At 38.4% G+C, this 72,089-nt stretch overlaps 1 protein-coding gene, 1 long non-coding RNA gene and 2 pseudogenes across 2 annotated transcripts; 1 reads left to right on the forward strand and 3 right to left on the reverse strand.

The window, feature by feature from the left end:
* Positions 1-4,173: 4,173 nt before the first annotated feature.
* Positions 4,174-4,590, reverse strand: LOC149240160 (G-type lectin S-receptor-like serine/threonine-protein kinase SD2-2 pseudogene; annotated as a pseudogene).
* A 14,153-nt stretch (positions 4,591-18,743) lies between these two features.
* On the forward strand, positions 18,744-21,668 carry LOC149240161 (uncharacterized). The gene has a single exon (XM_089370086.1). The coding sequence runs from the start codon at positions 18,744-18,746 to the stop codon at positions 21,666-21,668; it is 2,925 nt and encodes a 974-aa protein (XP_089226212.1).
* A 10,944-nt stretch (positions 21,669-32,612) lies between these two features.
* LOC149240162 (G-type lectin S-receptor-like serine/threonine-protein kinase At2g19130) lies at positions 32,613-35,313 on the reverse strand (annotated as a pseudogene).
* A 19,704-nt stretch (positions 35,314-55,017) lies between these two features.
* On the reverse strand, positions 55,018-56,141 carry LOC149240163 (uncharacterized). Its single transcript, XR_016245502.1, has 3 exons — positions 56,078-56,141; positions 55,894-55,923; positions 55,018-55,406 (listed from the first exon to the last, which is right to left on the reverse strand). It is a non-coding gene; the product is annotated as an uncharacterized LOC149240163 (long non-coding RNA).
* Positions 56,142-72,089: the final 15,948 nt, after the last annotated feature.

Below are 72,089 nucleotides of genomic sequence, written 5' to 3' on the forward strand. Positions count from 1 at the left end.
TGGCCACCCATCGAAAGTAAGGATACATTGTTCTACAAAAAAATTCTATAGGTGCATGCACAGGAATTCCTACAAGAAGAGTCTACAGGATACACAGAGACAGTCTATAGGATAGGTAGAGAAGAGTTCAAGAGGGGATATCACGGGAATTGTCCACTGCCACCATTCTAAATAGGACACTATAAAAATCCATCCCCATTTACAAGCAAATGAACTCGAAATGCTCTAAAATCTAGTGAATTTGTCAACTGTGGGAGGTGAATTACATACACAGTAAACTCTATTTTCCTCTTGAATTTGAAATTTGTGTCAACCCTCTCATTTTCTCCTCAAGCCTCACAGGCAATATGACAGGAGGGTTTAATAGGAGAGAACCCACAAACACTGTGAGGATACAACAACACACCCAAGTGCTTGAAATCTTTACAAGATACAACTAGATGGGATTTTTCAAAAAATTCACATGGTATGATGATGAGGTGGCTCAAGAATTTTTTCATCCCCTCACTCCGCACAGCGGAAGCCATTGTTTTAGTTAGATGCCTCACTATAGATCTCACCCTAGAGCTCATCAGTAGGGTCACCACACTTCCCCTAGGAATTCCATGGAGAAAAGACGACAAAGGAGACAATCACGTGGCAAAAAGGAAATTCTTTTTAGAAGGTGAAGAACCCAGAGAGGACAAAAATGGAGTAAGGAGGGATAGTCTGCCATACCCATGGAGTGAGGTAGGCTACCAACTCATCAAATGTATCTCATGTGAGGTTAGATATAGTGTTGTTTATGGCTAACATTTTAGGATCCTTTAAGAATTAAGATTTGGGGTAGAAACACTAGTTCACCAAAGACTCAACATACCCTATTTCTTGATGCAATCACTCACAGAATCCAACAACAAAGTAAAGGAAGGGAATTACCAACAATTTTCTCACCATGGGTTGATCAGGATCCTCATTGAGAATTCCCTCCAAAACCTCAAAATCCCTATAACATGGTCAATCTTCAGAGACTTGCCAGTAGAGGATGACATCAAAACCCTCACTTAAGATGTTAGTCCCTCTGTCATTAAGGAGGAGGAAAAAAAGGAAGAAGAAGATACAGAGCTAGATAAGGATGATATGGATGAAGAAGAAACTGATACAGAGGAACATGACGAAGCAGAATAATAAGAGGGAGAAGAGAACGAGGATGATGATGGAACATAGGAGTAAACTAAGGAAGAAACTAATGGAGATGAGGAAGAACAACAAGAGGAAGAATATAAGAAAAACAGAGAGGAAGAAGGCATTGAAACAAGAAGGGAAGAAAACAAAGAGGAGTCACCTAGGGTGTCTCTAGAGGCTACTGAGAGGGAGGCAGCAACTACCCTCACTGCTCTTAGCACCCCAGCCAAGCAAAAAGAAAAAGGAAGGAGGTAATTATATGGGTCTTAATTCACCTCCTAGCTTAGTCAAACCAACTATTCTCACAACTTATTACATAATTTTGATTATATTTTGTTTATCAGATGAGTTAGAGTTGGATATTTTGCTTTGTGGTCTAATGTGCATTCAATGCAGGATTACAGGATAAAAGCAAAGAATTTTGGCAAAGACCTTGGTCAAAACTAAAATGGGACAAGGGAGAGGAATTATAGGTGGTAAATCCCCCTCATTTACTACCCCTCTATTCGAATATTCATCCATCAGCTCAGAGTGCAAACAACCAAATCATGAGGACTAGAAGGCATCCAAGCAAGTGAAAGAAAAAGCACTAGTCTATCTCGAGTTTGGGAGCCGAGCCTCCCTAATTTCAAGGAATTCGTTGGAGACTTCAAATGTATAAGTACAGAGGGCTAGGACCTCAGTAGGATTCAGATTTTTTTATTGTAAAACTCTACTCTATTTTCGAGCTGCAAGACTTGTGACAGTTTTTTATGTAATCCATTGTTTTGATAATAAGAATGAGTTTTGTTTTGAGCCAACACTAAGTTAGCTCAGAGGGATGAAGCTCTTGGGTTAGGACTGAACCCTAGCAACCAAGGCTCCTCTTTATTGTACATGTATGTTATCATAGATTCATAGTTTGATTGTTTATTTGCTTAAGTAGTTGCATTTCCATTACAACAGTGTAGATTAGATTGGTTGTATGTTAGTTTTCTTCCATTTGTGCCTTCTTTCAGTTAGCAGGTTAGCAAGGAGAAAAAGGATCACCACAAGGTTATCAGCAGGTGCCTCAGCCTCACTTCCTCCCTCTGGGACCATGACTTGAGGAAGAGACCCTTCAGCAGCCCCAAAAATACAGATTTCTAGTTCTTGCATGAGCTTTGGATTTTTTTGTCTTGATTCAACATTTGGTTAATTTCACTGTCATATTTTTCCATTAATCTATTTTTGCAATAAGATCTCACTCATGTTCTCATTTCCTTCAGCACTTTCTTCATGCATAATATGGGCAATTGATTCATGCTTTTCTAGTTTATGAAGATGTATCTTGTTGCATAGTTCTTGAAAGACACACATGTTTTAAGTACTGTAGGTACTTCAGGAAGAGTTCTAGACTTCATCACTAGCATCCATATTCCACCTCATCAACCTTAACCATCTCTTGTTCCACCATCACCCTCACTAGTTTTTTGTCCTTTTTCATTGAAATCCCCCTAGACACATTGAGTGAATCTAGCCATCTCTTCTCTTGGATATTGACTCCTGAGTGTTCCTAGACCTTCTAACACCCTATCCCACTCATCACACACCTTTTTCCAGCTTCCCAACACCTCCAACACCTCACAATTATCTCTCGGCTGTATCCTATAGGTTTCCTGTAATTCCTACAGGATCATCCTGTAGGTTTCTAGTACATCCTATAGGTTTTCCTGAAACGGCCTGTTTTGAGGCCAAATTGATGGGGAACCTCTAGGAAGTCACAAAAAGCCTCCTAGGACCCTTCCACCCCATCCAATCACTCCATAAGCCTTTTAGCCATCCTCAACCACCTTCCATCCACCTGTCACATCCACAAGAACAATTAAATTGCATGCTTCATTTTACAAAAAAAAAAGTGAAAACAGATTTAGTTTAGTTTTCTTGCTCACACATTAGTATGGTTTGATGCTCTTTACTTATGTAACTTAGATAGCATCATTAAGTTAGTGTTGATTTAGCAATTCTGCTTAGTGTAGCTGTTTAAATGGTTAATTAGGATATGGTGTGATTTAGCATTACATGTTGTTTTCCTCATTATTGCAGTAGAGTAGCTCTCTTAGAATAGATTTTCTCTTCTTCCATCAAAGAATCAAGCTTCTTCTAACTATATAGAAGTCTAGCTTGGAACCCCTGGGGTCGCTCACCGGATGAACAATGACAACAGGTAGGACCTTCACTTTTACTTGTGCATATAGCACTGTCACCTCCAAGTTTTTACGAACCCCGAGTTGATAAGTAAAGGTGGTAGCCCAGGAGTTGCAACATCCTTGCTGCAATACTAGTGCTCATCAATAGATAGACACTCAGACTCTTATCATGATATAGATACATATATAGCTTGAGTAGATCGCCTGTTTTGGATGGCTTATAACGAGGATAGGTGGCCAACAGACTTGGTTTCCCACTGGGCAAATTGAGGCCACCTATGTCACATGTGGTGTAAACTTATATTTTATAAATAGAAAAAAGAAGGTCCTGCCAAGCTTTACAAAAAAAAAAAATTATTAATGAAATACCATTCAAATCATGACAATTATATTGCTTTCTCTATGTACACATTGTCATTAAACAAACAAAGGAGAGATATCCACGGGAGGAAGCCCGAGTTTAAACCAGAATGTGACTCTAGGTCTTTCATCCATCCATTTAAGGTTTTTTTATTATCCAGGGATAATTCTATTCTACTTGAATTTCGTAAAATATTTTGATATAAATGAAAATGAAGAGAGAATACTCAGTGAGATTCTATAGAGGATTCGAGGGAGGGAGGATCATTTTTGTTATTGTGTGCACGCCTAGAAGAATATTTATCCCAGAAGAAAAGCACAAGACTGTCGGGTCTTAAGGGAGATGTTTGTGGAGAGAAGGGAGCTGGGGGCAAAGGGGGCACCTCTACAATACCTTCCAATATCTTCAGGGCTTCTTTGATGGCCTCGCATCTTTGTCATCCTGGATGCACCATCCCCCAATGATGGCATCCCTTTGGACCTACTCTGTGTCTCCATCGTTCATCAATTTCTTGTCAAGCACTTCCATGGCATTTTTGTCATTGATTTGAGTTGCAGCCCATGCTGGAAAGAACACCTGATAACTGGATTCTGAGTCCACATCCATGTTTCTTCGCGTTGCCATTATTTCGAGAAATGTCATGCTGAAGCTATAGATTTTTTCCTTTACACTATTTGGTAGGTCAAAGAGCCACTCTGGGGCCAAGTACCCTCTGGTTCCTCTAATGGTCGTTAGCACCTTACTATAATCTCTGCCTCGAAGCTTCACCAACCCCAAATCAGCCACCTTGGGGTAGAAATTGTAATCCATAAGGATGTTTTCCAGCTTAATGTCACAGTGGATGATCCAATCTATGCACTCCTCATGCAAGTAGTGAATGGCCTGGGCAACCCCCATCGTGATGTTGAAGCATGTTTTCCAGTCAAGCATCTTGTTCTGAATCTCATCATCATCACTTTGGATTTTGTGGAGTAAGGAGTTGAGGGAGCCATATTCAGAGGATTCCCCTTGATTGTTGGAGAGATGGACATTGCCTCTTTGTTGATCTGACCGTTTCTTTCTAAATTCATGTTCATAATGCCCAAATTTTTTGTAGTAATAAAATTGGACATTAGATTTGCTCCATGGTCTACTTTTTTGAGTTTGGTTTTGTGGAGGTCTCCACTGCTCTATTACATGATGATGTTATGATCTGCCTCTGCTTTGGCCTCTACCTCGCTTGTTTTTGCCTATGAATCCTCTGCCAAATGAGAGTTGTTCTTTGAAAGCTTGTTCCATGGAATCTTCTGGCAAGTTGAGTCTTGTTTCATGTGCCAGAAGTGATCCAGTCAATTGTTCTACTAAGAAAGTTGTAAAATATTTGGATTTCAGAATGGTTGTTACAATCATGTCATATTTCTTGGGCAAACTTCAAAGGACTTTTTGAACAATTTTCTGATCTGAAATGGTTTCACTGATGAGCTTGATCTGATTGACTATTCCCACGACTCTAGTCATGAACTGATCCACATTTTCTGTGTCAATCATCTTTAGGGTTTCAAACTGTGATCTCAATGTCTGTAATTTCACTATCTTCATTGTATCATTACCTTGATACGCATCTTTCAAGATTTCCCAAGCTTCATATGCTATGGATGCACCAATTATCTTATCGAAAATAAAGTCATCGATTGAGTTTTCTATCCAACATTTAGTCTGTGTTATTTCTTTCTCAGTTCAGCAGTTGCATTCCTCTGATTATTGGACATGACCGCCAATGCTTCTTGGTTCGGCTCTATATAGGCAGTCTGAAGTGTATCCCAACGCTCTTGAGCTTGCAGGAATCTCTTCATTCTCAAATACCAAGACTCGTAATCTTTGCCAAGAAGAATCGGGTTCTGTACCAAAGTGTTGGAGGAAACCATTTCTTCAAATACAAATTTGTGCGCCCTTTTGTTTTTTAATCTCCTTAAAAAAAATTCCCTCTTTTTTTTATAACCAATATCACCTTCTTAAAAAAAATCCTTTTTTTTTCCAAGATTTTTTTATTTAAAAAAATAAAAATAACAAACTCTCTTCTTCTTAATAGTCCCCTTTAATATATCTCCTTTTAAAAAAAGGAAAACATTCATGAAAATCCTTTCTCTTTTTTTCACTTCATGAATTAAAACCTTCGTGAATAAAGTCTTTTATGACTTTGTATTGTTGTGAACCTTTTTTTTGAGATTTGAAAAAAACAAATAAGTGCATTGCTTCATGATTTAAAAAAAAATTACCCTTTGACCTTTGAAACGAACTATTGGGCGGATAAGTTTGACGTTTCACACCTTAAACACATAAGTCTTTGAATTCGGTGAGAGTTGAAAACTTGAAATTTAAACTTTTGTTCTGTGCGCTGCTATGACGAGATCTGTCACGCCCCTACACTTGCAGTAGTCTTTCAACCGCTTATAGCGAGGTGCGGCACCACCGAACACTTTCTTTTCACCAATACTTATGTTCGTGGACTACGCCTTAACATTCCATACTTAGTTTTATTTTCGTTACCAAGTATTATTAATGTACCTTTATACCAATGAACACCCATACACATTCATTATCAACAACATTAAACAAGAGAAATGCACAACAGTATAAAGGGAGGGGAAACTCCCTGCAATATGAGTCTACCCGAATATCAATATATATAATTTTTCCACTTTTACAAAGTACAGGCTAAGTCCTTGGGAAACCCCAAATTTATACTTAGCCAAATTTCCAACTTCAGCAAACCCAGTTTCTCAGCTCGTCGGCACCTCCGCACGGTCGCCGCACGACTCACCAACTCTTCGTTCACCTTGTTGCACATCTTCGTTTGGTCGCAAACGCCCAAACCGTGTACACCTGCCCACACGCAGTCCCACTTGCCAACTCTTGGCAAATGCCCAAATCGTGTGAACAGCACGTAGTACTGCCTGCCCAACTCTACGACCTCTGGTTCCAACCTTCGTTCACCTTCGTGCACACTTGCATGATGGGCGAGTGCTCACTCGAGCCACCAAGACACCCACGCCAAGACTTAGCACAAACGGGCACTACACGTTCACCGTGCACGCCTCAACCGATCATATGGCACACCACCCGTGCACGCCTCAACCGTCCGTCGGGCGCTACACACCCGTGCGCGCCCTCACCCAACCGCTGGGCGCTCCTGCCCGTACCTTCACCCACAATTGCGCTTCACCGTGCATGACTGCCCAAGAATGGGCGCATCCTTAAATCTGCGCCTTTCCCTTAGACTTGCGCACTTGCAGATCTGCACCTCTCTACATGAGCGAAGATGTATGAGCGAGTTGCGATGATGTTTGAATGAGCCAACGCAACACAACATATACCAAGCATAGGTCATGGTGGTGGCTTGCCCAGCCGACCTCCCTACGCCCACGCTTCATTGCATAAGCCCCTATATCCACCAAGTCGGTCTCCATATGTTTAACCAAGGTTCCCACGCATATATATGACTCGTCCACCCAACCTTTACGCACTTGTATTACTCCACGATACTTCGCACGCCAAGGTCGAGCTCGCCTTCAAGTCGGAGCGCACGCATAAGGACTGCAGGTCCTTACATCCTCCTCCACCTGAAGTCGTTTTCGTCCTCGACAACATACCATCCTGGTAGCCATCCAACAAGATCATCAATATCCATGATGTCAACTCCTCCACATACTTCAAACATCTCTGCATCATATGTAGAACCACCGTCTCCACCATGTCTCGCCTCGGCAACCATCTATCACCAAGATCACCATACCAAGGTATACACCTCATCGGTATGTCATACATCAGAGATCATCTCAATCCATGACCATCGACCCCTCTGTCACAATCTCCACATGCTGCTCCCCATCATGGAAGGCTGGTCCCTCCATCTCAAGCTACATGCCCACTGCAACATCTCGTGTCGACCTCATCATGTGTCGTCATCATGTGAACTGCTGCCCTGATACTCCAACAAATGCTTACACATTTTTGTACACTGACGTCCCCCATGTCTGAACTAGTTGAGTAGCTAATCCAAATGTCATGCTCAAACCATGAGAATGCACATCCTCATGCCACCATCAGCCGTTTCTCAAAACATCCTGTCACACCCTCAACTCGATCAAGAATCCATCTCCATATAAGCGTAATCCATGCTCAGGTCCATGAAGTAGTCCTCATCTCATCTGCAACATGTTGTCCATGATGTTTGGTGTCGATGTGTTGCATGAAATCAGCCGCATCTATCCCAACATCATCATCCATATGTGTATCTCCTCCATATGAAGAGATCATCTCATCAATCTCCAACTCTCGGTGTGCCACATCCAGGTCCATGAGGCAACCTCCATCATATCTGCAATGTGTCATCCCTAAAGTCTACCATAGAAACAAGTATACACCTATCTCATCTATCCATGTGTTGCCCATGATCATAGATCAATCAACCCCCATGTGTCAAAAGTGGTTGAGTCTCAGCTCAACCCATGCCCAAGTGTTGCCACCAAGGCATCATCATCGTTGTAACTCCATTGCTCCAAAGTGTCCCCAAGTCCACCATATATGAAGTCCCCAAAAGTCACAACAATCTCATGTCATCATGAGCTCCATAAGTCATCCCCAACCAACATCCTAGCAAGCATACAAGTCTCGGCCCAAAGGTCTCTGCAAGATGCCTCAGCTCTCCATGTAGTAGGAATGCTCCATAGTCTGCTCACAACTCCATCCAAGTCCATGGCCTTGTTGTACATAAGTGCACAACCTCTCCATCGGCTCATAAGAAAAACATCTCCATGTCACATCAACAAATCCATCTGCACAACATCCCTACCTTGGCACTCCTCATTGGATGCCCATAAGTGACACCTCTACAAGTGCTCCTACATAATGTCCCCACATAAGACTGCCATGCTCCATGTCTCCAACCTGATGTCCATGACTAAGTTGCCCATGTAGTCCAATCAAGTAGACCCATCACAACAATCGGTCATCCTCATCCAAATCTGCAATCTTCGGTCTAGTGAACTCAGTCACCCAACCATATCAACATCATCATGAGTCCCTTCCATCATAGCTCCCCCACTAAAGGTTTCACCAAGACTATCTCTTGGTCTCGGCCATGAGAAGTCCACCCAAGCATCATCATACCTCAAGAGTGTGCCCTCCAATCTGTCCATGAGCCATGCCGGGCACTTAGCCAAAGTGGCTAAAACATGACCCACTCCTTGACAACGATCATCATGTTCCTCCCTTGTCATGGGCCTTTGCACCTTTCATCCTAAGGTCACAAACAACCCCAACAAGTCCTGCAACAATCAACAATCCTTGCTCTTCATCATCATCATGAGGTTCCTCCAAATGAGTATCCTCATTCATCCATGTCTCCAAACCGCATGATCCTGGGCCAACTTGATCAATCTCAAGTTCATCCTCCATCGTTGTCATATCTGCAACATCTTCAACTATCACTGCTTCCTCTGCCTTGATAGCACAATCTGCAACTTCACCTTGCTCCATTGTCCAACCAAGTTGAAGAAGTTCGTTTTCAACATTCTTTTCCAAGACTTCAAGTTCCTTTCGAATCTGAGGATTCTCTTCTTTCATCTGCTTCAACCTGTATAAGGTAAGCAAGAGCTTCCCTTTGCTTTCTTCCAAATCTGCCATGCCTTGTCGTTCAGCTTGGCCCAAGCACTAAGCTTCACCCCTGCTAAACCTGTTTCATTCACCAGCTTCACCAAGTTCCCTGCAATCATGAACCGGCCCTTGTTCCACTTGTATGTGAAACCAACTTCCTTCACCTGCAAGTACCTGCTTCCATTGTCACTTCGTCACGAGCAACCTTGCTCACTAGCTCCAACCGAGCTTTGATACCAACTGTCATGATAGTGCAGTGGGATCAACACTTCATTATCAACCCGGTCATCAACCTGGCTCTGATACCAAATGTCACGCCCCTACACCTGCGGTAGTCTTTCAACCGCTTATAGCGAGGTGCGGAACCACCGAACACTTTCTTTTCAGCAATACTTATGTTCGTGGACTACGCCTTAACATTCCATACTTAGTTTTATTTTCGTTACCAAGTATTATTAATGTACCTTTATACCAATGAACACCCATACACATTCATTATCAACAGCATTAAACAAGAGAAATGCACAACAATATAAAGGGAGGGGAAACTCCTTGCAATATGAGTCTGCCCGAATATCAATATATATAATTTTTCCACTTTTACAAAGTACAGGCTAAGTCCTTGGGAAACCCCAAAATTATACTTAGCCAAATTTCCAACTTCAGCAAACCTGGTTGCTTAGCTCGTCGGCACCTCCGCACGGTCGCCGCACGACTCACCAACTCTTCGTTCACCTTGTTTCACGTCTTCGCCGGTTCACTCTTCATTTGGTCGCAAATGCCCAAACCGTGTACACCTGCCCACACGCAGTCCCACTTGCCAACTCTTGGCAAATGCCCAAATCATGTGAACAGCACATAGTACTGCCTACCCAACTCTACGACCTTTGGTTCCAACCTTCATTCACCTTCGTGCACACTTGCACGATGGGCGAGCGCTCACCCGAGCCACCAAGACACCCACTCCAAGACTTAGCACAAATGGGCACTACACGTTCATCGTGCACGCCTCAACCGATCATCAGGCGCACCACCCGTGCACGCCTCAACCATCCGTCGGGCGCCACACACCTGTGCGCGCCCTCACCCAACCGCCGAGCACTCCTGCCCGCACCTTCACCCACAACCGCGCTTCACCGTGCACGACCGCCCAAGAACGGGCGCATCCTTAAATCTGCGCCTTCCCCTTAGACTTGCGCACTTGCAGATCTGCGCCTCTCTACATGAGCGAAGATGTATTGAGCGAGTTGCGATGATGTTTGAATGAGCCAACGCAACACAACTTATACCAAGCGTAGGGCATGGTGGTGGCTTGCCCAGCCGACCTCCCTATGCCCACGCTTCATCGCATAAGCCCCTATATCCACCAAGTCGGCCTCCATATGTTTAACCAAGGCTCCCACGCATATATATGACTCGTCCACCCAACCTTTACGCACTTGTATTACTCCACGATACTTCGCACGCCAAGGTCGAGCTCACCTTCAAGCCGGAGCGCACGCATAAGGACTGCAGGTCCTTACAAGATCTGCTATGTGCAGTTCTTTAAAGCACGGGGTGCGAAAATATTGAGAAATTTCTGCGCAATTTTTTATTGGCTGAGCTGCGAATACTGCGCTCTAGGCTTCATTTACAACTGCCCAATTTCTCTGAGGCTCTTTTCTCTTCGTCTTCTCACGCTTTTTCTTTTCCAGCCCAAAAGATTTGAAACGTTGCTCTCTAGAGTCTTATGTGATCTGGTGCTCTGATACCATGATAAAGAATGAGAAAAAAACGTGGAGCAGAGGTTGTTCTTCTCAATATTCAAAATAGTTAAATAGATTACATTGTAGACATCAACAATAAATGACTGAAGTAGAAGTCAACACCTATAGAGTAGAACTGAAGTAAAACTGAACTGTCTATGACACCTAGCAGACAACAAACTCAAATAAAATAACACCTAACCTATTAATATCTCAACAATGTATTGGCAGACCAACAGTCTTCTGAAGCCCTCGGTGCAAAATCCCCGCAACCTAACCAAATTCACATGCTGCATAATTCCGATAGTGCTTACCTACATGCGAAATTTCTTCTCCCCTTGGTTCACACCATCCAACTTCTAAACAATCACGACAAAATTGTCTGGTAGAGTCCCCTTACATACGGATTTGAAACCTACACCTCCAAGACGCTCATAAAAATTCTTCGTTGCAATCTGTAACCCTTTCTAAGTGAATACGATAAGTGCAGACGACGCATATTCTGTAGCAGACAAACGAGGTCGTCCACACCACCAGAGAAATAGAAGCACAATGGCCAGAATAGCACCCACCCATGCATCACGCCACCCACTACGCCAGCAAGAGTCACCTTCTTGTTTTCATTGCAGATTTTGTTGAAATAAGATTCATTTAACCGTAAAAAGAGAGATATCCCATTGGAGGTATCGTATGTATCTAGCAATTCACCAAACCACATTACACATGACTACAAAGTGTGGTTAACAATGGAGGCATATGCATTACACAAGCAATTGCTGACACGGCCCTTTCCCTCTGTATGAAACCCCTTCAGGGGGAATGTACTTACCACTGAACTCTGCAAATCCATCAGCAATGGTCTCATTTATAGCATGAATGCATCGTAACGGCATCTTCCAAACACTGTCGCTCAATCACTGTTGATAGTCCCATGCATGGCTGTGTTTAGGGACAAATCCAGTCATGCAGCTACGGGCCTGGAAATTGTCATTGTTACATGATCCATAAGTGCCACATAGGGCATACAACTTGTAATGATCCTTGGACTGTGCCCATAACATGCTCCATTTTTTATTTCCTAGTACAATATACACTCGAATTTGTCCCTCATCTTCCACGACAAAACGTGACTGATAGGACGTAAAGTGGGGTTTCACAAAATGGTGATGCCATAAATGGAACATAGTTTACTGTAGACTATGTACTTAACTATTCTATCATTGAACGGAGCCATGTATCCTCAAATTTGCAATGAAAATATGTACTTTGCACTCAATTTGGATTAAAATACGAATCACAAAAATTTATCATTTCATAAGTAAGACATACATTGTTTCTATAAATCCAATGTGGGTTTGGCAAGTTCTCTAACCTTCAAGATTTAGGAGCATAAAATGAAGGTAGTGTAAGTGGAAGGCTCTCATAGTATTCAAAATATATATGAGTCTTTACACACTAGTCTAAGTCAATCGTCCTTTTCTCTAGTCATTGCAAACGAGTTTCCTAGGAACTATTACCTACTTGCATCTACATAGTTCACCACTCCTATACTAATCTTTTGTGTTAGTAATTCATAAAACATTATGTCTATTCCATCTCTTTATTTTTACCCTAATTATAATTAATAATTGCTAATCTCAAAAGTCAAAGATGAACTATGGATTTCCTTCTTTGTATAATATCGATTAGTAACTCGTAAAACTGTATGTCTAGTCCATCTCTTTATGTTAACCCTAATTATAATTAATCATTGCTAATCTCAAAAGTTAGAGATGAACTATGGATTTCCTTATTTGCATAACATCTCTTTTGTACATACTAATTTTATGTATAATAGGATGAATTTTTAGTTGTATTTGGAATTCATTAAAAGTTTTTTATTAGGTTCATATTCATGTTTATTTTGGAATCGAAATTCTAGAATGTTAATTTTACTATCAATAATTATTAGGTGGATGGTAGAGTTTTAATTTCCACATAATATCCATAAAATAATTTTATTACTAGTCATGGATATGTTAGCTTTTGTAGCATCAGATGTGTTCTAGCCACTGTTTCTGGAAATTCCACCTAGAGATGACTGAATTAGATTTATTAGTCAATTTTTAATATTTCCTAAGTCTAAACTTAGGGAATATGATTAATTAATCATAATTAATTAAGTCATGCTGATAATGTTCTAGAAAATTACAGGGATCGATTTCTAGTTAATCCTAGCCATCAATTAAGATTTAATCTTGGTCGTTGAAGTCTCAAAGGAGGATTATAAGAAGAAGTCGTGGGGCTTGGAGAAGATACACCAACTAAGTTGAGCATTAATGGCAACAACTGTGGGTCAACGCAGATGAAGGAGGAGGAGAATGTGGCCCTCACATTGAAGGGTCCCAGTCAAGGACAAGGGGAGCAATGAAAGAAGAAGAAGGGCATGTCGAAGGTCAAGTGCTTTAGATGTGGTGAGCTTGGCCACTACATTGTCTAGTGTCCTCTTAGTCAGAAGGAAAAGGAGGAGAAGAAGGATCAGCAAGCAGCATCAACAAAGATCGATATGCTGACCTACAGGCTAGAGGAAGACTTTGCCATGTTTGTTGATATAACTGCAGGAGTCAAATGGGGTGATTTGGTTTTGTAGCCCCAAAGTGCTACAGATGGGAATGATTCTTGAGGTGGTCCACCTCCTGAGTCAATACCTTGCTACGAGGCCCACAATATTCAGTAGCAGGATGGATAAGTGGCAATAGATGTAGTTAGATGCCAGAGTGATAGATCGAGAGTCTAGTTGCAATCAGATGTTGGGTAGCGCAGTGTAGAGTGGCACAATGCAAAGTTAGAAAAACCACAGATACCTTACTGACAATGCAGATACTAGCAGCAGTCAGAGGCTTGGGTGACAAATGTATCATACTAATCACAATTGATTCATTATTTAAGATGATTTTTAGTTGTAGCAACAACAGATGAGAAGGACTTGCAGTGCAGATGCAGTGTTGGCAGTAGTTCAACAGGGTCAGAAGCAGCGCAGATGCGACACATATCAAAGTTGCGCAGTAGTTGGTGGGCAGCAACAGCCATACATCAGCGATTTGATAGGAGATGATGCAGAGGCAGAGTGTTGTTTCAGTGGGTTGCAACACTAGAACACATTCGTCGCTAAAAGAGAGTGTTAGTTTTTGTAGCATCATATGTGTTCTCGACACGAGATTTGGTGGAGAGGCTAGAATACATGTATTCTCCAATACCCATAAATCATTTCTGGAAATTCCACCTAGAGACGACTTAATTAGATTTATTAGTCAATTTTTAATATTTCTTAAGTCTAAACTTAGGAAATATGATTAATTAATCAGAATTAATTATTTCACGGCGAGAATGTTCTAGAAAAGTACATGGATCAATTTCTAGTTAATCCTAGCCATCGATTAAGATTTAATCTTGACCATTGAAGTCTCCATGGAGGATTATAAGAAGAAGTCAACGGGGCTTGTAGAAGATACACCAAATCAGTTGAGCATTCGATTTTGCTGGGAAATTGATCTCCAAAGTAGCAACATTCAGTTGGCAGAGGTGATTCAATGAGATCAAAGTAGTGAGAGAGGGGTAGAGACAATGAGGCCGGATGAATCTTTTCCAGATCCGTTGAGTACATTGCAAAGAGGCAGTGATTGCCACAGAGAGGCAACATAGAACACTCTTGGGGAGATTTTCCTTTTGCTGGGGAGAAGGAGAAATTCTGAACCAAAAGATGGGCAGAGGGTCCGGAGGCAAAGAGTATAAGTTTCCCATATAGTAGCTCATGAGACAATGAGAGGAGACATAGTTCCGAGCTTGTGAGATGCAGTAATTGGGTAGGTTGACGTAGTGACTGTGCAAAGGGAGCAAGGAGCAACTCAATTTGAGATGAGGCGATTGTTGGATCACCTATGGAGTGAGAAATTTTTCTCACTAGTTATTATTGTCAGTTATTTCTCTGTTTGGATTGCTAGTTTAAGTATACATAGATTGTACTCAGTTTTCACTACTGCATAATATAAAAAACCCCAGTTGTTGCAACAGTTTTCCCGAGTTGGGTTTTTCCAAGGACTTACTCCAAAAATAACAATGTCATATTATGTGTGTGCATTTATTTCTTCAAGTGTTTTTATTTTTTCCATGGTATTTTATTTGTGAAGGTTGCAGTGTATTTAATTTGATATTTGTGGTAGCACACAACAATTAAATTATTTAATTAAATTAACAATTAGAAGAATTAATATTTGTTGCTCAAATAAGATTGGAGGTTAGCTGAATTTTCACAGGATAAAGGATTGAGATTTATTTCAAAAGTAGTTATGCCATTTTTTACCTTTCAATTTAATTTAAAAAAATTGTCATATCCACAAATATCCATTTAATTTTTATTTATGACATTGAACTCTTATTACCTATAGTTGTTTTACTATATTTTACTGATTATATGTATTTTTTTTGTAATTTTCTATATATTCAATTTATATATTAATTATTCTTTTAATAATGATTAAATAAAATTATAATTAAAAAATTAATTAACATATAAATCGAATATAATTAAATTTTTATGGTTTTTCTTAAAATTAATAATATTAAATTTATTATAAAATAAGTGTTTTGGATACTTATTATAAATTAATGTTGGTAAAAAAAAAAAAAATTATTATAAAATAATCGTTTCTCATTATAAATTCATGTTAGTCAAAAATTTAATTTATATAACTGTATTACTAAATAGTTCTTCTTATATTATCAAATGTTTAAAGAAATAGCATTGCAAATGTGTACGGTTCTCTTTGACATAAACTATGAGAAAGGAAAGTGAAAACTTGGAGCTGGAGACAATTAAAAAACAGCCCAATACTTTTGTTAGGTGAAAACATGAGCACGATTTAAAGAGTAATTGACAATGTGAATATAATTTAAAGTTGGTTTGACATTGATTTTAGGAAAAATAAATATAAGAGTTAGAGATAAAACTATGTTTGGCACTTCAATATAATTGCACTACACTGCATGAGTAAATTGAAAATATGGATATTATTTAAATTGGCTTTTGATTTTATTGAATGTTTTCAGTGATATTAAAATTTATAAATATTGGTAAATTTTAATTTTTTATTAATATTTTGAATGAGTAGTTATTAATTAATTTTTAATGGCCAGTGATAATTATTTTAATATTTTTTTATCAAAAATAATTTAAAAAATGAAAATTAAACTAAGTCTCTAATACTATATTAAAAATCTCTAATATCATATTAAAGTTTTATGTTACAACTAAACTTATAAATATTAATAAACTTCCAAACCCTTATAAACTATAAAATTACTCTCTTATGTACAAAATAATAATTAATCTAATTAATATAACAATTACTCCAACAAATTTATTGCAATAACAATTACTTCAACAAATTTATCCCTTTTAGTTGAAAAATTATATATTATAAATGATATAAAAAGTAACGTATTTTAAATAGCATTGAATAACAATATATTAAGCGGACATCCATGATTAAGATAACTAGTTCTTGTTTTTATTGTTTCCTATATTTACGTTGCTACATACGTTTGGAATTTTTTCGGGATTTTATTTTTTAATATTTTTTAATGAGTTGTTAATTTTTTTAAAAATAAATAAAGATTATATGATATAAAAAAATGTTTGAAAAGAAGGAGAGAAACGCGCGCGCTCTGATACGAGACCAAGCTAGGTCTGCGAAAGACTGCCACCGCCATGGCTGCTCCAGGGGGTGCGGAGCCCTCTCCCACCCCTCCGCTAACACCTGCAGAAGCCTTCCGAAGTATTCTAACGCAGAGGGGAAAAAAACGATCTCACCCTGAAGTCCCGAAGTTTATCAAAAAGCTGGACGAAATTCCAGAAATCGCTTTACCAGAAGACCAAACGATCAAAATCGCCCTTGCCTTGGCTGACAGAGGCTTAGTGGGGCAATTTATGGGTCGGTGGCCAACCACAAAGTCGACTGATGAATGGGTTCAACGAAACTGGAGACCCCTGCTGCCCAACAATGTGATCAGTTACGCGGTTGGAAGGGGATTTTTCATATTCGAATTCACTACCAAGGAAGACCGAGATCTGGTGTTCAGAAATGGCCCATATTTCATGGGAAATCAAGGTCTCTTTCTGAACAAATGGACACCCGATTTTGACCCCTCAGTCGATGTTCCAAAGGAGGTCCCTGTTTGGGTTCGGTTGCCCAATCTGCCAATACACTGCTGGAGCTATCAATCTCTGCAAAAGATAGGAAACGGACTGGGTAGATTCATCGACAAAGCTGATAACAAGGGCCAATACACCTGCGCCAGAATCTGCGTGGAAGTTGACCTCGAAGCTGGACTACCGGAAGCCATCAAGCTTACAGTGGGAGATTGGCACCACTTCCAGAAGCTGGATTACGAGCAATTGCCCTTTAAATGCAGAATCTGTCATGAGCACGGCCATTTTCAAAGAAACTGCCCCAAAGCACCATCAGGGGACAAAGAGGAAGAAGAAGGTTGGAAGGAAATAAAAAAGGGAAAGGTAGTCTCAAAGCCAAACGAGAAGAAGCAGACAGGACCAAAGGGGAATCATCAGCCCAATGACAAGTCCAAACCAGTCTCAAACGAAGGCACATCCTCAGGTGAAAAGGTGGAGGCCTTAGAGAACCAAGAAGAACCTCAAGACCAGCCGAAGATAAGGAAAGATACCGAAGAAGAATCAAATGCCCACCCAGCCAAAGCAGATCAAGGAGAAAAAGCAGGCAACGACGAGCACATTAGTCTTGCATCTGACTCAGGGGAAGAAACAGAAGAAAGAGAATCCGAGTCAGACAGCTCACAAATATCTCCTATCAAATCGACAAGGGGCCGGAAATCCAAGAAGAAACAGAGAGAGGAGAAAACCTACATGGATGTTCTCCAAGGCTCCCAGAAAACTCTAAAGGGAATGATGAACACCAGATCCGGGCGCAAGAATAACAAGGCTCCAAAAGGAGCCACTCCTCCCCAATCCAATAAATAATGAAATACGTCTCCTGGAATTGCAGAGGATTAGGTAGCAGGCTGAAAGAAGAGGCCCTGAAAGACATTGTGAGGTTGCATGTGCCTGAAATCCTTCTCATCCAGGAGACAAAGCTGGAGGACACTCTTCTCCTCCACTCCAGCAAAACATTCTGGCGCAAAGGCCCTGGTAGAGCAGTCAGTGCTAGAGGTGCCTCTGGTGGGATTGCCTCCTTCTGGGACAGCTCCAAATACGACTTGATTCAAGAAGAAAGTTGCCAGCACTGGATATTCACTCAGCTTCTACACAAAGACTCTGGTCAACAAGTAAGTATGTTTAATCTTTATGCTCCGGTCTCCCCATCAGAGAAAAAATTTTGTTGGGACTCGCTGCAGTCCTTTCTTTTACTGCAAAATCCAGAAAACATCATTATTGCAGGGGATCTGAACGTTACTCTAGGCGCTGAAGAGAAAAAAGGTGGTTCCCCTGTAAGGGATCCAGCTAGAGAATGGGTAGAAGATATAATGATTGGCTGGGATCTGGAGGACATCAAACCTTCAGCTGGGAAATACACCTGGTCTAATAAAAGATTAGGCCCCAGCCATATAGCTGCTCGTTTGGACAGATTCCTAATCCAAGCCTCCTTCCTTACTAGCGGTCTAATGGCCTCATCCAAAATTCTGCCCAACTGCACCTCCGATCATAAACCCATAAGTCTCGAGCTCTCCATGGATGGGTTTCTCGGCCCCATTCCTTTTAGATTTAGCCCGTTGTGGATTCAGCAAGAGGATTTCAATGAAGTGGTTTCTGAAGTCTGGAACCGGAAAATACAGGGATCCCCTTTCTTCGTGTGGGAAGAAAAGTTGCGGGCTCTTAAGAGAAGACTCAAGGAGTGGGCTAAAGCTTTGAAAACTCCTGCTGCCAAGAGAAAAGAGTCTGAAGAAAATCTTGCTGTCCTCCAAACATCAATGGAGAATTCAATTATTACCCAAAGTCTGCTCCAAAAAGAAATTGAGTTGCAAAAAGCCCTTCATAAAGCCAGTAGAGACGAAGAGGAGTATTGGAGACAAAAATCCAGAAACTTATGGTTGCAAGCCGGCGACAAAAATACTAGTTTCTTCCACAAGCATGCCGAAGCCCGAAAGCAATTCAAAAATGTTTCTGAAATTCGCTCCCATGATGAAGTGGTTAAAGACTTTGAAGGCATCAAAAGAGCAGCCTTCTCTTACTTCAAAGATCTCTATTCAGCGCCGGATGACCAGCCTATAAATCCTCAAGCCTATCCGTATAATCTAATTCCCCTCTGTGTGCAAGACCCTGTCAATAATATGCTGACTGCTCCGATCAGCATGGATGAGCTCAAGAAAGCCTTGGATTGCATGGAACCGGATAAGGCGCCAGGGCCTGATGGGTTCACTGCTAGGTTCCTTCAGGCTTGCTGGTCAACTATCAATAAAGACCTTCTGAGAATGGTCAGGAAGTCCCAATACTGCGCAAATATAGGAGGCAGTACCAATTCAGCCTTCCTGGCACTAATACCGAAAGAAAAAGGAGCTTCAGATTTCAGTAGATTTCGACCCATTTCACTGTGTAATACTAGTTATAAACTGATTACCAAAATAATATCCATTCGCCTCAAGAATATTCTGCCGGACATCATCCCGGAGAACCAAGGAGGCTTCATTAAAGGGAGAAAGATACTCGATAATATTGTGCTGGTACAAGAGGCAGTTCACTCAAGTGGCCAGAGGAAAGAGAGAGGAATGGTAATAAAACTCGATTTGGCTAATGCCTTTGACAGGGTGAGGCATGACTTTCTGTTTGCTGTCATGATGAAAATGGGCTTCTCAATAAAATTCATAAATTGGGTGAAAGCCTGCATCGCCTCTCCTTGGATTGCACCGTTGGTAAATGGCCGTTCGACTGAATTTTTTAAAGCTTCCAGGGGATTAAGACAAGGCTGTCCGCTGTCACCGCTTCTCTATGCTATTCAAGCCTCAGTGCTTAGTTTCCAGCTCGACTTCTGTCAGCAAGTCCAAATTCTGCCAGGACTCAGAATGGTGCATAAAGTCAAAGACATAAACCATGCCCAATTTGCCGACGATACGCTGCTTCTAGGTGGAGCGAGCATTAACTCGGCCAGATCTTTTAAAAAGGAACTGGACATTTATAAGGAAGCCTCCGGCAGCAAGATAAACTACTCAAAAAGCACAATCTATGGCTGGAACTGCTCAGCCAAAAATCTGGCTGATATAGCTAGGCTTCTTGAGATGAAAATATGTCAGGACTGGGAATCATTCAAATACCTTGGGATCCCAATTTTCAGATCCATTCCTAAAGTCACCCATTGGATGCCCCTATTGGATAAGCTTAAACTCAAAATTCAAGCCTGGGGAGCCTCCTGGCTGAACACTGCTGGGAAAATAATTCTTATAAAATCTGTCCTAACAAGCATGCCTCTCTTTCAGCATTCCATTCTCCTTGCCCCCAAAACCTTTCTCAGTAAAATGGATGGTATGCTGAGGAGATTCCTGTGGGAAGGGGGGAAAAACAATGAAAGAAGACTTCATCTTGTAAATTGGGATACCATTAAGAGACCATTCATGGAAGGAGGTCTGCAAATGAGAGAGTTGGCTGCTCAAAATCTCGCTCTAGGCTCAAAAATTCTGTGGAATATTGTGGCTGGGAAAACAAGCTGGAGCAAGAAAGTACTGTGGAAGAAATACTTTCAAGGTCAACGATTGAGATGTTTGGACCTTCCACCAAAAACCGCCAAAGGTTCCCCAATATCCAAGCTCTGTATCGCGGCTCTGGAGAATTTCAGCTCCAAGCTGTACTGGATTCCAGGTAATGGGAAAAAAATCAGAATTTGGGAAGATCAGATTCTTGGAGACCAGCCGCTACACCATATAGAAGGCCTGGCAAATATTAAATCATGGCTGCAATCCAACAACAAAGAAACCCTCTGGGACATATCCAACTGGACGGAGGATGATGGTAGAAGATGGGAGAGCTGGAATCTAGGAGAGGTGCCTCACCGGTTGAAATCTGAAGCTTCATTACTCTTAGACAAACTCCAAGGAAAATCCCCCTTGTCAGCAACAGCCAAGGACAAAAGAGGATGGGGCTCCCATACTGGCTCCTTCTCGGTTGCTGAAGGATACAAAAGTTTGATAGCTGTTCCGAATGTTCCTCCAGACCCAACGCAATGGAAATTCATATGGAACTTCCCTTCTCTCCCTAAAATAGATTTCTTCTGTTGGACGCTTGCTCATAACAGTATTCTCACTGGAGATAATCTGAGAAAACGTGGAATGGAAGGGCCTTCCAGATGCCCATTATGTATTTCAGAGGAAGAAACAGCTGATCACCTGTTGTTGTTGTGCCCCTTTGCCAAGGTTGTTTGGAACGGGGTTCTGAGCTCAAGGGCGGACAAGATTGAGATGCCAAGAAATGTGCCAAATCTGCTTCACGAGTGGGCCAAGCTAGCTCCGTTCTCTTTCAATAAAAAAAAAAAACCTGCTAAAAACTGCATGGATGTGGATCCCGAAATTCATCTGCTGGAAGTTATGGCTGGAAAGGAATAGCAGAATATTCAGAGGAGAAATCTGCACATCTAACAAGGTTATATCCAAAATTAAAGCTATGCTGGGAGAGACACTGGAAGCTAAGACGGCTTTAAGGAACGAAGTGAGCCTGGACAGCGAGGAGGAGCTTTGGCTGAAAGATATTGTTCCAAATAATCAAATCATCCCTGTTTCGCCAGCCTCTTGCCATGCTATGTGGGAAATACGACTGGAAGAACAAGAATTTCTAAAGTGGAGATCGGCCCTAGATGACCACTGTCTATTTTTCGACGGGGCCTCTAAAGGCAATCCTGGAGCTGCGGGAGGAGGTGGAATACTGCTGAATCCAGATGGCACTACAGTTCTCAGGTATCATTGGGGTCTGGGAATCGAATCAAACAATAGAGCTGAGGCTCTAGCTTTGTGGCAGGGGCTGAAACTGGCTCTCAAACGGAACATCCAATCCCTGACGGTCTTTGGAGACTCTCGCCTCATCATTCAAGCAATGAACTCTTTCTCGAACCCGATGCAGATCCACTTAGGCCGCATTCTCAAGAAAGTTAGATCCATGCTGGTCAAATTTCAAAAAATTTCCTTCTACCACATATTGAGGCAGTTGAATCAACAAGCTGATTTGGAAGCCAATCTTGGCTCAGCCAGTAGCCATCGAACCCTTACAGTCAACTCTGAAGATTCTCAATGCATCATACCTTAATTGCCTTCCAAGAAAACTGTTCTATCGGATGAATGGGGGTTCAGCTTCTGAACCAGTAACTCTGGATATGCTTCAGGCTATGCTTAGCTAGTTACCAAATCACCGGTTCCTGAGTCAAATCTTCAAGCTCCAAAGGAGGGCATTCAAAACTTTGATGCTCAGATTCTCTGTCCCTGGCAGACTCTTTAATACTCAGCAGAAACAGGAACCTGAGGATGAATAACTGATTTTAAGTAAACAAAGGCAGAGGCGATCTTATAACAGGAAGGGTACTGCATGGGAAAAGCAAGGAATCATTGGGCAGCATCTGAATCGTTTCCATTCGTGAATCCCCAAACTGAAAGACGGAATCCCCTGTGTCGGCTTGGATAATGTGAGATCGCGTGGAGACTTGTACCAGCGAGTTACAGGTGTGCAGCTTCCCGGAACTGAGGTCGAGTGGCTATAATCAGATCTGGGGCGCATTTTCAATCATTAATGTTGATGGAGGTAAAGTTTAGAATCACTTCCGCAGCTGAAAACATCGCTTTGGTTTGAATGCCAAGGATCCGTTGTTGCAGTTGCCAGGAGGGTAAAAGCAAGAAGCGGAGCAGCATTGACTAAGATCGCCCTTCTTCATTCCATCCAGAAAGCGGAGGGATCCTCAATAGTTCGTGCATCCAGGGAAAGAGGAGGAAAAGGCATTGTTCCTTATTGCGAGACAGAGAACCAAATCAGACAGCATAAACTTTTAAATGGCCGATCAACCAGAACCTAACTGGCAAACTGGAATAGTCTGGCATATCTCAGAACCAATAAGGCAAGGATTCGGTGAACATCTCCCCAAAGGGCGACATTTTGTAACAAGAAAGCTGAGAAATATGAATTTTGAGAAATCTCTTCCAGATGTAAAAAGTATGCGGCAGCTGTTTTGCCGCCAATCAAAAATTAACCGTTACAGTCAAAAAAAAATAAAATGTTTGAAAATATAACAAGCAGGTGTTTTTTTTGAAATTTTAGTTTATTCATATATTAAAAAAATATTGTTATTTTTTAAAAATTGGATTATATTAATTTATTTATAAATAATTAATTTAGATTGTAATATGTAATATGAAAGTGTATATAAATCATAATTAATTAATGTAATTATATAAATTAAATAATTAGTAAAAATGAAAGGCATCAAAAACACATAAATTATAATATATTTCACATTTATAAAAGTTAAAAAAACATTATAAAAATAAAATGAATTATAATTTTATTTTAAATTATTATTAATTATAAAAATAATTAATATATAAATTAAACATCTATACATTAATCAAAAAATCATGTAACTATATTCTTAACTATAAAAACTCATCTTTACTTATTGAATTTTCATAATTTAATTAATAGTTATGTTTTTTTCTTCTAATTTTATATATAAACATTTTAATGTTCATATATTTATCAATTATTTAATTTATATAAATATATTAACTAAATTAAAAGTCTGAAAATTAAACACTTTTATTAATATATTAAATATTACAATAAAAATTAAAAAATTAAAATTTAATAATAACAGAATAAAAAAAACTAATACCAGAGAAGGAGTGAATTTGAAGAAATGATTGCTTAACACACGTGCATATATATATATATATATATATATATATATATATATATATATATAATTAATTAATTAATTTTGAAATATATACACCATTATCATACAACCCCCAACTTTGCAAGAAGTTGACAGGCTAGACACCTTTCCAGTTAGTCTATGGCAAGGAGGTCGTCATGCCAATGGAATACATTGTACTTAGTTTGCAAATAATAGCGACGACAGGCATGGTAGACCGTGGGGCCTTGGAAGAGAGGATTGCGCAACTAGAAGAACTTGAGGAGGAACGGTTTCTGGCAGGATTCCATCAACAGGTACAAAAGCAGCGGGAAAAAGCTTGGCATGATCACCATATCAAGATGCGCACGTTCAAAGAAAATGATCTAGTATTACTATACGACAGCAAGTTCGAGAAATTCCCTGGAAAGCTTCGAATGCATTGGTTGGGACCCTATGTAGTCAAAGAAGTCACAAATGGAGGGGCGGTCCAACTTGCCAAACTGAATGGAGAGCCTTTCCCAAGCAGAGTAAATGGTAGTCGCCTGAAGCTCTATACGGGTGGGCTGGTGGCTTGACTAACCGACCGAAGGACAATCTCACTTCTCCAGGTAGTTGAAAGAGAGCGCAGGACGGTAAAGCAGTCTGTGAGGGAGTTGCGCGACAACAGGGGTACGCATAGAATCGGTATGTCACAAGGGTCACGGTTGTGCAGAAGGGGTTGCACTGCTGCGTGGACAAGCACAGAGGTGACCGTTGTTGTCACTGTTCATGACAAGATGTCTGAGTTATGGCAAAAAGGAGCGGGTGACGGGCAATTAAGAGACGAAGTATGAGCCAGATCCAAAACAATCTGCCGCAGGCTTAACATTACAACGCCAGAAAAGGAGGGAACAGCTGAATTTGAATTTCAAAACGCTTATAAATCACCAGAGGGCATCCACCGAACGAGCTGTGGTTTTGAGAGAAGTAAGCTATTGTGCCTTTCCACTGGTATGGAACTATTCATCATTAATGCTAAAAGAGTAAGCCCGGGGGTTGTAATATGGCCAATGAAGATGTAGGATTTTCTGGATAGTAGGGTGTTGACAGCCGTAGGCGCCGCACAGAGTTCAGCACCGACAGTATGGGATGTACCAGAAATTCTTAGACATGAAACAAAATTGGTCTGGATGCCGCTGCCTAAACCATGGGCTGGCTGGAAACCCATAAAAGATAAGGGAAAGACTAAGAATATGGAGACAAATGATGGAATTGCAGTTAATAGTTCATCTCTGATGCACCTTGAAGATTGGGATTTCGCGGACAACAACAATTTTCTTGCAAAATTGCAACACAAGCTATAGCAGACAGTGTGCATAGTCGACCAGAAAATGGAAACTTGTTGCATTGGCACGAAGAGTTCCCATATGCGACACCCCAGCTAGAGCTAAAATCATATAAGGGGGTGCTCTGTGTTAACCGAGCAGAGCATAATGAGCATCATCAATTGCATGAATTAGTAGAGGCAATGGAGCAGAAGCTTGAAGAAGAGTTGCAAGAGATAAAGAGAAAGCAGTAGAACAAAGTGTGTCACTCACAGGGAGGGTGGACCGCGAAGCCTTGGTAGTATGTATCGCCATACTGACAAGTGACTCGAGACGAGTCGCGATGATTATGTTGGGGGCTTGTTGGGCAGCAGAGGCCCCGCATAACGGTTTTGGGGCTTAAAGCCCTTAATTTAGGGTAATGGTATTGTAAAAGTTCTGCGAAGTGCGCGGAGCGTGAAATGTAATAGATCAAGTCAAAGGGTTGTCCGCCCAAAAATAATATAAAATAATAGGAAGTAAGTCGGCCTACCCATGGTTTGCAGACCATGGGAATGTATAAATAGAGCGAGGCTCTAAGGGTAGAAGTAGCTTTTTGGGAACATCTGATGTGTTATGGGTGACATGCGAAGTTGGAGGTTGAATTTGGCTGCTCTGCCTAGAGAAACCCTATACCAACTGCAAGATGGGATAATCGCTGAGTTGCATGCCAGGGAAGGTCGCGACCTCCGAATCTTAATGGAGCATAAGGAAAATCTGGAGCAGGTTAGTCTACAGCATGATGACTTGGTTGCACACAACCAAGAAGTGGAACAGGCCGTGGTGGAGGCTTGCAGCAAGGTACCAGAGTTGGCTATCCCAGTAGAACTTCCAATAATTGATAAGATTCATCACATGGTCGCAGGATTCCATACGGCCCAAGAGGAGACCGCGAAAGCTCAGTGGGAATTAAATTTACAAATTGCATACCTAAGACTGAACACGCATCCACCCACACCCCTAGAGGTTCAAGAGCAGCGCCGCGGTGTAATTCAAGTAGGATTGGAAGTAATAAAGCGTGTTGTCCAAGATTGCTTGGGATTGTTGGATCAGTCCCTCCTTATGCTCACATCCCTTCAGGAAGACCCAACACTATAACAAGTAAAGACAAAAGCGCAGGAGTTACAACAGGCTTATGACAAAATCCGGGTGACTGCGCAAATGATCACCATCACATAGCAGTTGGTTAAAATGAGGGAGGCCTAGGGTCTCAAGGCACAAGTTGACACCGCTCGGCAAAAGGAAGGAGTGCTTAAAGAATACATCCAACCTTGGCTTGATGAGGCATTCATAGTCTCCACCACCATCGAGGGAAAGTTAGCACACATGCAGACTGTCTATGAGCCGTGCCAAGCAACTGACATGGACATGGACACGGATGCATCGGTGGCCCGCGTAGAATAGGTACAACAGATGGCGAAAGATTTTGTTGCAAGTGTAAGCAAAGTGCAAAAGTTGCTAGATGACCTTCGCGCAAAGATTTCCGCACTAGACGAGTGACTCAGGACGAGTCACGATGATTGTGTTAGGGGCCTATTAGGTAGCGGAGGGCCCGCGTAACGACTTTTAGGCTCAAAGCCCACAATTTTGGGTAAAAATATGGTAAAGGCTCCGCGAAGTGCGCAGAGTGCGAATTGTAATAAGTCAAGTCAAAAGGTTGTTCGCCCGAAAATAATGTAAGAAAATAGAAAGTGAGTCGGCCTGCCCATGGTCCGCAGACCATGGAAATATATAAATAGAGCAAGGCTCTATGGTTAGAAGTTAGTTTTTTTGTTATTTGGATGTTAAGGTAATGGGTTTATGAAGGCAATATTCTCTCTGCGTCTGTAAGTCCGAGTCAAGGGTGTTGGTAGATAGATAGAGGCTCTGCAGCTGTGTGCACAAAGGCCTGGTAGAGTCCGCAGCTGTGTGCGCGGACCCCTGCAGCTAAGTGCGCAGGGTGGATCTAGTTGTATTGACGGAAGATATTAATAAAGATAAGTTGTTTCTGATATACTGCGAATCTATTGTAATCTAGTTTATGCATCTGTTATATGAATTTATATCTTTAAGAATTATGATTACACATACTGGGTTTTCTTGTTAAATGGTTGCTTAAAGTCTGTAAGAAGAAGATCATATATGTAATAACTTCATTAATAAGAATGTGTATCTACGTGGATCTACGTGAAAGCTCGATAGCAATACAAAGTGGCGTAAGGTCACAGAACGGTTCGCGACCCCTCCAGACCACATCAAGACATCCCAAGGGTGCAGAAACCTGGTTCCAGCACCCTCCCCTACTACCTCGGGTGAGACTTCAGTCTGCGCTCCGCGGGCTGTTGCCGAAAGGGCCGGTAGTGCAGGATTTGTTTGGCTAATAATTCTTCTAAACCTGGGTCAAGCTCCAACAAGCCAACAATACCTATTGCAACTGGTGTAGGGACATGTTTGTAATTTTCCATCTTGAATCTTTTCAATAAATCTTTGGCATATTTATTTTGACAAATTATTATTATTATTATTATTTTATTTTTATTTTTTTTCTTCAGATTTCTCAACTTTTATGCCAAGAAAATATTTCATGAGACTAAGATTTTTCATTTCAAATTCTTTCATCATGGCTGCTTTAAATTCATCTATCTCAAAGTCTCCTGTAAAAATCATGTCAACAATATATAAGAAAACAATCAAAATTTGTCCATGCTCATTTACCTTTGCGTACAAGGTAGGTTCAACGTTGCTTCTGCAAAATCCATTCTTGATCATGTAGCTGCCAATTATGCCATACCAAGCTCTAAGCACTTGCTTCAGTGCATAAAGTGCTTTCTTCAACCTCTAAACTTTCTCTTCATTACTCTCAACTTCATATCCTTGAAGCTCCTGCACATAAATTTCTTCTTCTAGAATTCCATTCAAGAAGGCTGATCTCACATCCATCCAATATACTTTCCACTTGTCCTGAGTTGTTATCGTGAGAACTACTCTTATAGTATCTAGTCTGGCTACCGGAGCAAACATTTCTCCAAAGTCTATTCTTGGTTGCCGCAAGAATCCTTTTGCTACAATTCTTGTTTTAAATCTGTTAATTTCACCTTTTTCATTCAACTTTTTCTTGTACACCCACTTCACACCAATGAGATTTTTATCCTTTAGTAAATCAACCAAATCCCATGTGTCATTCTTTTCAATAGCTTCAATTTCTTTATCCATGGCTTGCACCCAATTTTCATCTCTGATTGCTTCTTCAAACGAAGAAGGATGGAATGACAACAATGCAAAATTTGAACTAACATCCAAATCATCATAAATATCTTTCAAACTTCTCATATTTCTCTTACCATTGCTTGATTCATCACCTGATTGATTGCTGGGAGAATCTTGATCTGTTGATCTGCTTGAAGATCCATGCTGCTCTGAAAATATTAGAGTCCTTGTTGGTGTGTCTCTATTTGATGTATTCACTTGTGATTCTTGTTGCTCCTTTTCTGCTACATCATCTTCTTCCATTAGTGTCACTTGTGCATCAATTGTTTTGTCTACAACTCCATTCCACAACTCTTGTTCTTTGAACACACATCTTTGCTAATTATGGTCTTCTTTGTGACAGGGTTATACAATTTGTAAGCTTTTGATTGCTCACTATAACCAATAAATATTAATTTTTCACTTTTATCATCCAATTTTCCTCTTCGCTCCTTAGGCACGCGTGCATAAGCTACACATACAAATACTCTCAGATGAGATACGCTAAAGACATACTTGAACATGCTTGTTCTGGTACTCTATTCATCACACTCTTTGTAGGATATATGTTGATCACATAAATAACACATGAAACTACTTCTACCCAATACTCATTAAACAAGTTTCCGCCTTTCAATATGCTTCTTACCATGTCCATAATTGTTTTGTTCTTTCACTCTGCTACACCATTTTGCTGCAGTGTGTACCTGGTTGTAAACTCTCTTCTGATTCCATGTTGTTTGCAGTAATCATGGAATACATTTGAATCATATTCTCCACCACGATCTGACCTCAATACCTTGATCTGTCTATCACTTTGTTTCTTTGCTAATGCTTTGAATTATTTAAACCTTGCAAAAGTTTCAAACTTCTGCTTCAAGAAGTAAACCCAAGTCTTTCTACTATAATCATCAATGAAAGTAAGGAAGTAACAACTTCCACCAATCGACTATGTCCTCATAGGTCCACACAAGTCTGTATGCACTAGCTCAAGAGGTTTCTTTGCTCTATATGCAACACCCTTTGGAAAATTTTCACTGTGTTGCTTTCCCAAGAAGCAACCCTCACAAGTACTAGCAAGTTCTTTGTTGGGAGGTAATCCTCTGACTGCCTGTTTCTGCTGTAACAATCTTAAACTTGAAAAGTGCAAGTGTCCAAACCGAAAGTTCCATAACCAATAATCATTAGAACATGCAACTGTAAAAGAACTGACCTAATCATTGTAATTCATAATTAGAGGAAAGAGTTTGTTCATCGTCATATGAACCTTTGCTACAGTTGCTTTCTTGGGAGCTTGTCATATATAACACATTCTTGACCTTGAAAGATAACTCTGTATTCTTTATGTGTCAATTGACCAACACTTATCAAATTATGTTTGAGACTAGGAGCACAATATACCTCTGAGATTGTCTTCAGCTCCCCCTACTTGGTCAGAATGTTGACCACTCCTTTGCCATGTACTTCCACAGTCTTGTCAGTCCCCAAATTTACTTTTGTTTTCACAGATTAATCGAAATTTGCAACCAAATCCTTGTTGCCTATCATGTGGTTACTGCAACCACTATTTAACAACCACACACTAGCAGAAGGTTTATGCATGGTACGACAAGCTATGAACATGGAGTTAGTACTCTCTATAGTGACATTAGCTCTCTGGTTCCCTTGATCAACTATTTTCTTCCTGCAATCACAAGCATAGTGACCAACTTTATTGCAATAATAACATCTCACCTTTGATTTGTCAACTTTTTTATTATTGTTGAAGATTTTGTAGTTGCTTCCACTTTCATGTTCATGCTCTTCTTAGCCATCTCTCTAACCACCATATCTTTCGTCACGTCCTCTGCCTCTCGATCTACTTTTGCCTCGACCTCTGTCTCTTGAAATAGAAACCCGACTTTTCAAAGCGGTCTCTAAAGTGGAATCCTTATTTATGTCTATCCTTGTCTCATGCGATATAAGTAATCCCATCAACTCATCAAATGTTAATGATGCCAAATCCTTGGCTTCTTCTATGGCTGCTACCACTACATCAAATTTGGTAGACAAATATTTGAGAATCTTCTCAACCACTGTTTGATCTTTAATGTCTTCACCATAATTCTTTAACTGACTTATAACAGTTATGACCCGATTCATGAAAGAATCGATGTCCTCTATCTCCTTCATCTGCAGACTTTCAAAATCTCCCCTAGTATTTTGCAACTTAATAATATTGACTTTGGCCATACTTGTGTAGTTTGTCGCCAAAGTATCCCATGCTTCTTTTGTTGAAGACGTGATCATAATCTTTTGGAACAATGCTCGATCCACTCCTTGCTGAGTAAGCTGCAATGCTTGTGCATTTTCCTTCTTGTCTTTCTTCCATTATTCCCTCTCTGTATTATTGAGAGCTTGTTCTGTTGCTTCATCCTTAGGTTCTGAAAAGCCAAGCTGGACATAATCCCAGACATCATGTGCCTGCAATGTGGTCACCATCTTAATAGCCCACACATCATAATCTTTCCCTGTGAACAGTGGGAACTATGATTGGAAATTTGAGAAAGCCATCTTTCTCTAAAAATTTCTCCTTTAATAATTTTTTAAAAAATACTACTTTCAAAAAACTCTAAATTTTTATTTTATAAAAAATCTTTAAAAACTTAAAAAATAAAAATAAAAAATTTCCAAATCCTTTGTATAAAAAAGCCAGTTGAAAATACTCATTTCAAAACAATATTAAAACAAATTACTTATAAAAAATACCTTTTATATCATTCTATATAAAATCACTTTATGTCCTTGTTAATATACTCCATATGTCAACCTGTAACAAAGACCTTCGAATGCTATAAAAGACCTCTCCACACATAAACCAAGTGATATTTTAATGGTTCACTTTTTATGTCTTTTAACACATTAACGTTGCTCTTGTGGTGAAGGAATGCGACTAACACATTGCATGTCGGCAAACTCCAGCAGTAGTCCCGTAACGCAACGGTAATAAGGTTGAGGAAAGACGAGTCCCGTAACGCAACGGTAATAAGGTTGAGGAAAGATGGAGTGAAAAAATATTTAAGGAGGTGGAGGAATTGTTAGGACAGTGAAAAGTGGCTGGAATTTCGGAAAAAATTTCAATTTTTTTTTGTAGAAGCAGTTTTTGAATTGTGTTTTTGACGATGGAAATTGATTCAGCGCCATAACAAATGTTTAAGACACTTAAATTTTAAAGTTTAACAACTATAATTTGAATTTACAAAAATCCTTGCCAGATTTTCTCTAAATATGACCGGAATTTCCATAATTTTCTAGGGAATTCCTCCTGCTCGTTAGACTACGCCAAAAACAAAATTCACATGCAAATTTATGAGTTGCAGTTTTTCTATTGATCACACAAAACATGATAATCACAAAATTCACACACAAATCCATGAGCTGCAGTGCTTTTATTGATCACACAAAACATGATATTCACAAAATTCACACACAAATCCATGAGCTGCAGTGCTTTTATTGATCACACAAAACATGATATTCACAAAATTCACACGCGTTGTAGTTCTTTTATTGATCACACAAAACATGATATTCACAAAATTCACACACAAATCCATGAGCTGCAGCTCTTTTATTGATCACACAAAACATGATACTTACAATAAATTCGGTGAAGGGTATTTATCTTTTTCAAACCACTGACTTGCCTAAAATATCTTGACATGCAACCACATCACACAAAACATCATACTTACAATAAATCGAGTGAAGGGTACTTATCCTTTTCGAACTAGTAACTTGCCTAAAATATCTTAACATACAACCACATGCAACCACACATTAAAAATTGTTTATCACTTAACTCGAATTAATTCAACACTCAAATACTCAATCACTTACTTAAATGATTCTCTATATTTACTCAACACTCAAATACTCATTCTCTATGTTTACTCAACGCTCACATGCTCAATCACTTACTTCACTGATTCTCTATGTTTAGAAAACTCGAATAATTATCTTATCTTAGCGGTTGCGTGTTTACTTCACTGATTCTCTATGTTTAGAGAACTCGAATAATTATCTTATTTTAGCGGTTGCGTGTTTACTTCACTGATTCTCTATGTTTAGAGAACTCGAATAATTATCTTATTTTAGCGGTTGCGTGCATGGCCAGAAGCATCTTTATCCCACAAGAAAAGCACGAGACTCTCGGGTTTTAAGGCCAGAAGCATCTTTATCCCACAAAAAAAGCACGAGACTCTCGGGTTTTAAGGCAAAGGTTTGCAGAGATAGGGGAATTGGGGGGAAAGGGGGCACGTCTACAATATTTTCCAATATCTGCAACGCTTGACTCATCGATGGTCTCGCATCTTCGTCGTCCTGGATGCACCATCCCGCGACGATGGCAGCCCTTTTGACCTCCTCTGCGTCTGCATCGTTAATCAATTTCTTGTCAAGCACGTCCATGGCGTTTCCGCCGTTGATCTGAGTTGCAGCCCACGCCGGAAAGAACACCTGATCGCTCGATGCTGATTCTGAGTCCACGTCCATGTTTCTCCGCCCTGCAATTATTTCTAACAATGTCATGCCGAAGCTGTAGACGTCGGCCTTTACAGTGATTGGTAGGCCGGAGAGCCACTCTGGGGCCAAGTAGCCTCTGGTTCCTCTAACAATGTCATGCCGAAGCTGTAGACGTCGGCCTTTACAGTGATTGGTAGGCCGGAGAGCCACTCTGGGGCCAAGTAGCCTCTGGTTCCTCTAATGGTTGTCAGCACCTTACTATACTCTCTGCCCAGAAGCTTTGCCAGCCCGAAATCAGCCACCTTGGGGCAGAAATTGGAATCCAGAAGGATGTTTTCCGGCTTGATGTCGCAGTGGATAATACAGTCCCTGCACTCCTCGTGCAAGTACATGATTGCCCGGGCAGTCCCCACCGCGATGCTGAAGCGTGTTTTCCAGTCCAGCACCTTGTTTTGAATCCCATCATCATCGCTCTGGCTTTTGTGGAGTAAGCAGTTGAGAGAGCCATTTGGCATATATTCGTAAACCAACAGTCTTCTGGAACCTTCGCTGCAAAATCCTCGCAATCTAACCAAATTTACATGTTGGATAACTCCGATGGTGCTCACCTCCATGCGGAATTGCTTCTCTCCTTGGTTAACACCCTCCAGCTTCTTAACGGCCACGACTGAGCTGTCCGGTAGAGTTCCCTTGAAGACGGAACCGAAGCCTCCACCACCAAGACGCTCGGAAAATTTCTTCGTTGCAATCTGCAGCTCTCTGTAACTGAATACAGTAAGTGCAACCGGCGCATATTCTGTTGCAGACAAATCAGTGCGCCTACACCACCAGACAAATAGAAGCACAATGGCCAGAATAGCCCCAAGTCCGCCCACCACGCCACCTACTACGCCAGCCAGAGTCGCAGTTGTGTTGGCATGATAGTTTTGGGTCAAATCGGAGGCATCTAGGCGTAAAAAGAGAGATATCCCATTGGGGGTATCGTAGATATCTAGAAGTTCACCAAACCACATTACACATGTCTGCGAAGTGCCGTTAGCAAGGAAGGCATATGCAGTGCACGAACAATTGCTGAGACAGGCCGCCTGGCATTGCCGTTTCCCTTTGTATGGAACCCCTTCAGGGGGCGTAGATTTGCCACTCAACTCTACAAATCCATCGGTTGTGGCCTCATTTCTAGCGTGGAGGCATCGTAACGGCGTCTTCCGAACACAGCCGCTCGACCACTTCTGAGACTCCCATGCATGGCTGTCTTCAGGGACAAAGCCGGTCACGCAGCTGCAGGCCTGGAGATTGTCATTGTTACATGATCCATAAGCACCGCATAGGGCATACAACTTGCACTGATCCTTGGGTTGTGCCCAGATCATGCTCCATTTGTTATCTCCGAGCATAATGTACACTCGAAGTTGTCCCTCCTCTTCCACGACAAAACGTGACAGATAGGATGGAATGTGGGGTTTCACAGTAACAGTGAAATACTTGTAGGAACCATTATTGAAAAAGTTGAAAACGTAGATGTAATTCCGCGTCATCTCTGGAATTTCGCTGAAGATTTGGCCATTCAAGACACCGTTTTCCCAGTACTTGATTTGATTCTTCCACAACAAAACATATTGGTCGGATCCTTTTGGATCCATTAGAAGGGAGAAGCGCCCAGGACTCGGATCCCAAGGGCTCCTCCACGACGTCACAGCCTGGCTCATACTAAGCTTCATCCCCGGTAACCATGTATTTCCCGGATGGTCGAAGCTCTGCCAGATGATATCAGAGGTTTTCTTGGAACTCAGCACAACCCGAGTTACCAGAATCCATTATCATAGCAGAAGAAGGTTTCTTCATGTTTCCTTTAGTGGACCACAGGATGGATCCCCCATAAGACAGGAGGAGACTACCGTCCATTGTGAGATTGAAAACGCCTGAGTTGTTCTGCAGTGGCTGCTCGTTGTTGGCAACCCAAACAATTGTCTGTGGTGAGGCGGTGGCATACCAAATACCCACATACCAATTTTTAATGTTGTTGTTGTTGAGATTAAAGAATCCCAAAGTGAACTTCCCGCCCTTAGAAATGCGGGTCTCGTTGCCTGTCAAAGAGGCCCCTAGCACAATGCTGTTTGAAGCTGCGTCAGCCGCATAATTTATGTGAAGTAGCAGAACAAATAAGAGAAGAAAAGAAGACAGAACCTGTGAGACTGGGTGTTGCGCTATCATCGAAATTCTAGTAGCCATTATGAAATCAGTAAGCTGCTTTGCTGCCGCAGCATACTGTGAAACGTAACAATCCACTCGTATTGTGCATTAACATAGTCCCGACCTTCGATCTTATAATCTGTCCAGCTTGACCAAACCAATAAGGTGAATGTTGCAGGACTTACGTTATTCAATTTGAACGAGTCAATACGGTATATGAATGGCCTTCAATTGTCAAGTGGCTAATAATTAAATCCACTAATAAATTTCAATGAGTGAATACGCTCTATGGTATATGATTGGCCTTCAATTTTCAAATGGCTAATAATTAAATCCATTATAAATTTCAACGAGTCAATACGGTTTATGGTATATGAGTGGTCTTGAATTGTCAAGTGGGTAATAATTAAATCCACTAATAAATTTCAACCAGTCCATACGGTATGACTAGCATGTCATTGTCTATTGACGATTAATAAATCTAAACGAGTCAATAGGGTATATGAGTCGCCTGCAATTGTCAAGTGAAATATTTTAACGTGTCAATAATTAAATCGACTGAAATATTTTAACGTGTCAATATAGTATAGGAGTCGCGTGCAATTGTCAAAGTCACTAATAATTAAATCGACTATTGACGATAATATTTTAACGTGTCAATACAGTATAGGAGTCGCGTGCAATTGTCAAAGTCACTAATAATTAAATCGACTATTGACGATAATATTTTAACGTGTCAATACTCTATACGAGTCGCGTGCAATTGTCAAAATCACTCATAATTAAATTGACTATTGACGAGAGTAGTTTAATGAGGTTATAATTTTGTTCAATGAAATTTAGGCATAATTTTGTTAAAAAAAATTGGCTGAAAGTTTGACAATTATACCTGTTAAATTTCAGAATTTTGGTGTTTCAGAATTTTTTTTGATAGTGTTGAATCTATTTCCACAATAAAAAAGATGATTCAAACACTCCTATGTTTAGATTTTTTGAAAATAAAAATACCCAAATTCCAAAAAACAAAAAATTAAGCAAAAATGTATTCTTGGTGGACAAAGCCATCGTCCAATGACTGTTAACTATTAATAATTGCCATATTCATAGGTAGGTGAAAATTTTCATAAATACAAATATATTTTAGATAATAAAAAATTATGATTTATTAAGAAAATTCGAGGTAAAAGTTCCAAAATCATATTATATCTAAAAATACCATTTAAAAAAGTTGTGTTTAGTGCCATTTTTTGGACTTTCGGGTGCTAAAATGTGGTGGAAAATTTTGAGGTGAAATTTTGAATTGTTTTATTTAAACTGATTTTTTGATTGTATATATAGATTCAACGCCCTGAGGCACTTTAATTATGCAGGGGTTACCTATCAAACTTGTGATTTCAATAAATCCCTAGAAGATTTTAGAGAAATTAGACCGAAAAACCAACCTAAAAAAACTTCCAAAAATCGCACTAAAAACAACTCACTAAAAAACAAAAATAATTTTAAAATAAATCTCATTTCTTCTTCTTGATTAATGAGTTATTTGAGTGCCCCGGATGCGGGTGGTTGTTAGACATATAAGGCTCATGGCTTGTCCACAGGGCATGTGTCCGCCCGGACAAGCCACGTATACCAGGAGGACGCGCCTTAACAACTCCGGCATGCAGCATTTAAGGAGAACAGTTATGGTATTCTACAGAGATGTCCCTTCGACATTCACTGCTCGCCTTGAGAAACGTATCATGGCGCTTCATAGCCGGGAGTTCTCAGACATTCTCCCGTATTTCGCGTCTGCTCCTGTTCTTGTCTTGAGGAAAGTGGCGGAGGCCCATTGTCTCGGCTCTCATTCAGGCTCTGAGAGCGACTGTGTTGGTCTAGAGGCCCTCGATTTGGGCAATTGGAGAGCTTACGGGCAGTTTGGTTGCGAACCTGGGAGATTGGCGGTGCTGCAAACCTGTCATCCGCATTCTGGTTGGGGGATTGGGCGTCCAGTTCAGAGGAACAATCTGTGTGTGCATACTCGCCACCCGCTCACATTCAGTATGCAGCGTGAACGCCTCAGGGGAACAAGTCGACGTGGCAGCTACAGTGGAAGAGCCCCTTCGCCCTCTTCCTCAATTGAAGAATCCTCTGAACGCAGAAGACCGAGGGGAAGGCCCCCGGGCAGAGGAAGAATGGCGGAACCTCCAGAAAGAATGGATTGTGGGCACACTGAGCACCCAATGGTAAGATACCGCCTTCCATGCACTTTGTCCAATTCCACTTTCTTCATAACTGTTTCAGTCGAGCATTGCAGCAATCCGTGGGATGAAGAGGAAGCTCCTCATGCCAACCCTCCGCGTATTCCTGGGCTTGTTCCAACAGTGGAAATGGAATTCCCTGCCATAGATATGCTGAGGCCTGTACATGACCCTGGAGCAGGCCCGAGTGAACCTGTACAGCGCAATGCAGGTAAGGCTATACTCCAGCCTCCCGGCTGCAAGATGGAGGATGGACCGCAGACTACGGAAGAAGACTAGCATGCCCAGCTCGCGCTCCAGGTTTCACTGCACGAATTTTTCTCTATGTCAGCTCCCTTCGCGATCATATATGTGTCTGCTCCTTGTCACTATGTATCTCTGTCCATCTCTGTTATGGTGTCGGTTATCTGTTATCTCTGTCATGATGTCAATGTCCTACATGTGTCTCTGTTGTTTCAGTCTCCTACTGCTACAGTCTTTGTATCGGTTACATGAGTATCGCTCTGGTTTCCATTTTTTGTAACCCTGGAATGCTTACTCCCGAGTTTTCTGTCTGTCCCAGGACAAATTTTACAGGGCCTCGACCCTGTTGTAATACTGCTGATGTAATTTTGCTCTTGCTGTAATATAATAGTTCAGTCTAATGTAGAAAAAAAAAAAAATGAGTTATTTGAGTGGTTTCTGAGAAGAATAATCGTTAGACAGTGTTGTTGAATGAAACCTTAATACTGAGCTTATCGGCTGTATATTAAATGTTTGTGTAGAGTGCATAGGGTTTGTTGGATTTGTAACAATATTTATTAATATACGGCAAGGTGCTTAAATAATAAAATTAAAATTCAGAGAAAAAATATTTTTAATTTTATAAAAGAAATTGAATTAATGGAAAAAAAGTGATAGAGAGAAAATAAACTTAATTAAAATCAAAGGATAATTTTTTTAGCGTGATTTTTAGACTTTGAAGTGAATAATTTGAAGAAGTAATTTAGGACGAAATCTTGATTTGTGTTGTTTAAACTGGTTGTGATGATATATATTCAACACCCTCCATAACACTCAGGGCACTTCCATTATGAAAAATTTATCTCTCAAAATTGTGATTCAATAGATCTCTCAGATTCCAAACAAATTTGATAAAAAAAAACACACTTAAATACTACTCTAAAATTAAATATTAAAATAAAAAATATTTTTAATTTTTAGTTTTTAAAAAATGCTAAAAAAAAATAAAATCATATGCGATATAAAAGCAAAGATACGTGGACATCATCACTTATTTTGAAAACTTTTATGAAAATATTTATTTTTAATAATAAATATATTATTATTTAACCTAAAAACATCTTCTAATACAGTTATCATATATCTTTATTTAAAGAGTGGCATCAAATTGACTTTTTAACCGAGCTAAATCTGCACTAACTACCTAAATTAAAAACTGCAAAACTAAATTATAATCCAATTACAATTCTAAGAAATTTTATGCAAACAGTAGCCACTTGTTTTCTTGTAAATGTCGATGAAAACGGATCCAAGTGTTCTGGAAAAATAAAGAAAACACTCGAAGAGAAGCCTGTTGCGAAAAAGGGCACTCTTTCCAAGAGGTCTGTTACTACCAAGCCAGTAAATACAGTGACACCATGGCACCCCGGAAGTCGGCTCTATAGTGCTACTATCTCACTGATCATCACACCGCAGAAGTCAAAGAAGGTGTGACTATTTACAAGGCCAAGATTATTGGGATACAATGAAAAAACACTATGTAGAGCCATCTAAGAAGCGTTAACCGGCATGAACAGTTTCCAGAGAATTGTAATTTTCTTAAAAAAAAAAAAAAAAGCACCGAGCCAAGTGTTGGATCTTGAATTTGGTTGATGACTCTATCTTCAACAAAATAACTGGTGCAACAATAACAAAAGCATCTTGGAATATTTTCAAAATTACATATCAAGGTAATGATATAATTAAGGTTGTTAAATTGCATGCTTTAAAAATTCAATTTTAAATTCTAAAAATGGTCGTCACAAAGAATGTTGATCAGTTCATGAATAAATTCATTTTCAAAATTACATATCAAGGTAATGATATAATTAAGGTTGTTAAATTGCATGCCTTAAAGATTCAATTTTAAATTCTAAAAATGGTCATCACAAAGAATGTTGATCAGTTCATGACTAAATTCATGGGCATCGTCAACCAAATTAGACTTATTGGTGAAATGATTGCACATAGAAGATCGTTGAAAAATTCTTTTGAAACTTGCCGAAGAAATTCTAAATGGTTGTAATAGCAATTATGGAGTCAAAAGATCTTACAACATTGTTAGTAGATCAATTGACTCGATCACTTATGTCACATGAAACACAACTTAACCTGGAAGAAGGATCTTTGGAACAAGATTTCAAGGCACAAACCTCTTTCAGCAAAGGCATAGGAAGAGGACATAGAGGTAGAAGCAAGCAAGGAAGAAGAAGAGGTAGATCAACAAAACATCATCATGTAGTAGAAGATTCCACATCAAAACAACGAGGGTAGTAGAGACCCTCATAGACTAGACATAAAGAACCAAAAAACGGAGCAAAAAATCTAATGTCTAGTGTTATTACTACAAGAAATTTGGACACTATGAATATGAATATTTAAAGAAACAGCGAGATCAATATAGAGGCCATGCCCATATCTCCAATAATGAAGGAGAGTCATTTGAAGCCATGTTTCTTTCTTGCCATGTTTCTGAAGACAATTACAACAAGGAACTTTGGTTTCTGGATAGTGGCTGCAACAACCATATGACAAGTAAAAAAAAATTGATTTCCTACTGTTAACACTCAAGTTGTTCCCTGCTTCCAGAAGGGAATACGGCCGAGGTAACCACTAACCAGTCTTTTAGCTGCAGGTTCTAGCCTACTTGCAACCAGAGAGGGCTCTCTCTTTGTAATTTAGCTTTGTTTTGATGTATTTTAGGCTAGTTATGATGCACAGAGTTTGGTTTTAAGTTTGTTGGATGGTGATCTCAAATAAAGTTGGGATGCAAGTCCAAAACAGTTTATACCATTGGGAAATGGGGTCAATGATGATACACTGCTGAAAGTGATTTCTTTGGTAAAGGTCAATGCTACAGAGCAAGATAGTAGATCTTGGAACAATTTTGAATCTAGAAATTGGTGGGATGAAAGCCAGTGGATGAAGGGTAGTCAAGAATCCTTCATCATGCTGGCAGAGGGAAGGTGCTTGAATATTATCAAGGAGCAGTAAAGAATTCCTAAGTAGTATTCAAAATGAAAGAATTAGTGAAAACAGGAGCAACTAAGAATTCCTATTTATGACTAATTCTGAAGAAAACATAATTAATAGCAGAGATTGAACACAGAGTGTATTTAAACAAATTCTGGGCTATACTTTTTCTCTGTTACTAATATCATGAAACATATATGATATTTGCAAACATAGGAAACATAAACGCAGGTTAGAGCAACTTATTGATCCATAGAAAGACACATGAATTTTGTAGCAGGTTCCAGAACATCAAATCCACATTCAGACGGTTCAGCAACAATGAACTTCAAACAGCCTTTGTATTAGAGAGACTCAGAAATACAGCGCAGTCTAGAGAGAAAATCACAAACCCCAAATACATCTTATGGGGAGGTATTTATAAAAAAAGGAAATACAAAATATCGTGTAGATAAGTTCTCAAGCCATAATTTCCTTTACCAACTCTTCAGAAGAAGTAATTGAGAGAAATAAATGTCGCAGTAAATGTTGGTGTGCTGGCTGTCCAATTTGTCAGAGATATTTGACTTTTTGGACTGAGTGAGTCGGCTGGTAGCTACGTCTTTACTTTGTGTTCCCTGCGTTTGCTGTCTTGATGTCTTGCTGTGTTGCTGTGTTGTTGTCCTGGCCTTGTCATCAATGCTTGGTTTTTCATTAATGAGCTACAGTCACAATTTGACTTCTTCTTTTTGCTGTTTTTACTCTTTGACAGGTGGCCCGTGTATTTGAGTTTGCTGACCTGTAGCTGACCAAAAAAGGAAACAGAAACAAATTACCTCGGAAAACCTCCAGCATTCCTTGCCACCAGTGTTCTGTAGGCAAATAATGTCTTTGTATTTTTATCAGTGTTTCATCAGCTTCAGTGTATCTATAAAAGTTGGGCTAGATTTCAAAAAGATGGTTTATCTCATGTTCAATGTAGAACAAATTTTCTAACTTGTCATAAAGACTCTGTCTAGAGGGAGGCTCTGTTTCTCCTGAGGTGCTTGAGGATGTTGTAATTTGATTGGAGACATAATTATTTACCTTGTTGGCATATTGTTCATGTGTTAGCAGTCTTCCACTGCTGGTTAACAAGCTGGGTAATCCCTTGCTCTGCAATGTTGCAAACTTTAGTTTGAAGGCATTTATTTCTGCCTGCATTTCTTGGCACTTTCTTTCTAAAGTCTGTACAAAATTCCTCAGGGTCAGCACCTTTTTCACTATCAAAATGGTATCTGTCCTGTTCCTGATATCTAGAGCTGCCAGCTGCTCTTTGGTATGAGTGTTCAAAAATTGAATCATTCTATTGGCTTGCTCAGGCATATTTCCCAATGATGCTCTGGCCTTTTGAGTCTCAAATTGAGCTAAGCCTATCAATTCTATTTTCTCATTTATAGTTTGAATCGATCGCCGTTGGTAAGTGATAGATTGGCCAATTTTGGCCCACAAAATTTTCTTGATTTCAGCTAGAGTTTTATCTAGAGTAAGCTCTTTTTCTAAGGACTTTATTTTATTGTCCAAGGCCTTTATTTCCCTTGTTTTCTCAGCCACTGTCATTTTTGATTTGTCATAATTCACCTCAATCTTGGCTAATTTTTCTTTGGCTTCTTTTAATTCTGCCATTTGCAGTTCCAGAGCCTTTATTTCTTTCATCATCTCCTCCATACTCAGGCTGGCTTCTTGTTCTACTGCTGCTGTAGTTGTTGCTGTAACTATTGCTGAGGTTGAGGCTGGAGCTGAGGTACCTGTTGTTGATGTTGGATCAGTAGGAGGGACTGCTGTGGTGACTGTAGGAGGAGCAGTCCCAAGAGTTAGAGCTGGCTGAGAGGCCAACTCTCCCTGTCTTCCTTGCAGTGATGCCTCCAAGGCTTTCTCTGTTTCTATCAGACTTTCATGCATCCTCATAAGCAAACTTACTACATCCTCCTCTTCTTTTTGTTGTGCTACTTCTGTGGTTTGAGGATGTATTGTAGCTGGCAGCCTGAGTTGTTTTCTGAGGGCTGCTATGTCTTCTTCTTTCTTCTTAATTAAAGCCTGTACGCCCTTGGGATCGTTGGGATCATGTCCCAGCTCCATAATGATCTCCTCCAATGATTTGATTCTATTGTCCTTGGCTTGTGATGAAGCTTTCTCCAATTCCAATTGGGCAGAAGTGTTATGGAGCGAATTTTGCAATCTGTGGGCCAATATTGCCTTATCTGCCAAGGTGGAGTACACCATTTCTCCAGTTTGTTTGTGTAACTCAATCTGGTCCATTGGGTGGATATCTTTAGCAAGGACTTCCAGATTGGTTCTGATATAATCAGAAGTTGACTGGGGCTGCTGTACTATAGGACTGAAATGACTGAGAGTCATTTTCCCTTCTTGGATATCATAGGCTTCCATTAGCCTCTGTTGATTAGTAGGAGCCATTCTTAGTAATTGGTTATAGAGATGGAATCTTATCGGCTCATTTCTGGCCTTGATGATGGTGAATGCCTTCTTTATGTCAGAGCCTTGCTTTCTCTGTTGCTTGGTGGATGTAACCTCCACACCTTGTTGTCTCTCTTGCTCCTGCTGAAAGGAGCTAGCTGATGTTTCCATGCTTGGAGGAATCCGTTGTTCGGTTGTTTCCTCACCTCTTTGATTGCCTGTTGTCTCCTCTATAAATTCTTCCTCAGAGTAGGGGTTCAACCTTTGCCTTTTCTCTCCTTACTGTTCTGTGGAGGCTGACGTGGGTGTCTCTTCCTGCCTGTCCCTTTTCTTGGCTCTTTCCTCATTGAGAGGAGTTTGTAAGACAGGGATTTCAGGTGCTTTTGCTTGTGTTGAAGGGGCTTGCCCTTGACTTTGTTCTTTTGTTGTATCTGGCCGGTCTGCCATTGTCTCCTGCTACTCTGAATGCTGCACCTCCTTGCCTTTAGATGTCCCTGCAGGTGGAGCACTTTCTTGGGCAGGTTGTTGGGAAGTTGTGGCAGATGATGTGCCTGCTCCAAGGTGTCGAGGCAATGTGAAAAACACCTGTCCAACAGAGTCTAGGTCAAGTGTCTTTTCAAACTCTTTCATTTCTTTTTCTAATCTCTCTTCTTCAGTAAGTTCCTCAACTAGTGTGCCTTCTATCCACTCCTGTTGATTAACATATTGTTCAATTTGAGGGATACTATAGTGCACATATCCTGTAAGCTTGTGTTTGACTCTCCTAAAGCTTATGAAATGTTCAAGGTCATAAGGTGACCAAAGAAAGCTTTGTTTCAGCTTAAGTTTGTCTCTCAGAATAGTGTCAGCCTCCTTCCATGCTTCTTCCCTTTTATTAAAGATAAAAGGGCCCAATTGGTGCCTTATCTTGAGCTGTGCCTTTTTCCTGGCACCATAGAAATGAGTCAAATCTGAACTACTGAATTGCCGGTAGTATTCCAGGGCGAAGAGTCTCATAGGGACATACTTTGGCAGTTTGTAGGGAGCCAATTGACAGCCATAGATCCTGATCACTGTATGGTTTTGGTAAAAATACCAATCACCAATACTGTATTCCTTTGAGAGGTGTAAGATTTTCTGCATTTCAGCAGAGAGCCTGGCAGGAGGAGTTATTGACAATAAGCAGGTGGCTGGATATATGAAAAGGTCAATAAACTCACAATATGTATATGGGGAGCTACCAACATGATGGAATACTGAGGACCAAAATATTACAGACCTTCGCTCCCCCTTAGCATCCAATTTTTTAAGGGGAACTAGGAAACTATCAGGTTGATAGTACAGCATCAAATGGTATATATATGCAGTGTATTTGAACACTCTCTCTCTCTCTAAGTTCATGAACTGCTCATGAATTTTGTTAGCTATGAAGGTGGCATAGTCATACTTGACAGCAGGGGGCTGTCCTGGAGCAAACATAGACATCAAAGCAAAGACAGTCTCATCCACAATTTCACTTGTTATGAATCCCAGGATGTAGGAAATCATGCCTATGAGCATTTTGCCAGCCTCAGTAAACCAGGCATGGTGATAGGGAATATTGTATCTGGAGTAGCAATCTGATGGCACAAAACAGCTTGGAAATTTGGTCAACTTCTGTAGAGGAAAACTTCGAGGCTTGGTCCAGCAAATTTTTCATGGTGAGAGGGACCAAAGGCTGAGCTGGCTCGAAGTGCAGCATCTCATTTATAGACTGAGGGGTGATATAAAAGAGGACATTTCCAGAAGGGTCCATCACTGCCCTTTGAGAAGGCTCATAATTAGCACAACATTGATGAATGAGGTCAGGGAAGACATTGACTGAAGGCAGGTAGTATATAGGCATATTAGACTCCCAGATTCTAAATATGTCAGTTTTGTTCTTATGACTATTCCTTATTTCACAAAAAGCTTGCAGGTGAGGCTTTTGACCCTCCATGTCATCAATCTGGAAATCCCTATCAGCAAGAGGTAACCACTCCAACTGCTTATGAGGTGCATTCAAGGGTGCAATGTTTAGGGCCACTGGAGCCTCCATGATTCACTGTGTTTATAATTGGGTTTTGTGTCTGTGTCTCAACAGGAAACAGAGTACTGACAGTGGGCTTTTAACAGGAATTCTGCAATTTGAGTTCTGTATGAAAGTGGCCTTACTGAGTAGAACTCAAAGGGAGGACAAAATCTGCAGAGTTATTTTAATGAGGAAGCTAAAAAATAGTGGAAAAAACGCGGCTTTTGCAAGTGTTTTTGGTGGTTTTGCCGGCGGACATGAGCTCGATTTCAAGTTTTAATGGACAATTTATCAGAGGGCCATATAATTAACAAGTTTTTCCTGAAAATATGGTCAAACAGTGAGTTAGAGAGCAGAGGTTTGCAGGCAACAGTGTATTTTAGTCGAATTCAGCTCTCTCGGTGATCTTAACAGAGAAATCACGTAAAAAACAGGGTTTATGGGTGACTGACGGGTAAATACCTGTTTTCACGAGAGTTTGGTGCGAAATGCAGTTGCAGACGGAGCTGAGGAGGTCAGGTTTGCAGCATGAAGATGCCTGGGTGGCGGACTGGGACGTTGATGGCGGATTCAACGTAATTCACATGCACAATCTCCACTACCAATAAAACAGAAAATAAATGAAAACCGTGACTTTTGCGACTTTTGACAAAATTTGGGCCTTTTTGGCGCTTTTTTGGGATGACGTCATCAAGACGTAGCTTTGTCGTGTAGCATGTACGGAAGGTGACATGGCGGATGACGTGGATGGGTGACGGGGCAGACACGACGGATGAAATAGTGGTGGGGGTGCCAACGCATGCGCAGACGTGGTGGTTGACGTGCGTGGCGGGGACAGAAGGTGGTAAATGGTTTCCATCGGACCGCTTTTGGTACGGGGGTGGTTTATGTCAGAGCGGGCCCAATGCAATGGGAACGAGACACGCGTCCCGGGGTACGGCGGGAAAACCGCTTTCCATCAGGCGCTAACTCTCGTACACCGGGGCGGCTCCGATATCAACGCGGGCCGTTGGATCTACAGCGCCGGATCGGACGGTTGACGGGAGGGGTAGGTGATGGGGCTTTACGACGGGGGACCCGCGCATTATTTTAATGCTTAATAAAGTTTGGCGGGGTTATAAACTTTGGGTTAGGAGTTTTAATAACTGTGGTTATTTGATTAATCAAATATTAATCAAATTCCAATGTTTTTTGCGCGGCGACTATGGTTATTCGTTCAACCGGAGGTCAACGAATCCCAGGGTGACAAGTGGCGGGTTGTTATTGGTCCCAGGTGGACCAATGACTCCCGAGAGAAATTTTATAGCCATATTAGGCCGGGGCGGGGTATTTACAATATTTTTGGGGTTTTTTGTGTATTTTTATACATAATAGGGGAGGGGAAATATAAGGGGGATTTATATAATAAAGTTAGAATATTAATATGAATATGAGGGGAGGCGCTAGGTGCATGAAATTGAATCACCTAGGCTTTAAGGTGTTAGGAAAAATAAAACTTTACACAAGAAATGTGGCTTTTAGCTCTTAAGCAAACCTGCAATTTGACTTAAGTTTTCATGAAAATGAAGTGAAGTTAAGAGTTTGGGCAGATCCCAATCTCCTTAAGGGATGTTAGTGAATATTTGTTGTGAGGGAGGAGAGGGGAAGTTAGACATGCAACATCTGATCTGTCATCACACCTTTGCCATGGCACTTGAGATATCCATGAAGTAAATCATATTGAAAAAGATGACACTGCTGATAGACTTGTTTCTGCAACTTCAATCTACTTACCCATTCTACAATTCCTAACATTTTTTCTTCATTTTGATTGGGTGCACTTGAACTTGCAAACCCTGATTTTTCTCTTTTCTTTTGACTGCCCTCCTATCTAGATCTACCCTTATTTCCTCCAAGGGCTCAGATTAAGCAGTTGAGACCCTTTGCTTCTCTACTTAGCTAGTGATCTGCCAAGTTTGAACTATTTGGAAAGACCTTCATTCTCTATTCTACAGTAGGAAATTTATATATGGACTGGCCCAGATTAAACTGTTGGGCCATCCATCAAGTGTGTTAGGAAATAGTGTTTGCACTTTGTGAACTTGCTTTGCACAAATAAGATAGCAGTGGCATTTTGACTGGCCACTTTCATGTTCTTTCTTTGGGGTTCATTTTCTTTTTCTTTTGTCGACCAATTCATTCTTCTTGCCCTTTGATTTTTCTTTTAGGGCATACCCTCTTTACATTTTTTTTTTTGAAAATATGAAACCTTTGCAGCATGGAAAGGATGATGATATTTGGCACTTCCATAGTCAATCATGAAAAATGAAACCTATTGGTATAAGAACCTAACACCTACATTGATGCTTCTATCAAATCTGAAATTACTCTTGGTGACCATTCTCATATAAAAGTTGAAGGGAAAGGTATTGTGCATGTTCTTACTAAACAAAATCAACAAAAAAATATACACAATGTTTATTATGTTCCTCACTTGAAGCACAATCTCATTAGTGTTTTTCAATTGAATGAACACAAATATAATGTGATATTTCAAGGGAAAACGTGTTATAATTATGACAAACCTCCTAGTAGAAGACTTATAGACAAGGTATAAAAAACCAAGAATATAATATTTCCTTTCGCTCTTAGAAGTACAAATCCATCACAGTGATTTACACACAATATTTCAAAGATAGATGAGTCACATTTATGGAACTTTAGGTATGGTCATATTCCCTTCAAGAGTCTTAGTCTTCTTTAAAACATTCTATAGTCATAGGTCTTCCCGTTGTGAATGAACAAGATTGTCAATGTGGAATTTTGTATTCTTGAAAAGCATTAAAGAGACAATTTTCACACATATTTTAGTATAGAAAAAGAACCCTTAGAACTACTCCACATGCATACACAATTAATTGGTGGTAATTTTTTATTTATTTATTTATTTATTTTTATTTTATTTTTACCTTTATTGATGACTATAGCAAGAAAATATGGATTTATTTTCTTGAAAATAAGTTCAATACTTTCTCAAAGTTCAAACAATTCAAAGAAGATGAAGAAAAACAAAGTGGCGAGTTTTTGAAAGTACTTAGGTCAGATAGAGGAGAAGAATATAATTCCAATGATTTTGCAACATTTTATCGACAACAAGGCATCATCATGCAAATCACAACCAGATACACTCTACATTAGAATGGAGCAGTTGAAAGAAAAAATCAATCAATCATGAATGTGGCAAGATGCATCCTTCATGCAAAGGAATTGTCCATCGAGTATTGGGTTGAAGTTATTGCTAATGCAATATATATTCTCAATAAATTGTTGGCAATTAGTGTTAAAGATACAATACCTCAAGAGGCTTGGGATGGTAAGAATGTGAATGTCTCTCACTCTCAAATATTTTGTTGTGTAGCATTTGCATGTGTTTTGGAGAATCTATGAAATAAACTTGGCAATAGAAGTGAAAAATGCATCTTTGTAGGCTACAATGAACAATCAAAAGAATTTAGACTCTACAATCTACTCACTAAGAAATTTTTGTTAAGTAGAGATGTTAAATTCTTTGAAAACAAATATTGGTGTGAGAAAATTGATAAACCTTTAGATCAACATGTTCATTCACCAAGGCTAACAAGATTGTAGGTACAAGAAGAGCCAAAACACTCCCAAAATGGTACTTCTTCCAACAATGAATCATCATCTTCAGTAGATAATTAGAAAAGTAGAAGCATCGAGGATATATATGAGAAAGAACATCATTTTAAGTAGCAAAATATTTTTTACTTTCTTTCCTATCAACCAAACCACTTTGAAGAGGCAGTAAAATAGGAACATTGGGTTGATGCAATGAATCATGAAATCACAATAATAGAGAATAACAAAACTTGGGAACTGGTCGATCTCCTAAAAGACAAAATGGAATTGGCGTCAAGTTGGTCTACAAGACCAAATTGAATGAAAAAAAAAAATCAAGAAACATGAGGAAAGATGGTTTCCAAAGGGTTCTCTAAACAACTTGACATAGACTACAATGAAACTTTTGCTCCAGTACTAAGGTTAGATACAGTCAGAACTATTTTGGCCACTACATCTAAAAAAAAATGGAATTTTTTTCAACTGAATGTCAAATCTTCTTTTTTAAATGGCATATTGGAAGAAGAGGTTTATGTGGATCAACCACCTAGATTTTAAGTTATAGGACAAGAAATTAAATTGTATAAGTTTAAGAATTCCTTATGTGGCTTGAAACAAGCTCCCTGAGCTTGGTACAATCGAATTGACTGTTACCTCATTAATAATGGATTTTGTAGAAGCAACTATGAGCCAAACTTTTATACAAAAAAAATAATAAAGGTAAAATTCTCATTGTTTTCCATTATGTTGATGATTTTCTCTATACAGGTAATCTGAGGTTAGAAGAATTTAAAGTTGCCATGCAAATAGAATTTGACATGACTGATATTGGCCTCATGAAGTATTTCTTAAGAATTGAGATTAAGAAATCCACAACTGCTATTTTTGTCTATCAACAAAAGCATGCCATTGACATCGTGCATATGTTTAAAATGATGAACTGCAAACCAGTTGGCACTCCAATTTCTCTAGGCACCAAGCTGAGAAAACAAGATGAAGGACCATCAGGTGATTCTACTTTGTATAAAAGTCTAGTTGGTAGTGTCTTGTATCTCATTATAATTAGACTGGACATCATGTTTTTATAAGCTAGTGTTGTTTCTATATTTATGGAATCACACAAGGATTCCTACTAGAAAATTGAAAAGAGAATTTTAAGATATTTTGCAAGGACACTAAAATATGGCTTACTGTGCGCGAATTATGGAGACTTCTCGCACTCAGGCTACACAAATAATGACTATGAATATAACTTAGATGATTAGAAAAGCACATCATGATGCAATTTTCACTTAGGAGTAAGTATGATCTCATGGGCGTTGAAGAAATAACCAATTGTTTCAATATCGTCTACAAAGGTAGAGTATGTAACTGTAACTTCCGTAGCTTGTCAAGTGATATGGATGAGAAGGTTATTGAATGATATTTCACATGTTCAAAAGGAGCCAACACCTATGTTATTTGATAACAACTCTGCCATTGCCTTATTGAAAAATCATGTGTTTCATAAAAAGATCAAACATATTGACACATACTTTCACTTCATTTGGGTGCTTGTCAATAATGGAGATATATTTCTTGATTTTTGTGGATCACAAGATTATCTTGCGGACATTTTTAAAAAACCATTGGGAAAAAAATGTATTTAATTTCAGAGAGAGAACTTGGGCATTGTAAGTTCCAATAATTTTAACAGTTGAGATTAGGACGGGGTGTTGAGGTCATTAATATCCCTGTCTCGTTTCTGTCTACTAGTTGTCATTGTTAGTTCTAGTTCAATTTAGTTAGTTGAATTATAATTGAGTTCTAGTTTAGTTATTTATTATTGGATGTTCCTTTGTCTCCTATGTAATATATTTAGATTTTACTGAATATTTTGAGGAGTAGTTCACTTCACTTCTACTTTCAAGTTCATTCTTGTCTATGTTTCTACTTCTTAATCTTTATCAATTTGAATATTTTCATTTGAAGTTTTTCAAAGACATATATGAAAACAATGATATTTATTTGTTTGAATTAATCATAATGATGTAAGAGATAATTAAAAAAAGACTTTTATTGCATTTTAATTGTTCAAGGATTTTCTTGTATCTTATTAGTGTGGTTACCCCGTTCATCCAACGATATTGTAACACTATAAGTTAGCTTTTTAAACCTAATTAGTGTAGCTAAGTTGCTCCATTAATCTAGGAGAATTGTAGATTGAAATTCATTGTGTTAATTTCCTACCATATATTTCATGTATAGTTTGTGGTCATCATTTCTAAATTCATTATCACTTTCTATTCATCAATAGATTTCTAAAAATAAAGATTTAATTCAAAATTGAGTTCTAGACAAAAATATATGCCATTTATAATTTTTATTGTACTTTCCTCATTAATAGATAATAAATAACTAACATGTGACAACCCATCTACATGTTTCCACTTTTTTATGCCACATCTATAGGGAAGATACATCAACAACTTAACCTTTTTAATACCATGTATTCAACTTGAGCATGAACTATCTACAACTTTGTTTGAACTCGTGCATATCCCACATACTAGATATCTTAGGCACAAGTAAAATGCATCCAGATCCAGGAGGGTTGCTCTGTGCACTATCTTTTACCCTAGATGTCTTTGATCCTAGATATCTCATATCCTCAATTGTATCTAAATGTAGGAAATTGTAATGTGCATCATTATTTTTACTTCATATATCCCATATGCTTAGTTTTATATGGATTTAGGTGATTACTATTGTACATTTTTGTTTACCCTAGATGTCTCAGATCCTAGATATCTTGACTTCTGATTATATCTAGCTACTCTAGACTTTGGATACATCTAGATTCCACACCATGTGTCAACATTACTACCACCTTATTTCTCCCATACCAACATGCCATGTCATCTATCCATGTCAACATGGCACATCATGGGCGACGTCATCCATTGATGGCCTATGTGCCACATAGGCAGGAAACATTAGGATGCCATATTAGCACTTGCCTACATGTAGGGTTCAAAACTACTCAGACTCCATGTAACTTCCACATGGACTACTATAATAGTATCCAACATCTAGCAGTCAATTTGTTTTCAAAGGTCATACATGAATTTTCCTAGATCCCTAGAAACATCCCATTCTACCTCCAGGTTCTATTACGTCAAGTTTTATCATTCTACATTAGCACATAGGATTTCCTTAAAGATCTCTTATAATTTCTCCTGAATGCCCAGATACTTGGATATATCCTACTCTGCCATCTTTGGGTTTGGTCATGTAGAGTTATGTCTTTTGGCATCCAAAAGGCATGATTTTATTAAATATCACTTATAACTTATTCTGAATTCCTAAATACTTGTATACATCATACTGTTCTTCCTCTAATTTTTGTCACATAGAGTTATGCCCATTTAAATAGTTTGCCTTCAATATTTTCCTCATGTGACACTCCAACGAAGTATTAGATGCTTGGATTTGAGTATCCACCCAGATGAGAGATTTGGATCTCCACCCTTAGCGTCTTATTGCTAAGCTCCATTTCCCATTCATTTCACCAAATTATGTAGTAATTAATATGCTTAAAAATGCCTTATAAGCATACACGACTACATAGAATGAATCACAACATATATGCATAAGAATATATACAACGTTAAGATTAATTAGTTACAAAGAACATGCAGACATAAAATACATGTACATTGAGCATTTAAATGCAAAGTGGGAACACTTATCTCTTGAAAATTCCACCAACTAACTAAAAGCCTCTAATGTTCCTCCTAACCAAAGGAAATGTTGTTCATTATTTGTCAACAATGGATCACCCCCACACACAGGCCATAACTGCACAAAAGTAAATTGTCATCCAGATATAGTTGCATCATGTAGTTAACACAATTTAATTATTAGACCAAGCACCAACTTCAATAGTATTCCTAACCATAACCATACATTTCGTAGCTTTCACACCTAAGATAGTGCACCCTTTCACTTCCTATGCATTCCATTGAAATAATAATTCCAATTTGCGCAATTTCATTGTCTCTGTAGTCCATCAATCAATGTCAATGTGCACCCCTTCACTACCTTCACATTCCATCATGTTGTGCCAATATGTATCCTTTCATTACATCTATATTCTTCTAGTCTATGCCAATGTGCACCCCTTCACTACCTTCACATTCCATCAGGTTGTGCCAATTTGTATCCTTTAATTACATCTATATTCTTATAGTTTATGCCAATGTGCACCCTTTCATTTCCTTTGTAGTCCATCAGGTTATCTCACTGTGCACCCTTTAACCTTCTCTATAGTCCATTGGGATATATGACTACTCCATCTTTGGATTCAACTACAAAATGGTTAAGGAATCCTAATTAGTTGTGGCTCCAGGAATTCCAACTATGATTGGAAGTCTCTTAGGAATTCCTACAACCTCACCATAGCCATACCATCCTAAGAAATTTCCTTTCCAACTCCAATCTCATCCAAGATGAGCAAGGAGAATTTTTCATTCGCTTCCACCATAGAATTCACAATAGGTTTAACCAAGTTACAAGGTTTACTAGTTGTCCAAGGTCACAATGTTTGAATAGTTCTTCATGTTCACAGTTCTGCTAATCTCCTCATATTCCACAAGGATCTAACAATGGTCATAGTAGATTGTTAATACCACCAGCTAGCATCTTGAAGAACGTATGAGGATCTCCATGCACTAATACATAAAGGAGGGTTTCAAGACAATACTTGAGACAATTTTTGGGTAAATTGTCTTAACTTAAGACAAAAAAAAAAAAAAAAAACTTGTGTATTGTATTAAATATTGTCTTTAAGTGTGAGTCTCAGAAATTATTGTCCTAAAAAATATTGTCTCTATAAAGAAAATATATAACACAAGCATTATTGTCTCTTAGGAGACACTTTCATTTTTGTCTCTCTAGAGACAAGCACTCAGATTAGCGACAATATGTCTTTAATACTAGCTATTATCTCTCTAAAGAAGATAAAAAATTTATTTAAAGATCACTTTTGTCTCTTTAGAGACAATATAAAACAATGAATCCATAAATATCTCACCATTGAAATAAATCGATATAAAAAACATTTAATTAAAAATAAACTACAACATCGTTGATTAATTCATGTTAGCGCACAATGGAATCGAACCACCATCCTCCTACTTGTAAGGCAAATGCTCTTCCATTGAGCTAGCACACTTCAAAGAATTATGTGAAGAGTTATGGCAATCCTTAAAATTACATTTATAGCTATTGATTTGAAAAAAAAAAAAAATGTGGTTACACGATGAATTTTAGACAAAAAATAATTGCATATTTCAATAGAGTTGATGTTGTAACACCCCTCCTTATCAACTTTGATAAGTAGAAGTGGTTATTGAAAAAATTCAATTCCCAATACAACTTTTGGGAATGGGGTCCAAAGGTCTCTTTTTTTTACTTGCCAAAATTTCACACCCTCGCCCTATTTACCAACAACATAAAGCTCAACTGATGCACCATCTCGCAAAGACTTCTTTTTGGTATCTACTAGACTATTTTATTTCCAAGAAGGAAATTTGACTCTGTTGTTTTAGTTCTCATGTCATTAGAGTACTTTAAGTCATGTAACTATTTCCCTAAGAGTGGATAATAACCATACCTGCATTATGATTTAAGGAGGTACCTTTGGCCTGTAAGTTAATAACAATACTTAAGGTATTGGGCTCCTCCTACTATAATTCATAGCCTTGATATATGGATTTTTCAGACAAGTCAAGAAGATTCTGATATATGGACTGTTTTAATTCAAGGTCTTGCATAAATAAATTCACTTATGAGCTTATATTATGATCACTCTAAAAAATACTCCATGCACAAAAGCTAAATCCTCAAAATTAGCAAAAGTTATATTTTTATACAAAATATCGAAATACAAAAAAGTGTATTACTTCACCTAACTGCCAAACTGTACAAGTCCTTTTAAATGGTTAATCTTCAACCATACAATATTGTACTTCATATCATCCGCAATAAACCTATTTATAATAGAAAAATAAAAAAATGGTATCATCCTTGACAGGACCATGATTTTCACTGTTTGATACACTTGTGATACTTGGAAACATGCAAGGGTTAACTTTAGAAAACCTCAAGAATTCTACTTTTAGAAGACATAAGAGAATGTGTACACTTTAACACCAAAGCGTAAGAAATATACCAAATTCAATATTGTCACACCATATGGCATAAAATAGTAGAGACAAATGAATTGAACAAAGTAATAATTTAATCCCCCATCGTATTTTGTAAGTTGTGTAACTCTAAAAGTAGGTCACAATTACAAATCATAAGTAGCCACACCACAGAATAATAGAAATCATGAAACGAAAGTAGGAATTAAATCCCATCACCTGCTGTAACACTCTCAAAGTAGTTATCCTTTCTAAAGAAGGAATGTGTTGCTCCAATTGCACTTATGGGACCAGAGAAGATGAAGAAAATTTGTTACTAAGCTTAGAGAGCTTGCCTAGAAGTGATTAAACTCTATCATCAATACCTAAAGGGTGGAAATAATTTTCCAATAGATGATACAATTTTTTCACTTCTTGCAGAACACATGTCATGACACCTTTGGAAACCTAAAACATAATAAAGACACAAGTTACCCACATAAGTAGATGTTTCCACTTTCTTTTCATGAACCCAAAGAGCCTTTAAAGTTAGTACAATTAACTTATATTCACATATCCTCAAATTTTAACTTATATTTGAAGGTAAGAGTTAACATAAACCATATTTTTATAAATAATAATGGAGATACATAGAACCAAATAGTTTGAAGTGAAGACACTTTTGAATTATTAAAAAATTAAGCGCATTATGATTATATGGTACAAAAATTTAGTATAAGCTATAAATATAAGTAGATATAGTAAAATTTGTCCTAATATTGCACCACATTCTATCCAATTATAATTGAAACCATGTAGCTTGCTAAAAAAAGAACATGTACAAGCATAAAAAGTGCTTAGAAGAATATATGTGTGCTCTGACTTCTCAGAAACATCAAGGAAAGACTTAATTTCAAAAATAAATGCTTTAATGAACTCCATACCTATTACTTACCAATTCAGATAGAAGTGTTGAGTGTGACAACTGCCAAAAAAGCATATTATTATTAATCATATTGGAAGAAAACTCCTTGAACTAAGCATAAAATATAATAATTATACTAGAAAAAACTATACAAATGAAAACATCTCAAACAGTGACAGAGATGAACTTAAGCCTTTTCATTGAAATAACTTACCACTTCTCTGGTGTCCATTTTAGAATCCAAAAACGAGGAGCAGAACCAAGTTGGATGTGTGACCCGTGCAAAAACAAGGAGCAAAACCAAGATTCCAAGGGGATATTTCAATGAATATTGGAAGCCAAGCACCGTGTTTTTTGTACCACTACTATTGATTATGTATGCCATCATTTCATGGATTGAAACTGAGTTTTTGGCAGCGCATTCATTCCGATAGGATTGTTGGAAATATCTCAAAGGTGGACTGATATTTACACAGGGAAGTGACAGAAGATTGAAGGAATTCTTCCACTTTTCACACAAGGGTTTGCATAAAGAACAAGACTGCTTGTTGCCTTGGAATTTAGCTGTGTATTTTAGGTTCCCTTTATCTCATTTATTATGTCTATATGGTTGAATTAAATGCAAACTATGTTTTTATTCAAATCTGATATCAGATTATAATGAAGCTTCAGATCAATACACATCAGATTAGCATGTTGATATTATTTATTTCCCATTTATGCATGGTTATAGAGTTAAATGCAAGCTCTGTTTTTACCCAAATCTGATATCAGTCTATAATGCAGCTCCAGATCAATACACATCAGATTAGCATGTTGAAATTATTTATTTCCCATTTATGCATGGTTTGTTTGGCAATGAATTACTAAAGAAACACCTACAATGCTTGGGGTGTTGTGTTGGTTCATAAACTCACCACTGTGTAAAATGCTTAATTTGCTTCAAATGGTAGCCATTGAACGTGTACTCATTGTTGAAGTTTAAATCTGAAGTTTATCTTTCTATTTGATAGAGTGTGGGAGTGCCTTGCAAGTGCTATAGTAATGCATTTTAAATTAAATGAAGAAAATCAACCTACAGCCATATGCTCCTAAACTATTTAACGAAACTCATTAAAGACAAACACAGTGAATCATAGCAAATTCAGGGGAAGAGAATTGGTTTTTCCAAAAGGGAAATATTACATTGTTGTACCCTAATATAATAGATGCCAAAATCCCTCATTAGATGAGTCTTTCTTTTTTCTTCACCTTATGAGACTACCACACAATATTGCAGTCCACTCACCTCAATCCCTGAATTCTAGATGCAAAAATTCAGCTCTTTATACACTGCAAAATATTTAATTTTTTAGTAATCTAAATTATCTCAAAGATCTATATAGTTCCCAATGTTCTAAAAATTGCATTGCAAGGCCTCAAAACCTCAAACCCCAACCTTATACCCTTTTCACACACACCACAAACAATAAAAAAAAAAAAACACTCTGATCTGCTAGTGCCAGCCCTAGAGTGAACCAGAATGACCACCATAAAGGTATATGAAAGCAATTAGAAGCTAATTTGGCTGAGTCCTAGACCCAACTAACTCCATTCATCCATCATTAATTTACCTCTCGAACAAAAGATTAAGAGACACATTTTTTGATAATTATCTTTGATTTTGTTGATCTAGAGACTGACCATAGAATATGATAATTGGATGAATTCAAATATCCAATAGAATTTTCTCTATCTCATTCATGCCTATTAAATTTTGATGATTTGATATGGTCATTTTAAAAGTCTTAGTTTAAAGGATTTATGAATTAGTCCTTTTATGATCGACTACTTATCCAAATCATTACATGTTTTGGTGAGCATAATCTACTCTTCCAAATTGTGTAATTGTTTTTGTGTGTAGTTCATCCAAATGATGCCAACCAGACAACCTATAAAGTATCAACTCAAAGATTAATATAAGTGAAGTATGTTTAGTATATGCACACTTTAATATCACATCCATCATCCTCCCTCTATTTCAATTGTTTTCAAAAATAGCAGGCTCATTTTTTTTGAAGCATTGCGATGGTCTATCATTGGCCCTCCCTCCTATGTTTCAGTGTTTTCAAGAGCTATGGGCCCACTCATTTTGATGCATTGTTCTGGTCCAAAATGTTTTCAAGAGCTATGGGCCCATGTTTATTGTTTTTGGATTGGGCCTAGCCAAGTTGGAGAGGTAGATTATGTGCATGTGTTGAGGTATAATTTCTCTATGAACATGCCGAGATATCCTCTGTCTATTGCAACACAACCCTGGAATAGTTGTGATATAAAGGCCGAGTTGTAGCACAGGAGTATAGGGCTTCTAGAGGACAATTTGCATAGGTGTTTGAGTATTGTTAGGTCGAGTTGGGGTAGCACTATAGATTTTACAGGAAGCTCTAGATAGGGTGGAAAACCTAAGAAGATATTGTGCACAGGGCCGAGTATTTGAGGGCAGATGATGATGTCCTAGAGAGGTATGTTGTATGTCTTTCATGTTGATGTTTTGTTTCATTTGTTTTGAAGCATTATTATGGTCTATCATTGGCCCTCCCTTCTCTATTTCAGTGTTTTCAAGAGCTATGGGCCCACTTATTTTGATGCATTGTTCTGGTACAAAATGTTTTCAAGAGCTATGGTCCCATCTTTCTTGTGTTTGGATTGGACCTAGCCATGTTGGAGAGGAAGATTTTGTGCATGTGTTGAGGTGTAATTTCTCTGTGAACAGGCGGAAATATATTTTGTGTATTGCAGCATAACCATGGAACTATTGTGATATAAAGGACGAGTTGTAGCGCAGGGGTATAGGGCTTCTAGAGGAGGATTTGCATAGGCATTTGAGGACTGTTAGGCCGAGTTGGGGCAGCACTGTAGATTTTACAAGAAACCCTAGACAGGGCCGAAAACATTATAATTTATTGTGCACAGGGTTGATTATTTGAGGGTAGATGATGACATCCTAGAGAGGTATGTTGTATGTCTTTCATGTTGATGTTTTGCTAGGGATTGTAGGTTTGGTTTTGGAAATTTTTGAAGCAGCCTAAGCACAGTGGTTAGAGGACTATTAGTGGTTGTTTGGGCAGCCCTAAGTGTTGTGGACAAGTGGAAAATTTGTCACAACAAGAGGGTTGTACATTGTATGCCCTAAGAATTGACCTTTGGAGAAGGGCAATCAAGAGGGCTAGTTAGTGGGCCCTAGTTTTGCAATTGACAATGGGCCAAATCAGAGATAAGAGGGCAGCTCCAAGCCCTAAGTTTGGTCATGTTTAGAGCAGTAGAGAGGAAATAAGTGGACAACAAGTAAGACCCTAAAATTTGTCACTCTTGGAGGAGGATTTGCGTAGGTCTCAGGAATGTTAGACCGAGTTGGGGTAGCATTGTAGCTGTTATAGAAAGCCCAAGACAGGGTTGAAAAACATATAAGATATTGTACATAGGGCCAAGTATTTGAGGGTAGATGACGGTGTCCGAGAGAGGTATGTTGTATGTCTTTCATGTTGATGTTTTTCTAATGGTTGTAGGTCTTTTTTTGGAAAATTCTGAAGCAGCCTAAGTACAGTGGTTGGACTGTTAGTGGTTGTTTCGGTGGCCCTAAGTGTTGTGGAAAAGTGGCAGATTTGTCATAACAAGAGGGTTGTACATTTTATGCCCTAAGAATTAACTTTTGCAGGAGTAAAAGGGTAGTCAAGAGGGGTAGTTATTGGGCCCTAGTTTCGTGATTGATAGTGGGTCAAATCAGAGATAAGAGGGTAGCTCCAAGCCCTAAGTCTGGTCATATTTGGAGCAATAGAGAGGCAAGAAGTGGACAATGGACTTCACATTCTTGACCATGTTCATGCTATTCATGTTGTAAAGTAGTAGCATTTTTCTTTGACAATTTCTTCAACCAACTTCTCTATAATTTTCAAAATGCAATTTCAAATTTGAATCATAATTTGAATATTGCAACAGAATGAATCATCATTCAAATGCTCTTGGAGGGAGAGAAAGTTGGCTAATAACCAGAGGAGATCTTAGACTTCATTAAATGAATACAACTCAGGAACTTGAACAATGAATTTACCTAAAAGGATTCCAAACAATGTAGGGGCAAGCTTATGGGAGGATTGTTTCAGGCTTAGCTAGGTTGTTGAAGCATTGAGAGGAGTTTCTTGAGTTTGCAAGGAAGTTAAGTGAGAGGACCAGCCTCATCCAATGCCATTATCAAATAGCACCTTATTGGTCTTGAAAATATTGCCCTAAACCTTGATATAGAATTGTTATGAGAAAAATGGAATTTAGAAGTTGTAAGAAGGTTACTCCATTTCTGTTGGCACCATAATCTATTGTACTAGGTGTGCTAGCTTCTTCATTTTCATTTGTAGACCAGCCATGAAAGGTTCTACCTTTTTATTATGTAAACTGTAGCCCAGATTAAGTGGACAAGGTGCCAAATTGATCACAATGGATGACTAGGCTAGAATTGGGTCACATTCATGACAAAATAATGAAAACAAGAAGAGAGAAGTTTGATCACGTTCATTGCATAAGACAAAACATATATGTATGGATTAGAAGGCTGTATACTTCTCTCTTTTTTAGTAGAAGATTACAATCTAGGAGGGAATAGAGGATCATACAGATTATGTCCACTGATAGTGTAAGACTGGTGATCTGCAATCACATAAATCCTAGAGAAAGGTATAAATTGAGACCTATTGTGCAAGAAGAGGAATGTCCTTATGGTTGTGCAACCTTAACCTGTAAGGGCTCTAGATTATAACTCATAAAGAAGTAATTTAAATGAGTGTGAGAAAGGTGATATATATACATTTGAGCACTAAAATGAGTTATAAATGGCCGACCTTTGGATGGTAACAATTTTCAAAGTATATCTAGGGCCTACCTTTCAATGTCAAATTTAAATGTAAGTGAGCCAACTCAATCTATTGTATTTACTATTTATTACATATGTGGATGAAGTGTCTGTCAAGCTGGCCTGAAGGGGTGGAAATATATTGAGAAGGGGGCTGAATTTTTTAAAACATGACATTTAAGGGGATTGTTGGTGTGATCATAGAGCTTATCAAGTTATCAACTAATTGATTTTGGAAGGTTGTGTTGCTTCAATTGAAATGTTCACTTGGAAAAGATTTGAAGGTGTGCTAGTATTCCAATGGAAAAAATCTAGCATTTGAAGAGCTTTGGAGGCTACGCGAAGAATCATAAAGCCCTTTCTTATGCCTTCATGGATTGGACTGATGGGGAAAAGAGAGTGGAAATCTGCTACGCAAACTTATTAAGTTCTATTCTTGCAGATGAATATGAAAATAATAATGACAAGTAAATAATAAGAAGAGCACCATAATGTCACATGCTCAACATAAAACATTTAAATAGATAACCACAGGGAAATTGATAACCACAGGGATATCTAAGCATTACCAACATAAAAAATACATCCAAAAAATTGATAAAACAAAGATCAACTCTAAAAATTCGATAATACCACTTCTCTGCACTCCTGCTCACTCCTCAATGACACAGATGATATAATGGAAAAGAAGAGAAATCATAAATGATCAAGGATTTCCAACTTTGGATATTGAAAATATCCCAAGACACCTAAATAGGCACCATCCTAACTATGGAAAGGATCTTCAGGAGTTTGGAGGGAACTCTTTTAATGATGTTCCACATGTCCTAGCATTTATGAGGTATATCTCAGAATTGGAAGAAAGACATGAAGATGTCATGATTAGATTATTTATACTTTCTTTTGGATAATAGCGTAATGGCTGGTTCAAACATTCTTGCAACCCAAAGAGTATACATTCTCTCAAAAATATAGTTGAAATCTTCCTCAAACATTGTCACCCAAGATTTTAGAAATTTGATGATCATGACCAACACTTGTTGGCAGCCTTGCACAAGGAAGGCCACCTTTGCCTTTTTGTAGGAAATGATGGCATCCATGAAGATAATGATGGAGCTTTTTCAGAGAGAGAACACCCTCTTGTGCTAAGATAAGGAATGGATGAAGATGAAAAGGTATTATAAGAAGAATATCTTCCTCATCTCCTTCAACATGATGATCATCCAGATAAGGAAGACAATTTAGAGGGTGAATATCTATACTATGACGATGTTGCTATTGATATGAATAAAGTGTTGAGCTCAAAATTCGAGGAATTTAACACTGTTGGCATCATTAAAGAGGCTACTAGCCTACTACAGTTCTAGAAGAAGAATAACACAGTAGCCTTGATACAGACTTGATCCAAATTCATTATTTGCGCAAAGCAAAGGAATATCATATATTGTGTCTTTTGAATCCATTCCTATCTATGATGAATATGAGCATACAAATGATATTAAAGAAAATTTCTTAGATTCGGTTATGAACCATTTGCTTTTCCCAGAACTCAGTGTCAACAAAACTAATGTGATGTGTGATCAATCCAACCCCAAGGTAGAGAATGACAAGGTTGTTTATGAAGAGGATAATGAAGCAATTGCTAAAGGGAGCATACCAGATCAGCCTTTTGATGAGGGCTTAATTCTACCTTTATATTTTGTAATGATGAAATTCTTACCTCTCCATTTGATGACAGCTATGACAAATATGAAGAAAATCCAGCTTTGGAGATCTCAAGGGTCAAGTGATATGCATCAGGGAAATTGCAGAAGTACAAAGAATTGTACAACATGTAATGATAGGATTTTTCTTGTTTTGGAAAGTGCAAAAAGGTTTTCTCACAGAAAACAGTAAGGTAAAAGGAGAGGGTGAATGGGATGAATTTGTTTCTGTTCAATTATCATATATCATAGATGGCTTGACAACAAAGATTACTAGAAATTTTAGTGAGGAGCAGACTATGTTTAATCAAATAGTCCACTGAAATTGCTCAAAGAAACCCTAAAATATTGGTTGCCATCTCTCTTCTCTGTGGAAGAAATGGAAATTCTCAAGATGTTGTTACATACAATGAAATTGTTGGGAATACGAGAGTTGTTGAAAATGGACTATTCAGTCCAGAGGTGATGAGGATCCCAACATATTTTTATTTGGATTTTAATGTATATTTTCAACAATGACCAAAGACAGAGGAAATGGATATTGTAGTCTGGAGATGATGAATTTGTTACTTTGGATTATGGACTTCACTTTTGCATCTTTATCTTGAGAGTTTGGGATTCTCAAGTGATCCCAAGAAGGACGTGTGTGCCCAATAGGAGCAAGATGTTACCCCCTAGTTTGCATGAGGGTACCATAAGAAATATGTCCCTCAAAATTATCCTGCAATTTGTGGAAAAATGATATCAATGAAATGTTTGGATTTCTATTACTATGATTAGCCTCTACTATCTCTGATGATAGATATGAAAGTTTGTGGGCTTTCTCCTAAATTAGAGACAAGTCTATGATTTGATAGACACTTATGGGCAGTTGGATTTCATATCAAAGAAGATAACTAAGATAATTAATCCCATGGTTGGAACATCACCTGGTATAAGTGATGATCCTAAAACGAAGTGTAACCTAGTGTGATGAGTAGACATGGTATTGTATTGAGAAGCATTAGGGTGTTGTTTGAAATGTATAACCAAGATGTCACCCTACAACAGTGTTGTCCAAAAGGATGATGGAGATATTAGACAATTGTAGAAACTAGGCAACATTTGAAGTAGATCTTCCATGACTTATAAGGCATTAGATGGCTACTAGTTCTGTACAATTATTGTGAGGCATGCATATCAAATCCTAGTCAATCAAAGCCTAGTCAAGGGTGAACAAAAACCAGCTCAAAACTAAGTTGTTAAAGAAACCAAAGCTTGCATCTATTTGTGAAAGTAAAAATTAGATATTGAATCAAAATGTTTGAAGTAGTAGACCTCAATGGATGATGTGGGCCCTCACATGAGAGCCATGTGCCTCACCACTCCATCTCCATAACATATCATGCAAGCACTGTTCCATGACAAACCAGGCATTCCAGTGGTTTATACTGCCTCAACCCTATACAACTTTTTATACCTTTACCGGGATCCCAGAGGAAATCTCGTCCACCCAATCATTTTTTAGGGACTCCAGAGATGTATACCCACCACCAATTAATCAGTAAGGGACTCCAGAGATAAATGTCTCCACCCTTTAATTAGAAAGGGGCTCCAGAGACTAATATCTCCACCCTTTAGGCAACAGGGATTCCAAAGATCAATGTCTCCACCCTAACTTTACTCGGGTTTTCTATCCCCACCCCGAGACGAGTGCTAGTTTACATTTCACTCTATCCCTTTAATTCATCCCATTTAAGAATTCAATGTTCCTTTACAACAACCCGTTTAAGAACATACTTAATTCAAAAGAGTGAGGGAACTCTACTTGAATGGTTCATGAGGCACAATAATTTCTAAGGTCTTGCAAATGGGGTAGCAAGCTAAGTGGGCTTGATTATGGGGAAAACTCCACAGTTAAATGTGCTTGAGCTAAAGGCGACCTAGGATGGGTGACCTCCTGGGAAGTCCTGGTTACCAGGTGCAAGCCCCGGAAGTGATGATTGACACTATGTGATTAATTTCACTATTTTCAATCCCACGTCTTCACCCCCGTGAGCATCACCCGATGAAATGAGTGCTAAGTGGACTATTAAAAAATCATGAGAAATTAGTCAGTTACGACTACCTCTCATGGAAATGGTCATAGATGAATGAATTAATTAACGCAGTTGAATCCCAAAAAATGATATCTAATTCCATGTTCCTTTACAATCTATGCTATAGAAAGACCTCGATACATATCATGACATAAAAATATCACCATAGAACACAACGCCAATTCCATTGAACCACACCTCTCATGCAAATGGTCATAGATGAATGACTTACTTAATGTAGTTGAATCCCAAAAAATGATATCTAATTCCATGTTCCTTTACAATCTATGCTACAGAAAGACCTCGATACATAGCCTGACATAAAAAGATCACCATAGGACACAACACCAATTCCATTGAGCCACACACTTTATGAGGCTGGTTAATGATAGATTAATTGAATATGGGGAGAAAATTTCGAGTAAGTGGCACATAATATGAGCAAGGGATTGAAGCATTGGATAAGTTCGCTGAGTAGATCTCAGGTGTCCTCACACACTTGAAACATATCTACGATATAAATGCTTTGGACTTATATATTCCCTTTCTGGCATTTTTGGAACTTATGTAGTCCTTTGTGACCTCACAACAGGTCCACTTTGGAAGTTTAGTCCCGAAGCATTGAGTATTCAGTCCTTGGTTGGCTATTACGTTTATCATTATATGCACTTCAAATTTTAGAGCTCGTTACCTATGGGGGCTATGCTTTTGTGGGCATAGCTCTTTTTGTTTTGACATGGATGATTTGGAATGATTCTTTCTATGTTATGAAGCCTTGCACATACATGTGCATGGGAATTTTCTTGGTGGAGACCATGAAGAGCATCCCATTTGCTGAGACCAAGAGCTATATAACCCCACACAATCCGATATTATATAATTTAATTTTATATAAAATAATATTACATTTTGATCATTCATTTATCTAATGTTTTATGTTTATAACGGTAAATATTTTAATGAAAAAAAGAAGATAAGGGTGAATGTATAGCTTTACAACTTTCAACATGGAAATTAATTTATATTTATATTTTATTTTTTCTTAAGGTTAGGTTTTATGTTTTTCTTAAAGTTAGTTATTATGGGTTCAAATTCAGTAAGAGATTAAGTTCGTTGGTTTTTTTTTAATAATAATATTTTTTTTTTGTGTTTTATTAATTTATTATTATAATATTTAATATATTAAGAAGAGTGTTTATTTTAAAATAAAGTTTTTAGAAATTTAATTTAATTAGTGTATTTATATAAATTAAATGGTTAATAAATATAGATAGACATCAAAATATTTATCTGATTAAAATTAGAGAAAAAATTATAAGCATTAACTAAAATATGGAAATTTGTCGAGTAAAGATGACTCTCTATAGTTATAATTTATTTAATTTTTATGATGTTTTTTAACCTTGGCAATGTGAAATGTATGATGAGATAAGTGTTTTGATACTTATCGATTTTTACAAACCATTTGATTTATATAGGTGCTTTATATACATTTTCGTGTTGAATATTTACAATTAAAATTAATTATTTTTAAATAAATTAATAAAAGTAATATAATGCAAATTGAAATGTATTTGAAAATGAAATATTTACCAAAATATGTGAATAAATTAAAATTTTTAAAAATCTTGTATGCAATATTTTCAAATATTTTTTAAAAAACTAACTACCCATTTAAAAAATAAAAAATAAAATACAAATTCCAAATGCACGAAACCAAAATGAAACAATAAAACCAAAAATAAATTATATTAGAGAGGTATATCCACTTTATTATATATTATTAAAGAAAATAAGATATATATATATATATATATATATAAACCTAAAACCTATGAAATATACATAATTTAAAAAAAATTGTTTTTACATAGAACCATAATCGGCCTTGGACACTGGTCCCTGTCATAATCTGTGGAAGTTATTAATACATTATTGATTACAGCCCGTAGCACCGGACAACACTTATGCATATTTCGTGTGTGATTTTATATTACACAGTCCACAAGGTTTATATGGTGGTTAATGTTTAATGCGCACATGGCCTCCGGTGGGTTAGTCGTCCCTGCCCAAACTTTGGCTAGCTGGTCCTCGTACGCTGGGACACGCGGCATGATGGTGACCAAGGATGTTGCATGTGTCTTCCAACTGGTTCCAATCTCCTGTGACATCTGTCTTGCTTTATCTTCATTGATCTCTGCCAAGAAATCCGATGGTGGGGAGGGTTTAGGGTTTAACCCCCTAACCAATTTCTCGCGCTCGACACTTGGTGGAGTCATTGTTGTCGTCAGCCCGAGGTATCTTGATGCTCTATAATAATCTGATTTGGTGAAGGTTTCAGGCCGGAAACTGATCCTTTTGTGGTTTTCAATGGTTACAATGGTTAGTCATGTGAAGGTAGCTAACCTCGACAATTTGACTTCATGCGGTTTTGATTGTTTTCATTATTTGAGTTCGTCTTCCACTTTGGAACTTCGTCTGGTGTCGAGACTGAATGGTTTCCGCCTTTGTCCAGGTTGACTCGATAATTTGTCAAAGCTGCAGAAGGGGCTATACTCCGTCAATCCTTTTTGGGAGGTAAGCTCACAAACCACCAGATTTTCATATGAGTATTTATAGTCTCTCAATTCTAAATTTGTTAATTGATGAGGTTTGTTGTGTTGCAGGTAGGCTGCTTGATGTGGAAACCCTCCAGTTTCGGCATCATGCATTTTATAAATTTCACAGTCGGTTAACCTCATAATGACTCCCTAGTTGTTTTTGGTTGTATGCAGGTATTTTCCCCTATCTGCTCAGTTCATGAAAGCGTGGAAAATGTTCCTTAGAGGTTTAGGGGCTTACGACTTCCATGGTCATTTCCAAGTTGGAACATCTTACCTCTGGTGCATAACAATTTGGCCACAAAAAAATTATCTACAAATTGATACAGGGATTGTGCATCGAGTTGAGCTCTTCGCTGAGAGTTACCTAGATTTTTGGTTCTTAATTAATTAACTATTTAATAGAACAGTCAAACTCTGTGCATGGCACATGTGATTTTGAGAATGATTAGTTCTTGATCGACCATGAGTTTTTGTGGATATTTTCTTTGTTGTACCTTATTTTGTGTTAAGTTATCTTGTCAATGGACTTTGAGGGGTTTTGGTTATATAAACACATTTGAGCCGTTTTGAATTGTGGCACCACTCTTTAAGTTATCCCTGTAGTGGAATATATTCAGTTAAGCTTATGCGTTTCAATACTTAAATGATATTTTAGTTATTTAATCTCTTATTTAATGATAGGCCAAGATTGCCTCTGTTCTCTTACTCAGAATATTAGAAATTTAGTGAGTTTGTCTTAGTTCGCTCGGCCTTTCCAGAACTATTTTTTTTAAAGTTTGTTTATTCCAGGAGTCACCTAGATTACTTATGAAATGGCTTTCAATCTATTACGCTTTTCATCTCTGCAGTAGTCATGTAACTTTTCACACGGTTTATTGCTATTGAGACACATATACGCGTTCGACATCTCCAGAATGTTTCCTTTTGAATATGATTTTTACAATGAGTAACCTAGAATTACTCCTATAATGGTTTACGTTGTATTAACTAGTTTGTGTTTGATTCTATAGCATAATACATAGATGAATTTGACAGTAATCATATAGAGTTTCGAACAGATTGTTACACTGTTTATGATAAGAGAAACACACTTAACACTTTAAGAGCGTATGCAAGTTTAGCTGTTGTATAAAGTTATTCTCCATGCTTTACTAGTATTACTTGTTGCTTTTCATGCATTACCATCATATACTGTCTATTGTTTTATTTGTGAAGTTGGTAATTTCTATTCTCTGTCTTAATGCACTTTTAAGGAATTCCTTCATTAAATTGTTTTGTACTTAAGTAATTCTTCTAGCATCAATTCCTAATAAAAAATTCTATTTTGTAATTTAAATCGTTTTCCATAGTCCAACATTAATTCTTAAGGGAACTTTCTATGATACTTATCTGTTCAATATTAGGAACCTGTAATATTCAATCCTTTCTGGAAAGTCTCTCCTTCCAACTGCAAGCATGACAATTACATCCAGACCCTCCCCTGAGCACTTTCTTTTGTTCAGAGTTAAATAATTCCAGGCACAGTCAAGTACCTTGGGCCTCCGGACTCCTGTCCACCCTCAAGTTCTATACTTTTTTCTGACTATTCTTGAGAATACTCCCACTGGTCTATTCCACCCAGCTGTAGGATCCTCTCCTGTCTTCTTTTTCCCCATCTAAATTTCCCTTTCAGGGCAGATGGGTAAATGTCTTTTGTAATTGTTTCTTTTAATTAATGTAAACAGTTTCTATTTTTTTGTTAAAGTATCTAGACTCCTAATTGCCAATAATTTAGGTAACCAAACATATGTTTCTTCGCCTTCCAGCCTTAGTCATTTATTATTTAACATCATATGGTAATAAAACTAAAATAATAAATGGTAAAGATCAAACTTAGTAACCATGATAATTTTTATGCATCTTGGGGTGTTACATCCCCCCACCCCATATGAGGAACACCATCCCTGGTGTTCTCTCAACTTTCAGACAATAATGTCGAATAAGCTTTCTGCATAAATTCCTCCTCTTCCCAGGTGACCTCATCCGGGCCAAAGTGCTTCTACTGCACTTTAACCTAGGTGATGGCTCGCTTCTGCAAGGTGGTTTCTCTCCAATCGAGAATATGAAGAGGTTCTGCTAGAAACTCTCCTTTCGTTTCGACCTGCACAAAAACAATTCATAGTCACAACCTTTTCAAAACAGTCTATCCCAAAAGTCATATATTCCACTTAACTGATTACCTGAATATTTTCCTAGTTTATAATATGCTGAGGATTATACACATATTTTTTTAGCAAAGACACGTGGAACACATTGTGGACCCGAATGTGGCTTGGTAACACAAGTTTATAGGCCACCACCCAATTCGTTCCAAGACTTGAAAAGGCCCACAATACCGGGGTGCTAACTTAGCACAACCTCGCCATTATAAGGAAATTTTTTGGGGCTTTACTCTTAAATATACGTGATCTCCTGGCTGAAATTCTTTGTATGTCCTCTTTTTGTCTGCATACACTTTCTGCCTATCTTGGGAAACCCTTAGATTTTGTCGAACCTTCTTAACAGTCTCCTCCATTTCTGCTAGCATGTCAGGACCCAATGCTAGCTTATTAACTGGATTATTCCAATCTATGGGTACCCTGCACTTTCTTCCATACAACACCTCAAAGGGGCTCATGCCGAGTGATTCATGATGTCCATTATTATACACAAATTCCACTAGGTGGAGATAGTCTTCCCACTTATGTGGTTGTTGCATCACAAACATGCGTAGCATGTCCTCTAGTACTTGATTTACCCATTCGGTCTGTCCATCCGTTTGAGGATGGTAGGTAGTACTAAATTGGATCTGAGTACCCAATCCTGAAAAGAGAGTTTTCAAGAATGTGGATGTAAATTTTACATCCCTATCGGAAATCACCACCTTGGGTATTCCGTGCAGATGAAAAATTTCCTTCATAAATATGTTTGTGATTTCCACAGTTTTGTAGGTGGACTTCACAGGTATGAAGTGAGCAATTTTACTCAATTTTTCTACTACCACCATAATTGAGTCGTGTTGCTTCCTAGTGTGAGGTAAGCTGGTGATGAAGTCTAGAGATATGGTCTCCCATTTCCATTTCGGAATGGGTAATGGTTGCAACAAGCCACTGGATGTTGATGTTCTGCCTTCACCAGTTGACACTCTAAACATTTGGAGAAGTACTCTGTAACATCCTTCCTTAACGCGGGCCAAAAATACCCTTTCTTGATAGCTAAAAAATAATTTTTGGTAACCTGGGTGGCCAGCACATGGTTTCCTATGAAATTCATCCAATATCAATTGTTTAACCGAATTTTGGTTAGGAATATAAATTTTGTCCTTAAAAGTAAGGAGTTTTTCGGGATTTATTTCGAAATCTGATTTTTCCCTTTTTAGCAGAGCTTTATTTATCTATTTCCAAAGGAAAGTATACTCTGGATCTTTGATATATGCTCCCTTTATGATTTCAAGAATATTTGAGCGTACTTGGCTCATTTGGACCTCATAAATACAATGTACTTTTCTGCTCAATGCATCGGCCACTATATTTTCCTTCCCTTTAAGATGTTTCATTTTGAAATCGAATTCACTTAAAAATGTTGTCCATCTGGCATGTCAAGTGTTTAAGCTAGACTGGTTGAAGAAATTTGTAAGGCTGCTATGATCCGTTAACAACATAAATTTCTTCCCCAATAGGTAGTGTTGCCATATTTTAAGTGCATGCACTACCACTGTCAATTTAAGGCCATAAGAAGAATATCGTTGTTCATACTCCTTCAAATTTCATGATTCATAAGCAATAACCTTTCCTTCTTGTGTCAGCGCTCTGCCAACACCTTCTTTACTTCCATCTATGCAAACCATGAAAGACTTTTCCGGATCTGCTACCTTTAACACAGGTGCGGTGGTAAGCAGGTGTTTTAGTCTTTCAAAACTTTGTTGACACTCGATTGTCCATTGAAAAGCGCATCCCTTTTTCTGTAAGGAGGTCATTGGAAAGGTGATTTTTTTGAAAATACCTTAATGAACCGACTGTAGTACTTGGCTAAACCCAAGAATGATCTTATATCAACGACATTCTTTGGAGCTGTCCATTCCATAATGGTTTTGATCTTCTCCAGGTCCACTGTTATTCCATCTGCTGATATAACATGACCCAAGTATTGAATCTGATCTTTGAAAACTTCACACTTGCTAATTTTAGCATATAAGTGATTTTCCCGCAGAGTTTACAATACTATTCTCAAATGTTCTTTATGCTGCTCCTAATTCTTAGATTATATTAAAATGTAATCAATGAAAATCAGTAAAAATTTATCAAGGTAGGGCTGGAAAATACCGTGCATCAGACTCATAAAGGTGGTTGGGGCATTTGTGAGGCCAAATGGCAACACCACGAACTTGTATTGACCATAACGATTACAGAATGAAGTCCTGTAAATGTCTTCCTTCTTTATCCTTATTTTATGGTAGTCGGATCTTAAGTCAATTTTTGAGAATACTTTAGCTCCTTGCACTTGATCAAATAGATCATCGATACATGGTAAAGGATATTTATTCTTAATGGTTAGTTTGTTTAATTGACGATAATCAATGCATAATCTTAGGGTCCCGTCCTTTTTCCGTATAAACAATATGGTAGGTCTCCAAGGGGACACACTGGGGTGGATATACTTTTTGTTTAGAAGCTCCTGAAGTTTGAGTTTTGTTAACTTAGGTATGCTCATACGATAAGGGGCCTTGGATAGAGGGGATGCACCCAGAATTAGTTCGATGGTGAAATCAATATAACGCTTTGGTGGTAAACCTGGAATAGATTCAGGAAATACATCAAAAAATTCCTAAATGATAGGAATGTTTTCCAAGGAGGTTATTTTATTTTTGGTGTTTATAAATACGACCTAAACAACATATATTTGATAACCCTTTCTGATACATTTTCCTAGTTGACTAGCAGTGATA

Source organism: Pinus tabuliformis, chromosome 8 (assembly GCF_031772625.1).
Source record: "Pinus tabuliformis cultivar Carrire ecotype Pingquan chromosome 8, CPIR1, whole genome shotgun sequence".
NCBI classification, from domain to species: Eukaryota; Viridiplantae; Streptophyta; class Pinopsida; order Pinales; family Pinaceae; genus Pinus; species Pinus tabuliformis.

What these genes read in the sequence shown, in the direction of transcription:
- LOC149240161 (XM_089370086.1), top strand. Translation starts at nt 18,744, where the DNA reads ATGGCCTCATCCAAAATTCTGCCCAACTGCACCTCCGATCATAAACCC.